This window comes from Vicia villosa, linkage group LG3 (genome assembly GCF_029867415.1).
Source record: "Vicia villosa cultivar HV-30 ecotype Madison, WI linkage group LG3, Vvil1.0, whole genome shotgun sequence".
Lineage (NCBI taxonomy): Eukaryota > Viridiplantae > Streptophyta > Magnoliopsida > Fabales > Fabaceae > Vicia > Vicia villosa.
The window spans coordinates 209,007,242-209,079,330 of record NC_081182.1 but is presented as its reverse complement, the minus strand read 5'-3'; the positions used below and the strand labels follow the sequence as shown (position 1 = coordinate 209,079,330).

At 32.8% G+C, this 72,089-nt stretch overlaps 6 protein-coding genes across 7 annotated transcripts; 4 read left to right on the top strand and 2 right to left on the bottom strand.

Moving 5' to 3' along the window:
* The first annotated feature begins 10,546 nt into the window (after window positions 1–10,546).
* Window positions 10,547–12,690, top strand: LOC131593429 (large ribosomal subunit protein uL5-like). The gene is made up of 5 exons (XM_058865927.1): window positions 10,547–10,698; window positions 11,455–11,562; window positions 11,643–11,685; window positions 12,016–12,211; window positions 12,363–12,690. Exons 1-5 carry the CDS (start codon window positions 10,696–10,698, stop codon window positions 12,553–12,555), a joined length of 543 nt encoding a protein of 180 aa, XP_058721910.1. The 5' UTR covers window positions 10,547–10,695; the 3' UTR covers window positions 12,556–12,690.
* A 5,177-nt stretch (window positions 12,691–17,867) lies between these two features.
* Window positions 17,868–19,939, top strand: LOC131657237 (inactive protein RESTRICTED TEV MOVEMENT 2-like). The gene is made up of 2 exons (XM_058926699.1): window positions 17,868–18,109; window positions 18,741–19,939. The coding sequence occupies exons 1-2, from the start codon at window positions 17,980–17,982 to the stop codon at window positions 19,865–19,867; spliced, it is 1,257 nt and encodes a 418-aa protein (XP_058782682.1). The 5' UTR covers window positions 17,868–17,979; the 3' UTR covers window positions 19,868–19,939.
* A 9,049-nt stretch (window positions 19,940–28,988) lies between these two features.
* On the top strand, window positions 28,989–33,075 carry LOC131657236 (G-type lectin S-receptor-like serine/threonine-protein kinase At4g27290). 2 transcript variants are annotated; one of them, XM_058926698.1, is made up of 7 exons: window positions 28,989–30,297; window positions 30,701–30,821; window positions 31,547–31,709; window positions 31,787–32,000; window positions 32,111–32,348; window positions 32,424–32,574; window positions 32,645–33,075. In XM_058926698.1, the coding sequence occupies exons 1-7, from the start codon at window positions 28,989–28,991 to the stop codon at window positions 32,948–32,950; spliced, it is 2,502 nt and encodes an 833-aa protein (XP_058782681.1). In that variant the 3' UTR covers window positions 32,951–33,075. The 2 variants fall into 2 exon arrangements, with proteins under 2 accessions (XP_058782681.1, XP_058782679.1); XM_058926696.1 differs by lacking the exons at window positions 31,547–31,709; window positions 31,787–32,000 and having other exon boundaries at window positions 30,701–30,820.
* Window positions 33,076–41,431: 8,356 nt separating this feature from the next.
* Window positions 41,432–44,916, bottom strand: LOC131659850 (uncharacterized). Its single transcript, XM_058928974.1, has 2 exons — window positions 44,245–44,916; window positions 41,432–44,026 (listed from the first exon to the last, which is right to left on the bottom strand). The coding sequence occupies exons 1-2, from the start codon at window positions 44,914–44,916 to the stop codon at window positions 41,432–41,434; spliced, it is 3,267 nt and encodes a 1,088-aa protein (XP_058784957.1).
* Window positions 44,917–54,395: 9,479 nt separating this feature from the next.
* On the top strand, window positions 54,396–60,136 carry LOC131657235 (G-type lectin S-receptor-like serine/threonine-protein kinase At4g27290). Its single transcript, XM_058926695.1, has 7 exons — window positions 54,396–55,701; window positions 56,587–56,725; window positions 58,536–58,692; window positions 58,774–58,987; window positions 59,098–59,335; window positions 59,410–59,560; window positions 59,634–60,136. The coding sequence occupies exons 1-7, from the start codon at window positions 54,396–54,398 to the stop codon at window positions 59,937–59,939; spliced, it is 2,511 nt and encodes an 836-aa protein (XP_058782678.1). The 3' UTR covers window positions 59,940–60,136.
* Window positions 60,137–64,070: 3,934 nt separating this feature from the next.
* Window positions 64,071–65,883, bottom strand: LOC131659849 (F-box/LRR-repeat protein At3g03030-like). Its single transcript, XM_058928973.1, has 3 exons — window positions 64,969–65,883; window positions 64,619–64,855; window positions 64,071–64,367 (listed from the first exon to the last, which is right to left on the bottom strand). Exons 1-3 carry the CDS (start codon window positions 65,881–65,883, stop codon window positions 64,287–64,289), a joined length of 1,233 nt encoding a protein of 410 aa, XP_058784956.1. The 3' UTR covers window positions 64,071–64,286.
* Between the last annotated feature and the right edge of the window lie 6,206 nt (window positions 65,884–72,089).

The window sequence follows — 72,089 nt, the reverse complement described above, 5'->3', positions numbered from 1 at the left end:
TATGCCTACCATTGAAAGAAGGGGGTTTAGGGCTGAAAAACATCGAGGACTTCAATACGACGTTGTTGTCAAAGTGAAAATGGAGGATTCTTGAAGGGGAAGATGCGAAATGGAGGGAAGTTTTGTCTGCTAGATATGAGAATATTCAACTGCTTGTTCAAATCGGTACCGTGTCTTGTCGTAAAAAATTAAATCTATTTGGTGGCAAGACATTATTAATTTGGAGAATCAGTATTTTGGAGTGGATTTTTTTAGCAGATACAATTTTTTTTGCGGGAAACGGTATTAGTATTTCTTTCTGGAAAGCATTGTGGATCAAAGACGAAAGCCTGAAATTTCTTTTTCCAGATCTTTATGCCTTGAGCACTATGAAAGGCTACAATGTGGCTGAGGCAGGGAGTATTATCCATAACAGGTGGACTTGGTGGGAATTGGGAATTCCAGTTTCTCATGACCCTGGAGTTATTAGTGCTAAGGCAACCTTGAGGTTACTGTTGAATGCAGTATAGGGCAAGCAACAAAAAAAGATTTGGAAATATTGATCCGGGAATTATCGTCCTCAGAGATGGAGAGTGATCAATCCACCAAAGATTCAAACAACAAAACCTCGATTAAACTTCTTCCTTAACCACAAGTTTCTCAAACCAATCACAATACTTATTAGCACAATTATTCACTTCTCTTTTCTTTTTCTTTTTTCAAAACTTTTTTGCTTTTTTCTTTTCTTTTCACTTTTTTTTCTTTTTCTTTCTTTTCAACCTCATACCAACAACCAAATAAGTACACAACCATTTCTCTCCCCAACTTGAATTCAACCACACCATCATATGAATACTCCCTACTTTCTAAGGCAAGGTAAAAATTCATACCAAAAATCATGGTTGAGGGTTCAAGAAAACAAAAAATCAATCATCCATGCAAAAATGAGAACTAAACACTCAAAGATAAGCATTTAGCAAAAACAACATGGACATTGACAAAAAGGCTCAAAAGGGTTAACAAATGATCACACACTCACAAGGTGAATTGACTATTTGGTTTTGGTAGTTGTGCTCAAAATGAAACAAAATGCCTTGATCCTTTTTATGCTTTTATAAAATCAACATAAACAAAAGATTAAGCATAATAAAATCCAGTTAAAACAAAGATCGTGGCCTCCAGCATATATAAACAATGGAAAGCTTTCTCACATTTATGGTTTGGGAACTAAAGTGATTCAATCAATAAGCAAGTAATGCAAAAGAATGAATGGTATGGTAATTGTACAAATGAAAAGTTTCCTAAACATGCTATGCTATAGAAAGCGATAAATGAGTACCTTGAATGATACAACTTCAAAAACAATATCCTACCATACATCCGCAAGTTGAAACACTCAAGCTTTGGAAAATCACCTCAAAAATCTTCGAATTACCGACAAAATTCGAGTACAAACGACCAATAAAAGAATTAGAAAAATAAAACTAGTATCTACTACTAAATAGCCTTGGTGAAAATGGGAAAAAGGAGTGAACCAAGTGGAATAGGAACCCCACTGGTACAGAGCAGAAAAACAAAATTCTGATATGCTCGCTTAGCGGAGCTGAGCTCGCTTAGCGGGCACATCAAAACTCAGAAAAATCAGAATTGCACCAGCTGTTCCAATCACACACCACTTCACCTAAATTCCTCTTAAACAGAAATATAAACAACATTTACAACCGTTGGGGTGCCTCCCAATAAGCGCTTGTTTTACGTCGTTAGCTCGACGCCTTTATTGTTTCGGTGTTTGGAAAGTAGCTTCCTCCAATCATGTCATGGTGACGTTTCACCGCACAAGCCTAAAGAAAGTTTCCTAACCAAAACACTCAACAAACATTACAGGTACAAATATATACAAAAATTAAACAAACATAAAAACAAAAATATACAACTATATACACAAACAAACACATATGCACAAGTATGGAACACAAACAACTATTATCATACAAAAAGAGAAAAGTTAGTGAATGTTGGATTCACAAGTTGAAAAGTGAAGATTTGTTATTAAAGAGCTCATCCGAGATCAACATGTTTCACCAATATTCACCAATAAAAGTATACTTATATGTAACATATACAAGTAAACTTATATGGTGAACATAAACAAGTAAACATGTACAAGTAAATATATATACAAGTGAAACTATACAATATATACGATATATACAAAGCTCAAAACCATGAAAACTATTGCGATGCGATCCACAACCATCCCCGGCAACGACGCCATTTTGTTGAATGCAGTATAGGGCAAGCAACAAAAAAAGATTTGGAAATATTGATCCGGGAATTATCGTCCTCAGAGATGGAGAGATGCCATTCAACATTTTCTACGGTTTCGAGCTTTGGTTTGAATGAGCAAAAAGTAAACAAAGATATAGACATGAAAAGAATAAACACATTCTTAGAAGAGAAAGAACTTATCAGGAATGTAAATATATTCACTCTTCACAAACATACACTTACCAACCCGTTATACTCAACCTACGATACTCATCTATGTCATCACGTATCTCTCACATAAGCGTCCATCTCTGGAGCACAAACGAGATCATCTCACAACTAAGGTTATCTCTAACGCGAAGTCGCGAGAACATCCGCATTCTCGCGTCGGCGATCTCTCGCGCGCCGCTCAAACACGAAAGCATTACGTACAAATACAAACGGTGAATGCTAGATCTAAATCTATCTCTAGAGTTCAGAACCAACAAATTATCATCCTAGATAAGGATTCAAGAAGTTTATCTCTAAAGCACCCTAAATCCCCAGCATATAGCAAAAATCCAGGATAATATCAACATAGATTTGTAAAGCAAGTTAAACATAACATTATAATCGGTAAATATACATAAGATTCGAGTAACTATACAAACAAACCCAACACAAAGAAATACACAGAGAATAGAAGAGATAAACCAAACATCTCGCGGGTTGTCAGCTCCGGTTGATGAGAAATCCACCTCCGATCTTCCAAGTGCATGACCCAGTGTTGTTTTCTAAGCTAATCCTAATCTAAGAATGAAAATGATGGAGTTGGAACCAAAAACTCTCCAAAACCATACCCTAGAAATGTTACAAATGAAGAAATATAAACACAATTTCTGCTACGGCCGCTTAGCGGCCAAACCTCACTGAGCGGACTACACGTATTACAAAAATATCTAGAACAGTAAACAGGGCTCCGCTTAGCGGCCAGAGCTACCGCTTAGCGGCCAGGAAAATTGGTTCGCCACTGGAAAGCGCGCTTAGACGCCGCTAAGCGGACCTCTCTGCACAAATCTTGCTTATTTGATCCAAAATCGCGCAATCGGAGCCGTGCCTTCGACACTTTATTCCTCGAGGCTCCAATAAGCATGAATACCTATAAAAACAAAGGAAAAACTATTAAACGGTATATAAAACATATGAAAACTAAATAATGTGAATATATACACAAAAGTGGGGATTTTATTACAAAAACGGAATGAATAGAATCGATAAGTGCCACAATTATATACTCAAAATAACAACATTTTGGCACTTATCAGTTACTTCTGCAGGATGTTAGCATGAGGAGTGACATGGAGGATCTTGTAATATGGAACAATAATAGGATGGAGGGATACACAATAAAGAGCGGTTACAAGGTCTTTCATGTTTTGTTCGTGCCAAATGAAAGGGTATCGGAAGCGGTTCATCATCAAGAATTTGACAAATTATTGAAGACGTTGATTCCGTTTAGAATCAAAGCTTTCGGATGGAGGTGTTTTTGGAACATGTTACCGGCAAAAGATTTGCTTTTCGTTAGAGGTATTGTGTGAACACCGTCGAAGCTGTCATGTTGTTTTTGTTATGTTACTGATGAATCATTATATCATATTCTGTTTTCTTGTTTGATTGGAAACGGGTATGGGACGAAATAGAAATTCGGTTTGACATTCGAGTGGACCAAGGCTTATCGATAGGCAACAATTTTGCTTTTTGGTTTGATTTTTTCAGAAGTAAGAAAGCGAGAGTTGGCAAGGAAGGCTTTATTTGGTTGGTGGTTTGTTGGAGCTTTTGGACTACTCGAAATGCGACGATATTTAAGAGTGAATCTTGTATTTTGTCAGATTTGGTTTGAACATCAAGATTTTGACTTGGAAATAGTCTATGGTGGGGAATATTGCTCATACCAATAGCCACTTTTATAATTGTTGCAAAGATCCTTTGTATTATTTAGTTTAAGTTCCTATTGGATTGTAAATTTCTTTTTGGCCATTTTTATCCTTTTGGATCTTGGTTGGAGAACTCCTAGTACTCCTTTCAATTTATCCTAACTTAAAAAAAAAAGAAACATTAAATACTTCAAATATAACTTCTAATCTAACGTAGTTCACAAAATTTTAATTTTTGTGACTAGTGTTTCAACCATAAAAATTTACAAGTAGTTGTGTGTGCCATAGTATAATACTGTGTCTTTGTATTTGATTTTGCAACAACAATTTAGTCCTTAATTTTTTACGAAATTAGTTTTTCTCCAATCTAAACATAATAATCATAATAATCAGGCGTAGAACTTCTACCATTTACATTATCTATCGAATTTGCATATGAATATTCAACAATATTGCCATGACCTTTAATGGTTCAGTGCCCTTTTATAAAGATGGTTTGGAGTCGAATTTCCGCGTGGTTTGGTATAGAAAGAGTGAATTCACAGAATATGGTGGACCATCTGCTGCAGTTTTGGGATTTATTAGCCGATAAGGTGCGACCCAAGAAGATATTTTTCATATGGTTGACAATGTGTTGGACAAAATGGTGTAAAAGGAATGCAACCATCTTTAAAGCCGAAGCGGTTAGTGTAGCCGAAAGTTGATTTCTTGGCAGTCGAATATGATGGACAATAAATCTTTTGCATCTTGTAGTTTTTTCTTTTGGAATCAACATCCTTTGAACTTTTTATGATGTTCGGGAATGTTTTTATTATATTTTGGGTAAGTATCCTTTGTACTCTTTTTGAATGAGAATCTCATTGCCTATAAAAAAACAAATGAAATACTTGGTCTTGTCATTGCGAGATAATTATGAGTTAATTTTGTTTTTCAACTAACATTTTGTATCTTCATGGGCCAGGATATGGCTCTCAGTGGTTATGCAGAAGCTTCAAATTATAATCCAATGAAGCATAAACAAAGTTGCAATCAAGTATCCATGTCTCTTATAACTTATCAAGAGCATATGTTTTTTTGAGATATTAATGTCTGGTTGTGTATGTGCTGCTTCAATCCTAAAATAATTACCCAATCGACCTAAATCTTTAGTATGAAATGATTAAATAAATGTTGCTTTAGGTTTTTAATGCCTTCTTGATGATCACCAATAATAAAAATATCATTCACGTATACCACAAGATAAATGACTTTATTTAAAGAAACGTTAAAAAAATATATTATGATCTCCTTAACAACGAATCCTGACTTTACAAAATATTGACTTAATCTAATTGAAAAGTAAGACTTTAGAAAGTTAGAAAAAGAATTATGATTGGTTTGGTATTGTATATATATCAACTCCCAATGTATGTGATTAGTTTTACTAACATACTCAAAGATTGATCCACGTATCAATTTAGGTATAGAAATTACAGAAGTATGTTTTTACTTTTTATATGAAAAAAACTCTATAGATCGGTGACTTAAGAAAGAATGATATAGTTCAATTGAGTTTTTTTTTTCTTTTCTGAGAGACGTCCTTCATGGGCTATATTTAAATAGAGGAAGCAAGGAATTTCTTGAGTTGAGATTGACTCTGTTTGGTAAGACATAATTTTGAACTTATGTTTTATAACTTATAAACTCATGACAATTTATTCCGGTTTGATAAGGGTCTTTTCATTACTAATTTATAGCTTATTTTACTAACTTATAATCTATTTTTTAGACGTTATTTCAAATAGCATTTAACTTATAGCTTATAACTTATCATTTTTTCTTCCTTTTTTATCCTTATTATTTTAGCATAAACTCATTTTTATCCTTTATAATTTATTTTAATTTCAAATTAAATAATTATATATATTAAATACCTTTTGTGTCATTTTACATTTATAAGTTACTTGAACCGCTAATTTTACCAAACACTTCAATTAGCTTATCAGTTATCAGTCTCAACCATCAGCCATAAGCTATAAGCTATCAGTCACCAGCCATCAGCTAACTTATCAGTCAACCGCTATTTTTACCAAACAGACCCATTGTCTAGTGGTTGCAAAATGGCCATTATAGACGAATTTCAAGATGACTTAGTGGGGTCGCCACGATGTTGAAGGACATGAACTGAACTTGTCGGTTTTTAGAACTATGTGCTAGATTACAATATATGATGTTCATCCTTAAGTTTTGTAGCTTGATGAACATTCAAATGTGCATGCTAAATGACTCGAATGTGATTGATGAACAATAGCAAATGTCTTAGACAACTTTATAAGATTATTGTTGCAATTTATGAATAATAATGTTAATGAGTGTGTTCTAAAATGACAAGAAAAGTGGAAGTGGGTAAATACCAATAAATGCATTGGAAATAGTCCCACATAAAGTGACTCTCACATAAAAAGTCTTTATAAAGATTTTTGTTCATTAACTCAACAAAAGGACAAAAGAGGATAAAGTGCCGCATGGACAAGTGTGGTGGTCTCAAGCATTATTCTACATGTCTCATCCATACACCCCTCACCTGACGACACTGGCCCCGGGATCGGGTTTGAGGGCTTGGGCGTAGAGGCGCTAGTGGCGGCTTATAGGCAAACACATCAGAGCAATAGGAGCAATCAGAGCAATATGAAACAACACTAACATGACCTAAAAATATACCATTCTGAGTTCACAAAACACATGTCCTCTTCAGTAAAACTCCAAATTATGTTCCCCACATTCGAGTTTTCACCTGTCTTGTGCAAACTCGAGTATAGGATAAATTATCCTAGGTATTCCGGCATAGAAACTCTAAGACATTCGAGAGTGCTTGAAATATCATGAGGAAAGTGATTCTTCCACAATTCCAGCCTGGATCCATTCAATCTATAAGCTTTATCGATCAGTCTTATAGTATCTCAAATCATGGCTACCGAGGTTTCAGTTTCAAGCATCCAAATGATAAACCAAGACCTTGTCAAGTTGGATTATTTCGATGAAACAAATTTCATCCATTGGCAAGACAAAATGAATTTTCTTTAGACAATCCTAAATATTCACTATGTCTTAGATCTTGATTTGCCACCAATTCCAGAACCAAAAGAAGATGGCACCGATGAAGTTAAGAAGGAAGGTAAGAAACGAAAGAAAAATGAATTTCTATGCACTGGACATATTATGAACACATTATCCGTTTGTCTCTATGATCTATACACTGATACCTAATCTACAGTAGAGATCTGGAAAGCACTTAAATTCAAATTCAAGGCTGAAGACGAAGGTACGAAAAAGTTTTTAATATCTAAATACTTTGGTTATAAAATATTGGATTCCAAGCTGATTCTTGCACAAGTATACAAGTTACAGGTTCTCATGAATAAAATAAAAGTCGTAAAAATAGACATTCCAGAAGCTTTCAAGTTGGTGCAATTATTGCAAAATTGCCACCTTCATGAAAAGGATACAAGAAAAAACCGTTGCATACTTCTAAGGATTTCTCGCTTGAGGAAATTCAGAAACACTTTCGAATCGAGGAAGAATCGAAGGATAGAGAAAAATCTGAGTCCGCTGGATTCTTTAAAGCCAATGTTGTGACTATAAAAGGAAAGAGGAAACATGATGGCATGAAGAACCATCTTGGACCTAAGAAGGAACATAACAAGTTAAAATATTCTAACGAACCAAAAGGACCAAAAAAACGACTATTAGGTGTGCAGTAAACCTGGTCACTATGTTCGAGATTGCAGGCTTAATAAATCCAAAAACGAAGTTAATTATGTTCATGCTGATGACGACATAGTCGCTACAGTGAGTGAAATTATGGCAATCAAAGGCAAAGTGAAAGATTCATGGTATGATACGTGTTCTACTATGCATGTCTCTTATGACAAAGCATCATTTAAAACCTATTCCGAAGTAAATGATGGGAAAGAAGTATAGATGTGAAATGAAGTATGATCTAGAGTTGTTGGAATGAGATCTGTCGAACTCAATTCCACTTTTCTAAAAAAGTCACACTTATAAATGTGCTCCATGTCCCCGACATGAATATGAACCTTATTAACGGGGACTTGTTGGGAAAACCGGACATTAAGTTTGTAAAGCAATGAATGGTGTTGCATCAAAGGAAGTATGCTAAAGAAATATTCGAGAGATTTAGGATGGATGCTTCGAATCTTGCATCCTCACCTGTCGAACCAAATCTAAAATTGGAGAAGCATGGAGAGGAGGACAAAGTCGATGCCACTTAGTTCAAACAAATTGTAGGATATTTGAGGTATGTGTGCAATAATAAACCTGATATATGTTTCTCAGTCGGGATGGTAAGCAAATACATGGATGAACCAAAGGTGTTACACATGAAGGTTGCAAGAAGAATCTGAGATACCTAAAAGGATCAATAAACTATAGAATCCTGTTTCCATTAGAGTCTAAAAGCAAAGAAGCTGTGATTATTTGTTACTCAGATGCTGACTGGTGTGGAGATAAGAAAGATCGAAGAATCACAACTGGTTATTTCTTTCAAGTATTTAGTGCCCCAATCTCATGGTGCTTGGGAAAGCAACCTATGTTGGCATTATCATCATGTGAAGTCGAGTATATAGTAAGATCCTATGCTGCTTACCAAGCAATTTGAATTAGATTTGTGTAGAATGAGATGGACGTCGAAGTAAAGAAACCTCTAGTGTCGCAGATCGATAATAAGTCAATCATTAATCTTGCAAAGAATCGAATTCTGTATGGAAAGACTAAGCACATTGAGGCTAGATATCACTTCTTGAGGGAGAAGGTAAATCAAGGTGAACTTGAAGTAAGACATTGCTCGAGTGAAGCACAATTGACCGACATTTTCACTAAAGGATTGAAGATCGACAGATTCCTGACTTTGGGAAAGAACTTAGGAATAGTTCAGATCGATTATGATTAATTTGGGTTTGGCAACTTGAATTATAAAGGGATATGTTGAGATATAATCCAAGCTAGTTAGTTAGTTACTTACTCCATCCGTTTCATAAAAAGTGTCCTATTTAAGCAATGCACGGTTCTTAAGAAAATAATTAAATGTGTTGATTTTAATGATAAACTAATATTATTTACTAGAATACCCCTATTAATTGTAGTTAATATAGTAATTTTTTTTGGTAAAGAGGAGGGCCGAAGCCCAAAACAACAAAACTACAAAACAATCCTTCTAGAGGAAACAATGCCAATCATATCTTTCTCAAGAAACTTTTTCAGCCAACCTGGAGCTTTTTGATAAAAGACCTATCCTTCCATCAAATTCTTCCCTTCGTTTGCTAACATGTGGGCACAATCATTAGTTTCCCTAAAGATGTGATGTAAGTCTACCACCTCAAGCTTCTCCATCCAAGCAACAATTTGGGTAACCAAGCTGCACTTTCCACTCTTCTTCATGCCTCATTTCCTAATAAGATTAACCGCCATTAGGCAATCGGTTTCAATCTCAAGCTTTCTTAGTTGAGGAAAGTAAAAGTTAATAAATAGGGATATAATAGTAAAAAATAATAATAAATGCTGCATTAATATTGTAAATTGACAATTATTTTAAGACAGAAAAAAAAATGCAAATGAGACATTTTTATCAGACAAATATAACAATTAGCAAGTTAGTTAGCTTGTTATGTAAGTTATTTAAAGTACAAGTAACTAATATATGTGTAGATAATTTTCTATATACTATTCATTCAATATAATTTCTTTTATTTCTTTCTCTCTCATTTCTTTCAATTCCCAAAGAAAAAAAGACATATTTTAATTGAGTGATTCTTGTATGACAAGTTAGGTTAAACTTAACACCAATGTGAGACAACCATGTAGGATGATGGAGATTAGTTCAAAGCATCCATTAATTTTTTCAACTTGAATGGGATATAATTGAAGGAAAGAGAAATTTTTATGATGATGGACTAGAAAGATGGAAAAATTAAGCACTAGTGATAGTATTATTTTTTACGAGTTTTCAGTTTTGTTGAATTTTGTTCGTCTTAAATTTCGAATAAAAGAATTAGAAAAATACTAACATGTGCATTCAGAGCATATGTTAAGAAAAAAGTTTATAGTAGAAAAAATAAATTAGTAACTTTTAATTAGAACAATACTGTAATTTTAATATATATAAGAAATGTCACCATTTTTAAAAATATTTGTTTATAACTTTTATTTACTTCAAGAAAACATTTTAAAAAAAATATTTGTTTAGAACTTTTATTAAAATAACAAAGAGGTTTTTTACAATCGAAATAACATTCCTACTATTTTATGCTCTTCATAAAAAAATGTAAATTTTGATGAAAAATAAAATAAAAAACTGGAAAACAGAGGGCATAATTGTCATTTCATTCCATTGAAAGCTAAAAAAGTAAAAACCCTAGCATCCATCTCTAATCAAACCTTTGATATCAGTGAGCGAGTGTTACCGCCTCACTCTTCCACCACTCGCGCCGTTCCCAATTCTTCCATCTCTCTCACAAGAATCCCAATTTCAATCTTCCAAATGGTAAAATTCAAATCTCTATCTTCATTCTTCTCCAGTTTCTATTCCACTGAGTTCTATTCAATTCAATTTAGTCTAATATATGTCACAAAATGATTTTCTAGGGTTTCAAAATTGCTTCTGTAATCCATTTTGTTTATATGTGTGGATTTGCTTCATGTTTTCTTGGATTGAGAAATAACATAGTTGCATTTCAGTTTTGGATCTTAAATATATAATAATGTTAGTTTTAAATTGTTAATGATTTACTTGATTTTATGTCTTTTCATAAACACTTGTGATATTGTTTGACAAATTTTATGAAAACATTTTTATAAGCTGTTTTTAGCTTATTAAAACAGCTTATAATTTAAATAACAATAGTTGGACTTTATATATAAGCACTTAAATAAGCTGTTTATCCAAAAAAGCTGATATCAAGAAGTAACTAATCTGGTTTGATATCTATTATGTTCATTAACATTTATCAATATCGTAGTCTAAGATAATTTTGATGTTTGAACATGTAGGTCGATGTATTTGAATATACAGAAATGTGATTAAATTCAATTTGAGAACAATGACTGAAATGAATTTTGATGGTTAATTGTAACATATTGTTGTTTATGATATCCTACCTATGAACAAATGCATATTTAAATTTGTTTGTTTAAGAGATAAAAAACCAACAGTAAAAATCCAACATAACAAAATTCTGTTTATCATATTGGTTTAATATTATTGGAAGAACACAAAATTGACAACTAGTGATTAATACAGGCCGCAGAGAAGAAGCTGTCGAATCCAATGCGGGATATCAAAGTGCAGAAACTTGTCCTCAACATCTCTGTTGGTGAAAGTGGAGATCGTCTCACCAGAGCTGCCAAGGTATTTTCTCCTTGTCATTTTCACAATTTCTCAATTCATTTCTTTCAATTTCGTAACAATTTGGTTTCTCTTTTTCATAGGTTCTTGAACAGCTTAGTGGTCAAACGCCTGTTTTCTCCAAAGGTACTTTTTATTTGTTTCATTTACTTGTTATCTTTTTAGATTGATTCAACTTCAATACAGTTTGAACCTGTCTTGGACTTGTTTTTTTTATTTTATTTTAAGTAAGACGTGTCGGTGTCCGATAAATGATTTACATTGATACATGTGGTTACAAACTTACACTCAATCATATTTTTCTTAAATTATTTTTAGTGCTTGTGCTAGTATTCTAGCCTAACTATGGTATTCGCCAATACATGATATAGTTTACACATGTTACATGTGTGTGACATTTGGATTGTGGTTGCTCCCTGATTGGTTCTTCTTTTTCTTTTGTGTGCTTATTGACAGCTAGGTACACCGTCCGATCCTTCGGTATTAGAAGGAATGAAAAGATTGCATGCTACGTCACTGTTAGAGGCGACAAGGCAATGCAGCTTTTGGAGAGCGGGTTGAAGGTGAAGGAATATGAACTTTTGAGGAGAAATTTCAGTGATACCGGATGTTTTGGCTTCGGTATTCAAGAACACATTGACTTGGGAATCAAGTAAGCTGAAAAAACCATTATAATTTGTGCTGAAATAAATTTCTTACTTATTATACATATTTGATGATATGTGGATTTTGTATATTCTGATATTATGATGAAACTTAATACAATTGGCTTTTTCTCATTGATGTTTAAAATTATGTTTCAGGTATGATCCTTCTACTGGCATTTACGGAATGGATTTCTTTGTTGTGTTGGAGCGCCCTGGTTACCGAGTTGGACGTCGTCGCCGTTGCAAGGCACGTGTTGGAATCCAACACCGTGTGACAAAGGAGGATTCAATGAAATGGTTTCAAGTGAAATATGAAGGTGTGATCCTTAACAAGTCCCATGCAATTTAAGTCTGGATCGTACCATTTTTATCCTTGAGTTTTAGATTTTGTTGAGTGTAGTTTGATATTTAATGAATCGGTAGTTTTAAACTTCTTCATTGGTATGGATACTACTTTTACAAGTTATGTAAGCTTTTTGTTTAACTTTTCTCCAAATATCATCAACTATTTTTGACATCTATATTGACATCTTGCTGGTTTTGCCCAAGTTTTACAGTATATTTTAAGAGTTAAATGATATTGAAATTAACTCTTTTTACTTCATTTTCTATAAGAATAAAAGAAAGTAAAAAATTAAAGTGAACCGTGAGGTTTGATGATGAAAACTTGCTACCATGTTTCTACTTCGTTCCAATCACTAATGTCATTCATGGGGGAATGTGTCAAGATGAATATGAATCAAATTTGAGGATAATTTGGGCTGAAACCGTGTGATAGGTATCAGTTACAGTCAGTATTATTATTATAGACAAATATTAATCTCCGATAGTTGTCAAAAATGTTGCATAATATTGATGTATAAACTTGCTGACAAATTTTTATTTCTGAGGAACTAATTTGATTCAAAAAATTTGTTTGAATAACTAGAATAACATTAATACTTGAAAAATTAAATTAATTTGGTGACAAATCTGTCAACTCTTGAACTAAAACTTTGTCTTCAACTCCAAGAATTAGCAAAGATACTTAATTAATATTCTCTTTGAAAAATTAAATTAATTTGGTGACAAATCTGTCAACTCTTGAACTAAAACTTTGTCTTCAACGCCAAGAATTAGCAAAGATACTTGATTAATATTCTCTTCGTTCCAAGTTCCATATTATAAGAATGAACCAAGATCACCAGAAATCAAGCTATTTAAAAAAAAAGTTGATTCCAATCCAAACAACGTTGAAATGATCTAGATTGAATTCACACTACAACTACTATCTAGCTACGATCATATTTTTATCCAGTCTATAAACACTATTTCATTGAGCCAAATTGAATAAAATTCAACCAACTGGAATTGAAACCTTCTTAAACTTAGTAAGCCTAAGTTCACGAGCATCGAAAAGGATTTCAACTTCATCGAGATCCATAGTGTCAAACTTGCTCTCAATAATAGATACAACTGGAGCAAAATATGACGGCAAACCTTCAAGAATCACATCAACGTGATGTGAAACGGGCAGAGGATCACCTATAGAAGCAAGAACATCAATAATCGTTCTGATTGAGTAGATAATCATGAATAGACATGGAATCCAGTGTAATGTTAGAGTTCTACACGAAGTTACCTAAAACGAGCACATGTTTGCTTATGAAAGTATTGGAATAATCTATCCCATAGTTCGTGAGCATGAGTGCAGCCTAACACAACCTAACACACGTGAGAGAATTTTGCTAGACAGTGTAGATTGGAGCCAAGATAACAACATTTGCTCTTTTTGGAGCCAAATCGAATTGAGGCAGATTTCGCATGCAAACGACGAATGAGGTGAGACCGTGCGCATTGATGTACGGTTCAATTTGTTGACGCCATAAATTAAAGTTTTTCTCATCGAGTTTTTGTCTAATCATCAACGAAAAATTGAGACGACGAACATCATCGGAACCGATCATCGCAGACGGTGTCGGAGTCAGAGTGTCGTGATCAAAGTAGGAGTGCGAAGCGGAAGGAGAAGTTGGCGATGAAGACATCATGGTCTAGGATCGGCTACTACTGATATCATTATAGAAGAGAGAGATAGTTTCATTTTAATCTAACAACTTTTCATTTTCCACTTTTCATTTTTTGGAAAGTTAGTTACCAAAAGAGAAATGATTGCATTTATAGTTGTAATTTTACATTTATACCATGAAGGGAAGAATTTCCTTCCACCAAGTCAGAAAAACCAAAGAAAAAAAAGTCTCTTTTGTCGTTTTTAAAAAGACCCTTGCATGAATCTATGGAGGTTGAGTCGGATCCATCCGTGTTGCATTTTTTCAAACACCAAATGGAGGCTGAGTATGACTTCCACAATTTTTGGAGCCTTAGGGGGTGCAGGTCAACACTAAAGGTTTTGGTTATAGTGAAATCATGAATAGAAGAGTTGACCATTTTCTTTGTGAGGTTTCCAATGAGAGTAACTTCTGATTTGGTCATGTTCAAGGCTTGCTTCCAATGCATAGATAAGTGGTTGAATCTCTTTTGATTTTGAGAAGAAAGGAATGTGTGATATTTTAATATTGAAAAAACTCATTCATGTAAGATTGGTCCATTTCCTTTCTCCATTCACTTGCAAAAGAAGAAACGAATCCTTCTTTTATTGCACTCTAAGTCTACATTTTTATTTTAAGAACCACAACAATCAAATAGTTTTAAGAATGTTGCATCGACATTTCAGATTGACCAAAGTATGTCGCATCGACATTTCAAATTGAATGTGGTCGGCGTCGGACACGGACCCATGTAATTTTATTTAATTACTTCTATTTTCTCAAATTATTAACTTTGCCTACATGTCAGGTATGTGTCAATGCTTTCCAACTCCTAAGCAAACAAATCAAGCAAATATGCAACTAATTGAGAAAGTGAAATAACCAGAATTTCCTCTTTATTCATAGATATGAGTCAGAATATCTATGAACATAATATAATAAAAATTTATTTTAGATAAAATACTCTATGTGTTCAGTTACAGTGCAAGGAAAACCCATGTAAAAACAAAATTACAATGCTAAAAATCCTATCACCAGCATAAACTCTAGTGCTTATCCTCCTTAGGTATGTCTTTTGGAGGAACCTTTGATTGCAGCTCTTTTGTAACCCTGAAAAGATAGCAAAAAATCATATCATATTACAACCTATGAATTACCACCAAAAACCATGTATTGTCAATTGCGGAAAATAGCTGTTTGTTCAAATTCTGCTACGTTACAATGCTACAATGCTTCCATGCCCGATATTCAACAACACTTTAAACGTTCAAATTCTACTATGTTACTATGCTTCTATAATCGATATTCAACCACACTTTATACTAAATAATGTATCACCTAGACAATTTTCGATAAAAACAAGCAAATATATGGAGGGAAATAGTGAAGAAGAAGCTATGAAGCACAGACACAGACACGACACTGACACATCTACGCCAATAATAATTTAAAATAATGAATAAATTGACAGTAATCACAAGTGTCAGTGTCGTGTCGGTGTCCGTCAGGTGCCGGTGCTACATAGTAAAGAAGAAACTAAATAATGAACTATGTTTCTACATACAGTAACACAAGTTCCTTAAATTTTCCAAATACCCTAACCAAATCATGTGCTTAATGTTCTAATGAATGGTTTAGACTTAAAATGTACTAATTTCTAGTTCCTAATTCTAATGTCCAACTCTCTTAATTCAAAGTCGATTTTTTTCTTCTCCATTCATTTTATCATTCAAAACCCTCAATCAAACGCATCCTTCATGTTCAAATGAATGGTTTATAACCAATCACAAAGTTACAATTTTACATACAAACTTCAAAATCAGAACACCCAGTTGTGAAAAAATGAACAAAAACGAAAAACAAAGTAACCCTAATAATCAAAATCAAAACTTTACATAAAAAAAGAAGATAGATAAAAAAGGGGGTGATGTTAGGGAAACTCACTTGGAAGCATTAGGGGTTTCTTCTTCGAGCCAGTGACGAATCTGTTTGACGTTTTGTTTGAAAATTGAAGCTGATTTCTTGACGTCGCTTCGGAGGAGAAGCACGACGGCGCTAACGCCGGCAACCGTGAGCACGAAATTGGTTATCCCCATTGATGTTCGATTCAACTCTCGATGTGTACTGATGACTGATGTGGCTTTGATGTGAGAAGAAGATGGGTCACATAGAAAGCCCAAGCCCATTGGGCCAATATAAATGGCCCAATTTTAAATTGCTAATAAAAGTATTTTGTTATAAAAAATGGAAATTAATTTGACAAATTATTTAAAACTTTTTTTTTTTGGTTAGGAAAAGATTTAAGAAAATGTGAATTAATTTCTTCAATATGTGAGATGCATTACTATATGAGATAAAAATAAATTAATATGTTATTTTTTTTTTATAAGCAAGGAATATATTAGAACGAATCAATATCAACCACAAAATAAATAAATTTAGAAACAGAAAGAAATTTCGACATCAAAACAAATATGATAAGTCAAAAAAAATTTTGCTCATATTGAACTGTTGTTCTCGCCGTCCATCACCACTGTTGCTCTCTCTATTTTTTCGTTATGATATATTATGATTATTTTTTACCTGTTCGAGTTCTCTTTGTTAGTTTTTATTTTCTTTATCTTTTTTGTTTATTGTTCTTCAACTTCTAACTTGTTACAAAATAGTTTTGATGTGTGTTTGAAGTGTGAAACATGTTAATTTATGTGTCTTGAAACTATTTGTTGTTATTGTTGTGTTTTATTTGTTATGCTTTCAGATCTATTCTCAACCTTCTGATGTTAGTGCCAACTTTTATATTTGATAGTGAACTTATTTCATAATACAATGAAAATTATGAATCGATTCTGTATGGATTAATAACAACTTCTAAATTGTTTAAAAAGATTGAGCATGAAATACACCGGAAAATACGATAGTGGAGAATACACAAATAAATATAATGTTTGAAAAAATACATTGTAAAAACTGATCAATCGAACCAAGACAAACAAAACCAAATTGATTGGTTTGATTCAATTCTATTTTTAAAAAACACTAAAAATCAAACCCAACCAAACCGATAAAAATACCATTGATTTAGATATTTTTTTTTGAACAAAAACCAATTCAAACCGAATCAATTACACCTCTAATAATATGAGTAATCTCCACTTAGAGAAATGTGATCATTATTTGCAGAAAAAAGAGTTTTTTTTAAGTGTCAAACACCTAGAATACACATAATTTTGATTTGGTGCATTCTTATCTATGTGAATGCATCTTCTCAAATATGATTTATATTTTAAAGCAAGAAGAGAGAAACTCTTGAAAATTCTAGATAACATAATTTTCAATGACAATAGATAACACTTCAATGCTTAAGAGAACCCATTCACATGTGTATACCATACTATAGATGTTGTTTTGAGAGTGTGAAAACAATTTAAAGCCTTTAACAATAAGCAACCCCATGATAAGTTTTCCCAAAATGTAGGGCTAGCTTTACAAGTGTACAAGAAAAACAAAGAACAATGGTTTCTCTTTATTTTTCCAAAACAAGTTATACCTCAACTCACCAACTTAGGAAATACAAAAATCCATCTCAATTACATCAACAAATTCCAAACTACACAAAAAGGAATAGTCTCTTCTACAAGAAAACTGTGCCACAAATCACAATGTAAAAATCACATATATATGATCTTATATCCAAATATTGTTCATTCAAAACTTATACAACAAATCAATAATAGCAATAATTAAGGACCATGGCTATGAGGTCAAGAACACCTATTCCTAGAGCAAAACCTTCCACTAATCCTGTCTATGAAACTTTCAAACCCATGTCAGAGTTAAAGGAAAATGAACAAGAATACTTTCTTCATATTTACCTTCCTGGTGAGTACATATTACCCCTTTTATTAGTTTTTTTTTTTAATTTTTTAATTTTAAGTTTCTTATTTTTTTTGTATCCAATAAGGTCCATTTAAAAAAAAATGAATCAAATAATAAAGTAATATTAATTTTTATTAGTACATTTTATTTTGAAATTGACCTTTATACAAGTAAATTATATTAAATGTTCTTGAAAATATTGTCATGCACTAACAAATAAAATATAATTGATTCACACAATTAAACATTGATTATGAATTTTTATATTAAAATTTAAAAAATTAAGACTATTTTGAAATTATTTTATTTATAATTAAATTTTAAAAGATTATAAATATTTTGAAAATATTTTATTTATGATTGACTAGCGTCGAGACGGATCCGTTCTTTTTAGACTAAAAGTGACACTTATTTTGAAATAAATAATTTTTTACAAATGTGATATTTATTTTGAAACAGAGAAAATAGCAGCGATTGAACTTGATATATCTAAATTTATAATATACATTGCGCATTTGTGATAGAATTCATATAAGTAGATATAAATTGCATGATTTCATGGTTGTGACATATATCTCAAGGTGAAATTAATAAAAATTGAAGAATCATATTATTCTCTTTTTTGTTCTACAAGGTTTTATAAAGGAGAGAATAAGTATCAAATATGTGGCACTTTCTCGAACCCTATGGATTATAGGACAAAGACAAATAGTTGGTAGCAACAAATGGAGCCAATTTGATCAATCATATCCTGTTCCTGAAAATTGTGAGGTTGAGAAACTTGAAGGCAAGTTTGAAAATGGAACTCTCATTGTTGCAATGCCAAAAAAATTCCCATCACTTAAATCACCACAAGTTGAAACTCCCAAAGAAAAATTTGTAGCAAGTCCTAGAACACCTAAGGGAACCAATATTCCTTCAAAAAATGCAACAAATAGAGTAATGGAAGAATCTACTAGAGACAAGAAAGTTCCTTCATCACCAAGTAATCTTTCAAAAGGGTTAAATGATTTGAGTAAGTTGAAGGAACAAAAGGGTGTTCAACAAGAAAGTTTTACAACTCAAAGTCCTAAGGGAAAATTGAAAGCTTTGGAACCCTATAATGTGGAGTCTTCTAGACCTAAAGTTTTGGATGAGGAAAATAATGTGTTACTAAAAGTAAAAACCAATGCAATAGGTGCAAAGGGTCAAAAGGGTCAAGAGGAAGTTGAGTCAATATCAAAATTTAAAATGGATTCTACAAAGCAAGTAGATGATGAAAAAATTAAAGAGGAAATTAGGAAAAGGGACATATTAGAACAAGTAAAAAAACAATTGCGCGAGGAGGAGGGAAAGAATGAGAAGAAAAATGTCGCAAATAAGGAGATTGAAGACGACGATAAGAAGACTTATGAGTCAAGCAAGATGGATCAAAGATATGTTGATCATAATACGTTTTTAGAAGGAAAAGAAATTAGGCCAAGAAAAGAGTCACCAAAGGAAGAAGAATCTTTTGATCCAAAAGATGCAAAGAAGGAAAGTGTTACTAATAGTTTTGACAAAGCAAAGATGGATAAGGAGGATTATGAAATTAATGCAAAAGAGAATGGAATCTTTAAAGAAGTGACAAATTCAGCTTCTCAAGTTGTTAAGAAAATAGGAGAAGGAAAATTGGATGAGAAGGAAAAGCCTTTAGTTGTAAATATGGGTGCTGCAATTTTAGTTATTGTAGCACTTGGATCTTATGTAACTTATAAGTTTGGCTCTTCTAGCAAAAACTAGGACTTGTTTGCTTCAAATCATCAAATTAAGTTCTTTGTTGAAGTATAATTCAAATGCATAATATAAACTAAATCATATTTGTTAGTTTTTTTTTTTTAATTTTATATATTTATTTATTAGTAAATATGGGAGCTAGAAGATTTACACCCTGCCAATAATATAATTGTTTTGGAAATAGTAAATTCCAATGAAGAAATAGTAAATTCATTGATTGAGAAAGAAGATAAATTTTCCACGGTAGAGACCCTTTCTATTGTGAAGGCAGGTTCCTTTGGTTGAGCTAAAACAATTTCATCTGTCAAGATTGTTTGCGTTACTCACATGCTCAACAAATTTATGATATTTTATTTTTTATTTTCAATTTCTCTCTCTTCACACTCACAAAATTGGAGCTGGAATGTTGTGGGCAGTAGAGGATCTAATTCCTCGTTGCTTGGATATATAAGTTCTTTTATTTTTCTTTTCACTTACAATTTCTAGCAATAATATGCTAAAATTAAATACATCCGATTTTATGGAGAATAGCCCATCCATAGCATATTCTGAAGCCATGTAACCAATGTAATATCCACAAACGAGTTAATATGGATTTAAAAAAAATACCAATGACTTTAACATATTAATAAACATATTTCTAAGTCCCAACTACTCTCCCTCAACTTGATCCTCTCCACAAATTTTTGCCAAGCCAAAATCTAAATTTTTTGTATTCATATTATATTGTCTAACAAAATATTACTTGGTTTTAGATTTCTATGTATGGTCCTTAATCTAGAATCTTGATGCAAATAAAGAAGTCCATGAGCAATTCCACATATGATGTTAAAACGCTCCGACCAATCTAGAAGCTTCTTTTGAGTTGGATCTATTAAGAATATTTGCTTTATTGATTAGTCTTCAGGAAAATATATTAATAATATATCTTAATACTATAATAATGGCCGATCTTAATAGATATACTAACCAAAAAGAAAAGAATCCAACCTTTTGTTGGGTATATATTCATAGATAAGTATTATCTCTTTGAATACAACAACAAAGAATTTTGACAAAGTTTCAGTGTTGAAGTTTCGAACATGATATAACTTCATTTTAAAATTCTTTCGTTCCTTATTTAAAACTCCCTAAAAGCCTTTTAACGACAACTTCTTGTTTTCCTAGAAAAAGTATACCCTAAATTTTATAGTTAAAAAATGTTAGAAATGAGACTCAAGTGTTTTCTCATATATCTATAATCTATAATATAAGAAAAGTAATGATTCTGGAAAATTTAATTTTAACCTTGCTTATATTTTTGCCAAATCATAAATTTGAGGGAAATTTGTGTCTAAGCAAACCAATTCTTGACCAAATATTAGGTTTGGTTACAACTCAAACACCATTTACCTCAAATTTGCATTGTAACAGTTTTAATAATATCTATAATATAAGAAAATTTGATGTTCTGGAATTCCTAATAATACCCTTTTGCTATCTTAGTCTAAATTAATATTTTGAGGGTAAAAAACATCTTTTCTTGGTTTATTCAAATGACCCTTTTGTTTTTGAAAAGTAAACCATTTTGAAACTGGTTCTCTCTCTTCCTAAAAAATATGACTTGTTCTCTGCTTCATTGTGAAACCCTGCTATGACTACCAAACTCACACACAAAGTCTCTTTTTTCACTTTTTCCACCTTCCAAATCCGCATCAATAACTCCATTTCTCCTAAAAGCTGAACACTAATTCCTGTTGAACATGGCAAGACTGTTTGAAGAAGTGAAGAACATCAATGACACCAAGGAAATAAGAAAGATTGCAGTGAGAGTACATCACAAGTGGGTTGTTGTCTCAATGAGTAAGGAACATTTTGAGATGATTTTGATTGATAAACAAGTAAGTATTTCTGCAAAAATATGAACTTCGTGTTTAGGTTTATACTTTTACAATTTTTAGGGTTTACATATTTTGGTTTCAATGCCTCCGATGGTTGTGTTGTATATTTAGGGTTTGGAATTCTAATGTTATGCATTAATATTTTGCTTTCCATAACTTCCATTGTTGTGTTAAGTATTTACGGTTTGGATTTGTGATGTCATATTTTAATTCGTGACCTGGTTTTTTTCGTTGTTTTCATTTTTCATGTTACTTTGCATTGCTAATGGTTTAATTTTGTATTCGGATTTGATACAGTTCTGAAGCAGTGCCAAAGAGTGATTCACTGCTTGGAGGCTGTTGTTCGAAGACGAATTGGTGAGGTACTCGCCCTATTCAAAATTAAATCTGTAATAATTTGTTGTTGCATTTTTTGCACTGTTAAGATCTGCACACTTGAAGCAACGACTTTAGGTATGCATTAGGCACTGTTTGGCGGCACCAAGTAATATCTTTTTGTCGCAACCTTTTTCGCCGCAACGGACTATTTTTTTAAAATCTTACACATGGCCATTTCCATAAATCCTCTTTATCATAAGTTATGTATTGTTTTTGTGTAGGTGTGGGATGTGAGAATCTGGAAGATTTGATCCTCCAATGCTTCATAGGTAATATTTAATGCTCAAGAACTGAGGTGCAGTTGCAACTTGCGATATAGCAATATTTAATGCTCAATATGCTACAAGTTTGGACCGTTTCCCCCGACTTTTGTTTCGTTTTTTGAGCCCACTAAGATTGTTACAGTTCTGCATTTTATGAAACATAACAATTTCCTACTCACTTCTACAGGTTGGAATTGCAGTAGCAATGAGTTTCGCTTCTCCGAATCGCGTTTATTATTAAGAGTGCTACATGATTTATTCTGTGAAATCATAGTATGTTCTATTAGTAATTGTGAGATATTGGATCAAACTCTAGTATGGTCGAAAGGTAGCTTCTTGGTTCGACAGGATTAAGCATGAAGTCGAAGGTTGTTCACATGCTTGTGTCGAAGATGCTAGGGTTGTTAGCATGTTAAATTAGGTTTTAGTGTTTAAACCCTAATTTGTTAAGTTAGCTTGTTTATTAAGTTGGCTTATGTAATGGGCCTTGTGGGAAAAGCTCATTAATTAGTATGTTAGGTTTTGTTATAAATAGCATACTAGTCTCTCATCATTGCTAAGCTGCAAATCCTAATTTAGGGTGAGAGAGGTTATTTGTTATTCTTGTAAACTTGTAATCTTGTTTTAAGAGAAAGTAAAAGAATAGCAGTTATAACCAATATTTGTGTTCTCCTTATCTCCCCTAATTCCCTTTTATATTTTGTTCTTGACATCATTTTTCACAACAAATTGGTGCGGTGAGCGTGGAGAAGATGCCTTTAACAAAGTATGAGATTGAAAAAATCACCGGAGTGAATGATTTCGGTCTGTGGCGCTTGAAGATGAAAGCCCTACTGGTTCAGCAGGGTTGCTTGGAAGCGTTGAAGGGAGAGGCAGCCATGAATGCAGACGGTAGCGGAGAAGACAATGTTGCGGATATGATCACCAAAACATTGCCGAGTTGCAAGTTTTTCCACTGTATGCAGTTGATAAAGCTGCATGAAGAAAGCTAGTTTGTTCCCTTGACGTTGTAGAGTTAGGTCCAAGGTGGAGATTTGTGAGATATTGGATCGAACTCTAGTATGGTCGAAAGGTAGCTTCTTGGTTCGACATGATTAAGCATGAAGTCAAAGGTTGTTCACATGCTTGTGTCAAAGATGCTAGGGTTGTTAGCATGTTAAATTAGGTTTTAGTGTTTAAACCCTAATTTGTTAAGTTAGCTTGTTTATTAAGATGGCTTGTGTAATGGGCCTTGTGGAAAAAGCTCATTAATTAGTATGTTAGGTTTTATTATAAATAGCATACTAGTCTCTCATCATTGCTAAGCTGCAAATCCTAATTTAGGGTGAGATAGGTTATTTGTTATTCTTGTAAACTTGTAATCTTGTTTTAAAAGAAAGTAAAAGAATAGCAGTTATAACCAATATTTGTGTTCTCCTCTTCTTCCTTGTCCTTTATTCATCCCTTATTTTATACTGTGTTCGTGGCATTGAATTCACAACAGTAATCACATTCTATTAGTAATATGTATTTCTAAAAAGTCAATGATAATATTGACAATACCCTCCTTATCCTTAACCTATAATTGTTTCTTGTCTTTCACATTCACTCTTTATAAGAAATGATTGAGTTATCTTTTTAATATATTAATAAAAGAAATGCACAATAGTTAACATTATTTTGAAGAAACCTATTGTTGATCAAATAAGAGTATGTTAAAGTATAATTTCATACAATTTATTTCGTTTATTTTAGATAATTGTCTTAATCCCAATCCTCTTTTTTCAATCAAAGCACAAACTTTGTTTTAAGAAATGGTGATTAGTTTTCCTAGTTTCAATACAACCAATCCATATAAATTTCTATAAGCTTCTTAGACCAAAGATACATTTTAAGACTCTAACTTAGTCTTGATTTTATCAGCTGTTGGTTGAAGATGGATGCAATTTGGTCTTATGTGATTCCTCATGTCAAAATCTTGATAATTTGAGTTTTTTTACATAATGTCTTGCTACTAATGATAATCTTAGAAAAAAAGTTTTCGCTATGGTGTGGTGTTCTAAGGTTGCTATTGTATCAATATTTTGAAGACACTCACTATTTTTTTTTAAATTTCTTTGGCCACCTCCCAACCTTCTAGTCCACCTCTGGTGAAAAACCCAAACTACCCCTGACTTCGGAAATGCATTTCCGAAATGCAAGAAAAAGATGTTTTCGGAGATGCATATCCGAAAGCGCCTTTTTTTATAAAAAATTTGACTTATTTCGAAAATGCATTTCCGAAAACACCATTTCGGAAGTTCATTTCCGAAATATTGCGCGTTTTGCAGATTAAGCAAAACAGCCCCCTCCCCCCAAATCATTTACCCTAAACCAATATCAAACTCAACTCCTCTGAGATTTTCTGCAAACCCACTTCCAAGGCTGCATCAAAGGCTCCAATCACCTTGCTATACTACATTCAAAAGCCCTCCAATCACTCAATTTGTAAGTTTTATATTTGTTAGATCCATATTTCAAATGCATGTTAGGGTTGTTTTCAATTGCATAAATGATATAGGGGTAGGTTGTTAGTAGTATTTAGGTTGTTTAGAAGCATTATGGGTTGTTTTGAAGTTTGATTTTGGGGTCTGCCATTGGAGGTTGCAGAGAAGTTCTGCGCAGGGGTGTTTCGGAAGTTCATTTGCGAAAACACCTCCATCCCAGTTTCGGAAATGAACTTCCGAATTGTATCAGAAGTGCAATTTTTTTAGTTTTTTCTTTTGTCTCGCATATTAATCGATTTCAATTGTTTACAGGAACATGTCGGGCGGCGGCGCAGCTGGCGTCGACACAGGGACGGGGGCAGGACCGGGGACGACGTGTGCGAGTTCCCGTGGACGTGGGAGAGGGTACCTCTTCATCTGGATCTAGGAGTCGGCTGGCTCGGGTATCTTCTTCCCGCCAGCGAGAGGAGGAGGAGGAGGAGCAGGAGGAGGAGGTGGCAGTGCCATACCACGAGCCGGAGGGGGTACCGGATGTTGACCCTCCATCCGGGGAGGAGGATGAGCAGGAGGACAGTTGCCCGGGAGGGCCCTTTGACACTTCCGTGCTGATATCCTACCGCGATCACGTCGCTCGGCGTATCTGGGAGGGAGAGGTATTTTTTTAATTTAACCGTTTATAATTTAGACGTTTATTCGATATTTTCTTAACGGTCTATTTAACATATGCTTTTATTTGTTTTTTTTGTAACAGGAGAGAGATCCTTTGAAAATGGTGAACCACGCCCGGAATATTTTCAGTCTGTTTAAACCAGCAGCTGAGTGGTTTAACGACGCAGTGCGAGGTTCAGGGCTTAGCGGGCTCTGCATGACGGGGTACACCACCATCAGCCACGACATGCAGGGGGCATTTGTGGAGCGCTGGCATAAGGAGACGTCTTCTTTCCACTTGCCGGTTGGGGAGATGACGATCACCTTGCATGATGTGCAGTGTCTTCTCCACCTGCCCATCAGGGGGCGCTGTTGACCCACTCCCGGATCCAGAGGGTCGAGGCCAGTCAGTGGATGGCGCTCTATTTGGGCATGGAGCCCGAAGTTGCTGACTTCGAGTGCATCACGACAAATGGGCCTCATATCCGGTTCACCACACTGAGCCGCTATTTCGAGCACCACCTGGACGCAGCGGCCGATGCCGAGGAGGCGGGTGACGATCTATTCACATAGTATCACCGCGGCTGCGCTCTCCGGTGCTGGTACATGTTTGTGGTAGGCGCTGCATGCTTTGTGGACAAGAGTGCAAGGTACGTCGACGTGACCTACCTCCGCTACTTCATGGACCTGGATACCGTTCACTAGTGGAACTGGGGGGCAGCTACTCTGGCATACCTCTACCAGAAGCTGAATGAGGCCTCCAACTGGAGGACAAGGCAATTGGTCGGATCCTGCACATTACTTACGGTACGTTTCATTTTATTTGTTTCGTATTTATTTATGTTTCGTATTTATTTATAATACATTATCGTGTTTCTGTTTCAGAGATGGATCATCTCCTACTTCTCCCGCATCCACGGCTTCCACATCGATCCTGTGTACGTTGATGCCATGCCCAGGGCCGCCAGATACATTCTCCAGAGGGGGAACAATGCGGTGGGACCATACCGTGGATACCTGGACCGCACGATGCACGACGACGTCACCTGGAGGCCGTTCAGCGACTACGCTCAGGTTGTCCCCTTTGACGACATTGCTTTATATTCAGGCTGGTTGGCATGCGGGACCGGCATCATGGTCCGGTATCTCCCTGAGCGGTGCATGCGTCAGTTCGGATTCGTGCAGCAGATACCCAGGTCACCCTTTGAGGCTGCTCCCGACACAGTGACCCGAGTGCATCTCACTGCAATATGGGAGGACTGGCAGCATCATGTGGTACCGCAGGAGTACTGTTGCACTCGGGTCGCACAGGACTGACACAGTGTGGAGGGATACGTCACATGGTTCTACCGGGTGTCACATCCTCTGCTCCCGACGTTCCCGACGCTCCTAGGCCAGCACACGAGGAGATCCTGGAGAACCAGCAGGCCGAGGATGACCACTACATTGATCTCATGCCGATCTGCCAGCAGATAGAGATGCTTGGGCGGGACGCGTTGGATCGAGGTGTCGTTCATCAGGGTGGTCCAGAGGCAGTCGCCGTGATGGAGATGATCGTCACTGATGCGGGCCGTGCAGCGACATACAGGCGGCAGAGGAGGTCCCAGGGAGAGAGGGTTAGGCACACCCAGTAGTGGTCAGGTTTATTTATTTTTTGTTTTCGGATTGTATCTTTAGCACACTATTTTTATTTGGATTTGGATCGGCTTGTATATATTACTTTTTTTATCATATTAGTTTTTTCTGTTTATATGTCGCTTATTTTATTTCCCGGTTTCATTTAATTAAAAATACGAGACTGTTAAGAAAAACATAAAAAAAACACAGTTTCTGCATAATTCGGAAGTTCATTTCCGAAACCCCCCAAAATCTGAACAAAGGTGTTTTCGGAAGTTCATCTCCGAAAACACCCCCATGAGGTGTTTTCGGAGATGCACTTCCGAATTGTGGAAATTTTTTTAAAAAAAAAAATCTTCGGAAATTCATTTCCGAAGCAGGGGTAATTTGGGTTTTTCGCTGGGGTGACCCCATAGGGAGGTGGCTAAAGAAATATATTTTTTTTTTCTATTGGTCTTTAGATTTACACATTTCTAATTGGTTTTCAGCTATCCTTGAAAGGTCATTGGACCTCATTCGAGGCATAATCTTCTTTCCATAATGAATGGATTCCAACTTAATAATTTAATATTGTTAGCAATTACTAACATTATTTAAATCTTAATCACCTCTGTGATAAAACATTCACACCCCCTGTGACCAAGGAAACTCAAATAGAAAGATCACACTTTCCTATCAGAGAACTTAGTTAAGCACCATAACTAAGAATAATACTTGATATTTCTTAAAAGCTTTGATCAAGAACAGAACATAACTCTCATGCTTAAAATCTTTAAGAGTGAGAACAAAAACTCAACTCATTACCTAAAGGCTTCTAATACACCCCCTCACGCCCAACATTCTTTTGGACTTGGTGCGTGGATATTAACGGTAGGCGGCCCATGGTCCGATCGGTAGGCTCTGATACCATATTAGAGTTTGACCTAACTCATCCTTACAAAACTAGATGGTAAGGTGAAAAATGTCACTCTATATAAACTCTTTCAATGCTCTATCTCCAACCAATATGGGACTTTAGGATCTTCCTAATACATCCCCTCACACCCAACATTCTTTATGGGCTTGGTGCGTGGATATTAACGGTGGGCGACCTATGTTCCGATCGATAGTCTCTGATACCATATTAGAGTATGACCTAACTCTTCCTTACAAAACTGGTTGGTAAGGTGAGGAGTGTCACTCTAAATAAAGTATTTCAATGCTCTATCTCCAACCAATACGAGACTTTAGAATCTTCGTAATAGATTCAAATATTTTTATATACGGAAAAATTATAAACACCGATTTATAATCTCTTTTAAAAATATTAAACTTTTTGGTTAAACAATTTTCTCTTTTTATCATTTTTTATTGGATTTTGAAAACAACGTGCATAACACACAAGTACATGTGCGAATGCACGAGTATCTAGACCAGAACTTGTGATAACCTACGAGTTATTACATTTTTTGTACAATTAAAAAAGTAAATAATTAAATTTAAAATAATGTATAAATTCAAACATGAAAAAAAGTATTTTTTTTAATTATTTATAATAATAATATTTTTTTTAAAAAATAAATAAAAAAATGAGCTATATATTATTGATGTGATAATTTCATATATGTTATCAATGTAATTAAGAGAAATATATATTTTTTAAAAATTAATTAAAAATATTTTTTTAATAAATTTATTATTGATCTAAATATTTTTATAAATAATATCAAAACATAAATAATATTTACATAAGAAAATATACAAGAAAATATACGGACAAAAATGTTCGTACCGTACAGTATCCTACTAATTTTTTTTTAGTAATAAAATCACCACATCTTACTGACGAGTCATATTTAAACACAAACCATGTATGCATAAAATTCAATCTCTCCAAATGGCCAATATTCTTCCTATCAAATTTCTTGTTATTTCCAATATAGTTTTATTATTGTTCTTCTCTCAATTATCCACCGCAATTGATACTATCACCCAATTTCAATCTCTTGATGATGGAAACACCTTGGTTTCTAGTGATGGAACTTTTGAGTTAGGATTTTTCAGACCAGGTAGTTCCACAAATCGCTATGTTGGAATATGGTACAAAAACATCTCAAATAGAAGAATAGTTTGGGTTGCAAACCGTGATAATCCAATCAAAGACGACAATTCCAACTCAACCATGTTGACCATTAACAAGGAAGGAAACCTTGTACTACTTACCAACAACAATAAAACTCTTGTTTGGTCAACAAACATCACAACACAATCTTTGTCTTCTACAAGTTCACATGTGGCTCAACTATTAGATAATGGAAATTTTGTAATCAAAGACAACAATAAGAAATTTCTATGGCAAGGTTTTGATTTTCCTTGTGATACTTTGTTGCCGGATATGAAGCTTGGTTGGAACTTAGAAACCGGTCACAATCGTCGATTAACTTCGTGGAAAAATTGGGATGATCCGTCTTCGGGAAACTTAACTTGGAGTATTGTCCTTAGTAGTAACCCGGAAGTTATATTAAAAAAAGGGTCAACTGAATTTCACAGGAGTGGTCCTTGGAATGGAATTGGGTTTAGTGGAGCGCCCGCATTAAGTGTAGCTCAAAATGTTGAACCAAAATTAGTGAACAATTCAAATGAAGTTTACTTCACATATAGTCTTGTGAGCAAGAGTAAGCTTTTAATAATTTATCTGAACCAAACAATTGGTTTTCGCGAACGCATTGTATGGACTACAGAAGAAAATGTTTGGAAGATTTTTGAGCAGGTGCCCAGGGGAGATGGTTGTGATATTTATAATTCTTGTGGATCTTATGGAAATTGTAATCCTATTAAGTCTCCAGTTTGTGAGTGTTTAGATGGGTTTAAGCCCAAATCGTCACAAAATTTGGACACATATAATTGGACACAAGGTTGTGCGCGCAAAATTCAACCCATATTTAAATGCATGGTGGGAGATGGTTTTACAAAATTTTCTGGATTGAAATTACCGGAGACAACACATACTTGGGTTGATGCTAAAATGAAACTAGAGGATTGCAAGAAAAAATGCTTAAAAGATTGTTCTTGTACAGCTTATTCAAACTTGGATGTTAGAGGAGATGGCAGTGGTTGTTGTTTATGGTTTGGTGATCTTATTGATTTGAGACACGTTTCATCAATTAATCCAGATCTGTATGTTCGAGTGAATGCTTCTTCAATAGGTAAATTCTATGTTTTTTTATGTTTAATTATATTTATAAAATATGTTGGATTTCAATTATAGTTAATACCTTAGTTTAGTTCCTTATCAATATTTTTACTTTCATAAAAATGTTTTTCTATAAACCTCATAATTAAAAATCTTAAACATGAGAGACTTAAGGATTTGTTCCTATTAAAGTTTCAAGTTTGAATCAAGCTAATAATTAATAATTTTTAAGTTGGTAAATTCTTACTAAATTTTGCTTTGTCTTTCAATTGAGTCCTTTGGTAATGGTATTGATTTTTTCAAAGTCATATGTTTGAATTTTATTTTGTATTAACAATTTATGTATTAGAGTAATAATGGGTCAATATTTTATCTGAGATTTGACAAGTTCTATTGTTTTGATTCAAATGGAGAAGTTTCTGGTGGACATAAGAAAAGTCATACTTTGACAATTGCAATCACTATTCCGTTGGTCATTGTTTTCCTGCTTGTGACCATAGTCTTCTACATTTACAAGAGAAAAAGAAAGCAAAGAGGTAAATTTCTTGACAAAAAGACATTTTATTTCAACTTCATGATCTAAATAAATTATTAACAAAACTAATACTACCATAAAAATACCTCATTTCATAAATAACTCACTCATCCACCATCTTAATAATCCTTAATATTTTGAGGATTATTTGGTGTGTATTCCGAATTATCTTTTCTTATTCTAGAGACGAAATATTTATAGTTTTATGATTTTAGATTTGAGGACTTTTGAGAAGTAATAACAACTCCACCTTAACTAAAAATTTGTTATCCGCCTATTTCATGGGAGATTATAACTAAGATTTCTTGCCCATAAGATTAAATGTTATCAACACGTCACTTCGTCACTTGTCTGTTTTTCTTCCAGACGAGTAGCCAATACAGTGAGTATTATGTTTGGGTGTCATATTCTGAGACGGCCGCCCTATGAGATTAGACCCACTAATATATATATATATATATATATATATATATATATATATATATATATATATATATATATATATATATATATATATATATATATATATATATAACACAATGTATAATAATATCGTTATAACATTTATATAACAATGTCTTTGTCTTTTTTTAATTTATATTTGACCACCATTCATTCACCCTAAATTTTATGAATTACATTTCTATTACATAAAGTTATTTAGAAAATAAACATCATATCTATCTATTTATGTATCTATCTCAATATGATATTGATATTATTTAAAAATAGAAGATAAATCAAAGAACATCATTTTAACGAAAAAGAAAAAGGAAGACGAACAAGATTTTGAGCTTCCTTTCTTCAATCTTTCTACAATGATTGATGCCACCAATAACTTTTCAAATGATAACAAGCTTGGAGAAGGTGGTTTTGGGCCAGTATATAAGGTAAATAACAACTTGGTATAATACATGAGAAAATGCTTGAGTCTCATTTTCCAACATTTTTTTACTATAAAATTTAGGGTATACTTGCTCTAGAAAGACGAGAGATTGCTGTCAAAAGGCTTTCGAGAAGTTCTAAACAAGGAACAAAAGAGTTTAAAAATGAAGTTATATTATGTTCAAAACTTCAACACCGAAATCTTGTCAAAGTTCTTGGTTGTTGTATTCAAGGAGAAGAGAGGATGCTTATATATGAATATATGCCTAATAGAAGTTTAGATTCGTTTATTTTTGGTTCGTATCTCTATTAAGCTTTTTCATTATCATACAATTAAGATAAACGTTAAAATTCTTTTCTATTTTGGAAATATAACACTTATCAATAAAATGCACATTCTTAACAGATCCAACTCAAAAGAAACTTTTAGATTGGTCTAAGCGCTTTAACATCATATGTGGAATTGCTCGTGGACTTCTTTACCTTCATCAAGATTCTAGATTGAGGATCATACATAGAGATCTAAAACCAAGTAATATTTTGTTAGATAGTGATATGAATCCAAAGATTTCTGATTTTGGCTTGGCAAAAATTTGTGGTGATGATCAAGTTGAAGGAAATACAAACAGAGTAGTCGGGACACAGTAAGTATTTTCACTAATATTTTATATTCAACGGAATTTTTTTAATTCAATTTAACAATTGTTTGGATTTTTCAGTGGTTACATGGCTCCTGAATATGCCATTGATGGACTATTCTCCATAAAATCTGATGTATTTAGCTTTGGCATTTTGTTGCTAGAGATTGTAAGTGGAAAGAAAAATAAAAGACTTACATATCCAAGCAGCAATCATAGTCTTGTAGGACATGTGAGTAACACAAACAACTTTTATTTTCCCTTAATGAAATTGTTGATAATTATTTTTTGAACTTTTGCAGGCTTGGAGGTTGTGGAAAGAGGGAATCTCAGAAGAATTGATTGATGATTGTGTTGGGGACTCATTTATTCTATCTGAAGCCTTACGTTCCATACAAGTTGGTCTTTTGTGTCTACAATATCATCCAAATAATAGACCTAATATGGCATCGGTGCTTGCAATGTTAACAAATGAAATAGTTTTATCTCAACCAAAGGAACCTGGCTTCATTAAAGAAAGGGCCTCCACAGAGGGAAATTCTACAACCGAAAATTTAATTTCTTCTTCAATCAATGAAGTCACTATTTCATTATTGGATGTTAGATGAAAATGTTATTTTATCTACTTGTATGTTAATGTCATTTTGACTTGTTCATAGAGGTTAACAGAATAATGACTCTTCTAGTTTATTTTAGAAGTAAATCTTATAGGTATATTTTTTTAGTTTGTTTGATATAATTATTATTGTGTGGTTGATGTTGTTATTTTACTACGACTGTAGGTAGGGGTGGCAAACGGGCATGCCCGCCCCGTTTAGGTCCGCCCCGCAAAATCCCGCGAAAAAACGGGGTGGGGCGGGGCGGGCATATTAGAGAGTGCGGGTCTAAAACCTTGCTCCGCCCCGCAAAAAAAGTGATGGCGGGGCGGGAAAAGCCCGCGGACATTGAACCTTTTAGGCCTAAAAATAGTAAAATTGAATGAAAAAGCTCATGCCCGCAAAAAAATGGGGCGGGGCGGGGCGGGCATACTAAAGGGAGCGGGCCTAAAACCTCCACCCGCCCCGCGAAAAAATGCGGGTAAAACGGGTTTTCCCCGCGGGCCGGGCCCGTTTTGCCACCCCTAAGTGTAGGTAAACTTATATAAGCATTGTATAGTGACTTTATTAAAAGATATGCATAATAAGAATGTTTTAAATTTTCTTTGAGTGTTCTATTGTTATTTTCTTTTCTACTTTATAAATCCTAATTTAACAATATATGTAGGAAAAAAGTTATCACATTTGATCATCTAAACATTTTATACAAACCATTTGTATTTTCCTTCACCCAATTGCAGGAGGGGGTCTTCCAAAATATTAGAGTAATTTGGGGGGCTTTTGGTATATTGGCATGAAACTTAAGGTTGTTGATTATTTGGTGGTCCTCTAAATCAAACCCAATGAAACTAGTGTCCTATTGAGTGTTCATCTTGATTAAGGTAAAATTGTAGCTTTTATATTGTATAATTGAGGCCTAAGATTGTTGAATTGAAGAATGTCTCTAGTCAGCTAGATTGTGTGGATTGCATGAATGACTCATGTTATTATAATGTTTTTTATTTGGATTTACTAGGCATGTGAAAGTGGTGAGGATTGTTTCTCTATTAATTCTGCATCTCAAAATGTTGCGCAACCAATCTCATGTTGAGTTTGTAAGAGGACAATGGAAGAAAAGATGTTCATTTTATTCATATGCATTGATACATAGTGAACAAATGGATATTTTTATGCGTTTTTTATTGACGAAGTGACTTCAAACATAAGAAATGAGGTGAATTGAGTTATATAGTTATTGATTATTTTTTTTTGCAATAGATTAATTATAGGGATGAAGATGAAGTAGAGATTTACATGCAAAAGATAAATTAAACAAATATAGAAGAGTTATAGAGATCACGTGAGGATTTATATTTTTTGGATTTAAACCACATGTCCTAATTCAATCCATAAGAGTTTTCCTTTGAAATGTCCACTAATAGCTTGAACTTTTACCCCAGGATCAACCTAAAATCTCCTTACATCAAGCTTTTTCAAAGATTCAAGTTAGAACCCTTATATTACTCACATGTTGCAAAAATAACTAAGTTATTGAATTACAATTATAGTATACAATCTGATCAAAATAGGGGTGTTCATGATTTAAGAGCTGCACTGAATTGAACCAAATTAATGGTTCAATTCAGTTTTTAAAAACCACTTTAATAAAAAACCAATTAACTGTAAAAGCAGTTTCAATTCAGTTTTAAACTAGTTTTGAACCAGTTTATATTTATAAACTAATTTACAATCAATTTCTAGTTATAAATTGGTTTAAAACCAGTTTGTAATTAAAAATTAAATTTATTTTATAAATTATTTCTAAATTGCTTTTTTTAATCACTCTCCCTCTCTCTTTTATATATATATATATATATATATATATATATATATATATATATATATATATATATATATATATATATATATATATATATATATATTTTACTGTACGGTACAAATAATTTAGTTTCTATTGTGTAACTAAATCCATTGTCAAAGATGTTCTTTGTAAAATTTAGTGGAATAATTTATTTGTAAAGATAGTTGCTACTACCATTAATATTTTCTTTTTATTTTATTCAGTACGTGATATCGCAGGATATAGCCAATAGTTTATGCGTTGGTAAAATACCTTTGGATAAATTTTTTATGTTGACAACCCACTTTTCTTAATTGGAGGTAACTTCCTTCTTAATTCACTTGCATTTTTTCATGCTGGTGTACAAATACACGTAACCAAAAGATTTTTTTTTTATTTTCCAAAAAGTTATTAAAAAACATTTCTTTTTATTTGTAGAAGAAAAATTATTTATAGTTTTTCTTTTTTATTTTTCAAATAAAAAACTCGAAAAATTTTACATTTTTTTAGTTTAGTAAAAAAATATTTTAAATTCAATTTTAAAAAAAAAAATCAAATTAAAAAAAAAAGTTATGAAGTTTTTAAAAACAATTAGTTAAACAGTTTAAACTGGTTTTTAACTTAAATTTGGTTAACTGGATTGTTTATAATATGTGGTTCAGTTCATTAACCATTTAAATGGTTCAAGTTTTTTGTGGTTCAATGCAATTCAGTTTGAGAATATGATTCAGTTAACTGTATTTTTGCACACCCCTAGATCAAAATAACAAATTACACAACTCTACCTTCCACTCTCTTAGCATTAAGATAATATGGAATATTGTTTACAAAATTTAGACAGGATCAGAGCCTAATTGATTAGATCCAATGTATAGAGCCTATGTATTATTTTCATTTTGATATTAGGGGATTACTCTATGCACCCTTAGTGGTGCTCATGCACTTTAGTGAACAATAAACAATGCTCCTAAAATTTGGAACTTAACCATCAAACACACCGAAAATGCAAGCAAAGTCAAGTCTCAAACCCGTGGCATAAACGAAAATATTCGGAGGTTAAGCTCTATATTTTTATGGAAGTTAACTTTCGGAATCCTCCCTGTTATCCCACACCAAAAGCAATTGTAAAATGAGAAGAACAACATAAATTAACACACCTCTTTATTATGACATACATAAAATTCGTAATATTAAATAGATTTTCATTATCAAGAATTTGTTGACAAGTCTCAACATCTTTATAATATTTTTTATTGATCTCGCAACCTTCGCGTCCATCTCGATTGGACACTTTGTTTAGTAATAGCGAAATTTACTCCACATAATTGTTAAATCTTCATCGGTCTTTAGCTCAAACTTATTGAACTGTATCTTTCTTTTGTTGTAAAATAAGTGAGAACGATAATTGAGGTGTGTAATGCCCGGAAAAATAATTATTCGCTTAATTTAGACATTTGTGATGGTTATGGAAATTTTCGTGTTTTTGGACGATTTAGTCGGTATTAGTTCGGAATAGCGGATCGATATTTAATTGGAAATTTTAATATTTTTGGTATTAGAAATATTATTGAGCTAATATCTAGCGTATTCGGAATTTTTCGAGTAATTGAGATTAGACCGGAAATATGAGGCTTTGAGTAATAAGTCGGTATATTAAATAATCGAATTTTTTGTTTTAAGGGAAATAAGTGGAATATCCTTAGAATTAGTATTTTAAATTTATTTTAAGTGAGTGAGTTTATTGGGCCTATTTTGACTAAGTGAATAATAGATATGTGGTATTAATTATTAAGCCCAATGTATAATAAAAATAGGTTTCTAGTGTAGAAAGGGGTTTAAAGAAGAGTAGAGAAAACCAGAAAAATATAGAAATCATTTTGAAGAGAGGAAGTTAGGTCTTGAAGAGGAGAAGCCAAGCTTAGAGAGATTCCAATCTAAGTACTAGGGTTTGTAGAGTTTTCTTCAATTCAAACAAGGTAAGGGTGGAGTTCTCTTCTTATAATGGGGCTTATGAGCAATTATATGTTGGGAATTAGGAATTTAGGTTAATATTTTGCTGTGATAATTTGTTACCGAAACTTGAAAATTCTGTTCTAGCTGTTTGTTGATGTTTGCTACTGGTTGTGTATACTGTGAATGCTAAACTTGTGTCATCAAACGTGGGTATGGTACATGACGACGGTCGGCAGCGGCACTGCCTTGACTGTCTGACGGACGACAAGCAAGGTGGAAAGGCCAACACCATTTTATGCGACAACCGACAGCCTTTATGTAGGATTAAGCCATGTGATTTTGTTTTCTTTCTGAGCTGTTTCACATATTACATATTCTACTGTTTGTTTCATACTGTCACCTAGGTACATATATAATGCTAATGTATAATGGAAAATGAAACATATTTATAAGGTGAAATAGAATTGAAGACAGTAGATATTAGAATTAGGAATAGGAAGTGTGTAATATAGAAATAATAAAATGAAAAACAGCCGAATTAAGCGGTATAATTAGTTGTCCAAAATTTGATGAAAATTTACGTGGTAGCTAAGTCTAATTAGTACATTAACGTGGTGGTGTTCTTTTGTCGAAATTGTGATATTAATCGATCGATTAAATTAATAGTTTAATTAATTTTTTTAGTAAGCCTATTTAATTGGAATAAACTTGAATTTAGATTAACTATTCGGTTTAGCGGTAAATTACGGTATCTTGTGAGTTTGACCGTGAATGTGATTGTTGTGAATATCTTTGTGATTCTTTTGCTAATGGTATCGTCCGTTAATTTGATGAATTGTCGGAATTGTTCCGTTATATGAAGTTGTTGTATTATGTGTGAAGTGTATTACCTTTAATAATCAGTAATAATTGTGATATGGGCGTGTGCCTAGTGACGAATATTTTTGTGAAGTAAATGATGATGATGGTGTTGTGTGATGTTCGGTTCATCGAGTCGCATGCATTTGCATATTTATTGTGACGACCTGGATTGACAAATTAGTGACGAAGGCTTATGCCTTGTGCCTCAGAATTGGGCAATTGGTGACGGGGGTTGAAGCTCCGACTGTTACCACATGCATATACACGAGTCATGTCCCATGTGTCTAATGTGATTTATACATTGTGAAGTTTTGTGACTATATTGTGATTGTATTTGATGACTTGATAGATGATGGAAGTATGTGAAAATGTGAATTGATAATTTTGTGAATAGTATGATAATATCAATACTTGTGAATGCGATTAACCGAATATGTCTAATTTCTGATATATGATTTATCATGCGCTCAATTATATGAATTGATATCTCACCCTTTCTTTGTTTTACCGTTGCCTTTATATTGGTAACGTGCAGGTGATTCGCATTGAAAAGAGGTTAGCCGAGTTGGTCTTGTGTTGTTATCGCTCTGATACATAACACTCGGGGGACGAACACATTGATTTACTTGTTTTTGGATTATTATGTCTTGGCAAATACTTGAATTATCTTTTGAGATTGTCACTTTAATTGTGTTAATTGTTGAATTAAGGGGCTATGAATCCTTGAACTAATTGTTGAGTTTCCGTTGCACTTCTATGGAAGTTGATTCATGTTAAAGACTAGTATTTTGATGTTGTCGGTTCTTTCGTATATTATGAATGCTATGTATCCGCTTTATGCGACGAGGTGATTTGTCCTTGAGAATGAATATGTGATACATCAATTGTTTCGTTTGTGAATTTTTATACTCTGATTTTATTTAAATTTCGTGGGTAGAATTGGGGTGTTACAAGGTGGACATCTCTAAGCTTCACAACCTACACTCTTGGAGTGGCTAGTTCTTAGATGGGGTACGTCCATTGCACTTCAAGTATGTTCTGCCTAGTGAAATCCAATTTCACAAACATAGTATATGCCTTATTGTCGAGGATTATAATAGTATTCGTATATGCAAAATTTCTTTTAGGAAAAAGATTTATCTAGGTAATAGTAATCATATATAACTTTGAAAGATACTTAACTTATACGAAATGGGAATTGGCATGTTTCCTTGGACAATCGACCTTAGGAAATATGTGTACGACTGTCTAGCGATCAATTTTATCTTTGAAATGATATGAGATCTCTCTTAACCTTAGTGTTTTGCCTATATCTTCTCTGCATGTTATTATTTACCATGCTTTGGCATGTTGTATATGTTTTCTCTAACCAAAAAGGGTGTTCCATTGCAGGGTAGATGACTCGTCCGATCATGAATGTCATTTCCTTGCTATAGGATTTGAACCTGAATATCCTATAAATCCCAGGGCAAACACATATGAATGGTACCAACTTGTGCCCAACCGAGGTGGTTATCCGTTTGTTTAGGTGGTATCAAACATGCTTAGGCAATGTTAGTACGATCAAAACTTATACAACTTTAGCTCTTAGAAGTTCCTTTGCTATTACGATGCTAGAGAGCCATTTCGTGTAACCTAAATCATAGATGGAATTGGTCATCTCCAATAGCATTTGGATTACACTTGTGATATTGTTGAGTGGTAGAACAAGTTTCTTTTAACGGTGTCATTGTTTAACAATTATGGGAATAAGGATTTGGTTGCAAATTCAGTGAGATTAACTTGGGAAAACTAATCAATGTTCTGGTTGGAGTAAATCTAGATCTAAGATTAGGAGATCATGGTAAATTGTATGATTCTGATATTGGTTCTCTAACAGAGAAAATTTTATGTGCAAGAACAAAATGGTGGTCAGATAAGCAGAACTGAGTGTTATGTCATGGTGGAGTTGTGATTCTGATGTTGTGAATGAAGGTAACCTGCAAGGTTTGCACTCAAACACTCAAATGAAAAGAGTGTACCTGAAATGACGCGCTAATATTGTTTTTATAAGAGGATTTGTTGGTAAGTGAAATAAATAAAAAAGAATGGAATACTGATGACCGTAGAATAAATCTCACAGTGTTTACTGGATTTCTAATAGGAGTCACACGAATTCAATTAGGACACTTTCTTAGTGCCTTTATTATTGACAATTTCTCATCCCACCCTTATATATTCTCCCAGACCCTACGCGAAATTCCCAAAATGCCATTTTTTCGGAGATGCATCTACGAACGCACCAAAAATGATTATTTTTTCTCAATAAAATTCAAAGATGCACAACCAAAGTCATTTAATGGTGTGTTTAGAGATGCATATCCGAATATACCTTTTTTAAATTAAAAAAAAAAGAAGTTTGGAGATGTATATCTGAACTAGGTGGACATATTTAAAGGTCGCGCCAGAACCCTTTCCTTTGCCTACAAACTATGGAAAATCTTATTCACTTGTAACTGCAAATTCTGTGAATACAAGTCTCATTACAAAATAGGGGTTACTCCCTCTATTTATAGTTTTAGGTTGCTTTCTCCCTAATCCAAAATCCAAAACTATAAAAACCCAAAATATTTATTTCTGCTAACACTACAAAATTATGCCCAAATTGAAATACATGTCGAGGCAACTCCTTCGATATTTCGACACACTAGACTAGACTATTTCGACACAACTTTCTTTTTGTCGAACAACCTGCTTCGATGTAAGGGATTACAATTTCTTGTATTCAAGGATTAATAATCATAAAAAACTGTGTTACTTGTCATTATCCGACTGCACCTCAAATTACTCGAGTTTAGAGATGTCAAATGGGTCGGCCCGCCCCAACTCGCTTCGGCCCGGTGGGCGAACGTGTTTTAATGGGCTGGCCCGACCCAATTGCTAAATAGGCCAGATAAAATGAGTCTGGCACATTTTTCAAAGGCCCGTGCGGCCCAATGGGCCAGCCCAGCCCGTATTTCAATATTATAATTTTAATTTTATAAAAAGGATGTAATGGATAAATGCAATACAACATAAGTAAAAAGTCATCATAAACGTATATAAGTGATGTTTAAAATATTTATCCACATATATATATATATATATATATATATATATATATATATATATATATATATATATATATATATATATATATATATATATATATATATATATATGAATACCACAAAATCATCCATGTAAAAGTATAAAGTAACTTAATATTATCACCAATACTTATCAAATTTTTTCTACATCTCACAACCATTTCCTTGATCACATCATTTTGAAAATATATCTTGATCCTCTTTAACTTTTCTTTATGACTTGAAAACACATTTATAAAATCATATCTTATCTCAATCTTTTTTCTCCAAAATTCACCAAAATCTTTTTTAATGGGCCAGCCCGAAGCCCGTTTGTCTCGGCCGGACCCAGCCCATAAAAAACATAGGCCCGGTGGGCTGGCCCAAAAAGACAGGGTCGTCTTTTTTTAAGGTATTTTGCGGCCCAGCCAGCGCTAAATTGTAGGGCTTATGGGCCGGCCCAATGGGCCGAGCCCATTTTGAAAGCTCTACTCGAGTTAATTTGATTTCTCCTCTAAAATATTATATATTAAATGCAACATTAAAGACTTTAAAGAGTACACTCCATGTGCATGTACTTATAGAGACTTTAAAGATTCTTTTACGAAAACTTTTCCTAATAATCTTTTTTTTTTGTAATCAAGGATTATATAAAAAAGGAGACTTTAAAGGAGTACTAGGGGGCAACCCGCAAAAGGGACGAAACCAAGGAAATTACATACCAATTAGTATCTATCTTAAATAATGCAAAGGATCCTTGCAAAGCTCATAGAAATTGTAATTGGAAAACCTAATTTCTCCAAAATTTGACCACTTCCAAACTATAACTTGAATGCTCCAAATTATATCAGAAATATCCCATTTTTCCGACCTGAAAATCACCATATTCCTCCTGCTCCATATACACCAACACACCCCTAACCAAACGAGACTTTCAGCTCCCTTCCTAACTCTGTTAGATCTAAAAGCATTAAACAAAGTAAGATAATTTTCCCAAATACTATATCCAATATCGACATCTATTCCGATCCACCCTAAAATAAATCTCCAAATTTCCTTAGCTATCCTGCATCCAAACAAAATATGATGCAGGGTCTCCTCTTCCTCTTTACAGTAAACACACATACGGTCGGAAAAATCAAAAAACAAACCTCTAATCGATAGCAAATCTTTGGAAGGAAGCCTGTTTATAATCACTATCCAAGCAAAGGCTTTGAATTTGAAAGGAACGACAGCTTTCCAAACCAGGCCCAAGGCCTTCTCTCTTGCCGGATCGTAAATTGAGCCCAATCGTTGTTCAGTGATTAGTTCATAACCCGATCTAACCGAATAGGTCCCTTCCGCCGCCGCCTGCCACACTACTGTATCCTCCTTCCCTCTATCTAGACTGACCGATCTCAATAATTCCAGTAACTCCAAAATCTGAACCTGCAGTACTGTGGTATCCATAACCTGAATTCCCAAATTTCCCCATCTCCAAATCTCCCCATCCCACTCCCCCATATTTCTAACAGTATCGTTTTTCATACTCGACAAAGCATATAAAACTGGAAACCTAGATCTCAAGGAAGTCTCACCACTCCAAATGACTTGCCAGAACAGAATTCGGTTGCCTGCTCCAATAGCAAATCTGCAATTACTGGCGAAAGACCCTTCTTCATGTCTAAACTCCAACCGAGATATATCTTTCCACCATATTGATGCAGACCTGCTATGATTTCCTGAAAAACCAAGTAAAGTGCTGTTGAAACCGTACCTAGCTTTCAATATATTTACCCACATCGAGTCAACCTCACAGAATAAACGCCATTTCCATTTTAACAGTAGAGAGATGTTAAATTCCTCTGTTAACTTCACCCCCAATCCGCCCCTGTTCATCGGCAGACACAAATTTTCCCATCTAACCCAACTTATCTTCCTATTCTCCTCCAGACCACTCCACAAGAATCTATTTTGTAACCTTGTTATCTCCTTACAAACTTGCACAGGTGCCCGATAAAAAGACATGTGAAAGATGTGTAAGCTGCTCAAGACAGACTTCAACAACGTTATCCTGCCTCCCAGTCTCAGAAATCTCCCTTTCCAATTACTTAACCTTTTCTTTAGCTTATTGACTAAGGGAGCCCAAACAGAAATCCTCCTCGGATTGCAGCCGATAGGAATCCCAAGAAAAGTAAAACAGTCCTCTTCGGTAGAGCAAGCGAGAAAGTTGGCCGCCGCATTCAAAATATTCCGATTAACGTTTATCCCGATTAGTTTACTCTTATGGTAGTTAACTCCGAGACCAGATATTAGTTCAAACCCTCTAAGCGCAGATTTCATAGCCCATATGTGCTGCCAGCTTCCATCTCCCACCAGAATCGTATCATCTGCGTATTGCAGGATATTCACCTTACATTCTCCTCTGATATTAATGCCCCTGAAATTCCCCACTTCCGAAGCTCTCCTAACCAGACCCGACAACCCCTCCGCCACTAGAACAAACAGAAAAGGAGACAGCGGGTCTCCTTGTCTTAACCCCCTCGAGACTTTGAACTCCTTAGTCGGACTGCCGTTGACAAGCACAGACATATGACTGTTGAAAACTAGAGATTCCATCCACTTCCTCCAAACAGCACCGAACCCCATTCTAGCCAATAAGTACCTCAAAAAACCCCAACTCACCCTGTCGTACGCTTTTTCGAAATCAACCTTGAAAAGCAAAAAATTCTTCTCTTCCTTTTTAGCATAATCCACAATTTCGTTAGCTACTATCACGCCGTCCAGAAGTTGTCTGCCTGGGACAAAAGCCGTCTGACAGTCAGAAACCAAAACGCTCAACACCCTTTTCAGCCTAGATGCGAGAAGCTTAGCAAGGCATTTATACAAGCATCCCACAAGGCAAATAGGACGGTAATCGTCTAAGCTTAAAGGACATTCAAACTTAGGGATTAAAGTGAGGAAAGAGGAAGTAATAGATTTTGCCAGAATACCATACTTGTGAAAGTCAGAAAAGAACCTGATGAAATCAGATTTCAAGAAGGACCAACACTTACGTATGAACGCGAAGGTGTAACCGTCGGGAGCAGGGCTTTTGGAACCGTCGCAGCTCCAAACCTCTTCTCTAATTTCTTCCTCCGAAAAAGGAGCCTCCAACCCATCAGCTTGAATCCGAGATAAAAGCTTGAAATCCACTCCCTCAGGGATCGGTCTATCTAATTCCTCTTCTTCAAACTTTTTGGAGAAATGCCTCCAAACCTCAAGTTTAATCTCACCTATCTCCTTGATTAATCCCCCTCCGAATTTAACCAACCGATGTTGTTTCTCCTCCTTCTCTCCTTCATAACCCTGTGAAAAAAACTGCTGTTACTATCCCCTTCGTTATCCCACTTAACTCTCGATTTAAGAAAGAGTAAGTTTTCCTTTATTCTGACCTTGGTCCAGAACTGAGCAGTAACCTCACTCCTCCTCCTAACCACCTCTTCAAGTTGATCATCGACACATCTTTCTAAGATACAATCCTCCTCGTTGATGGCATCGACACATTACTTTATCTCCAAATCTACCTTCTCATAAACATCAATGTTCCATCTTTTTAGGCTGCCTTTCAAAGCTTTCAATTTCTCCTTCAAAATGAAATCTCCCCTTCCTTGAATGTGAAGTTTCGCCCACTCTCCCTCAACAAAATCTAAAAACAGATTGTTGTCGAACCACCCTTTGTTGAAAATAAACGGTTTCGGGCCCCAATTCTCCTTTTCCACCACTAACCAAAGCGGACAATGGTCAGAAACATCCCTACTTCCTATGAATTGCCCAACTATTCCCCATTCAGCTATCAGACCTTGGGATAACAAGAACCTATCGATCCTGCTACAAGTCGTGCCGTCCCCACTGTACCAACTGAACTGCTTACCTTTACGAGGTACGTCGACAAGATTCAATTCTTCCAGAAAAGATTTGAAACCTTTAATCTCAGAATTGCGAGCAATATTTGAAGTCCCCTTCCTTTCCAGCGCCGACGCAACCGCATTGAAATCACCCGCCACTACCCAGTCTGCATCCGCGAACTTTGCCTTCAACTTTATCAAGTCTGCCCACAACTTTTTCTTTTGAGATAAAAAGCAGGATGAATAAACATTTATCACGTAAAATGATAAATCTTTGCATCTCAACTTCACCCCAAGAAAGCATTCTCCTTTGAAACTCAGGATTTCCTCGAAAATTTCTTCCTTCCACATTGTAATAAGACCTCATCTACTCCCTGCTGAATTTGCGTATGACCATCCAATCTTGTCCTTCTTCCAAAGGGAATTCACTATCTTTCTATCTACCACTTCCAGCTTTGATTCCTGTATCAGAAAAATATCAGCTTTACCCTGAGCTATAATTAAACTGATCCTCCTCCTCTTAATAAGATTACCGCCCCCTCTAATGTTTAAAGATCCTACTATCATTTCGACGACTTTAATTTCTCCTTCCTCCCCACCAGTTTGCCTTTATCTCTTCTCTCCATTTCCTCTATTTTCTTTTGGTAATCTTTAACAATGTTTCTTGACACCACCCCCAAATTCGTTATTGCTTTCCAAGTTTTGATGCCAACATTTGAGTCAATGTTGTCCCAGAACCTAGTATTGCAATTCACCAAATCTACGTCTGAAATCTGATCGCTGCATAACACTGCTCCTGCAGAAAAGACTTCTTCTTCTTCACTACCGCTAGCCTTCGGCTCTACCCCACCAGTTCCCATTTCTTCCTGTCTCCCTCCATCCCCATGATTCAAATCATCTTGCCCCTTGACACAGAGCAGTCTCTTTTTTACTCTCTTTTTCTTTGTATTTAGTGGACCCAACAAATCCTCCATAGTTTTATTCTTCCTACTCTTTTTAGTTTCAATCTCCTTCCTCTCAATCTCCTTCTGCTTCAACGCTATAATTGAGACACCTTCCATCGTTCCTCCTCTCCTTACTAATGAGTCCAAAGAGCAGCTAATTCTGGATCTTTCCGAGTTAACATCATCCTCTGACAAGCTCCTGCGTAAGTCTTTTGTTTTCTGGATGTCCCCTATAGCTTTATCAAAAGCTCCTGTATCCTCTTCATGGCTTGTTAAAACTCCCTCCATCTCCTTTTCTCCTTCGTTAACAACATGCTGTTGGAGAGCCTGTTCCGAGGGTAGAGATTCTAAAGAATCCCTCTTTACTAACTCCTGCCCCGTAAATTTTTTGCTACCGTTCGTCGACTCCTCAGACATGCCGTCTGACTCCTCCCTACCCTCGAAATATCCTTCTTCACATTCCCAGAGTTTCTCCGAATCTGAAGAGACTTCAGCCCTCTGAACTGGGTTCAAACCGACATTATTGACGCTGATCCTGATCGGTCCGTGCATATCTTCCACTAGCTTGATATTGAAGAGAACACCATCAATGAGCACCTTCACAATTTCATTCAGAACTCTAGAACTCTGAGTACGAACCATAAACCTACCCACATCCATATTGATTGCCTTCAAAGTCTGTTCGTCTGCGCAAATATAGGTGCCAACTCTTTTAGCCAGCATCTCAAAAAATTCGAAGCTCCATGCTTGGCAAGGAACACCAAAAACCCTCAGCCAGGTTACCCTTTCATCATCCACATCCTCCGCTTTCCATTTTCTAATCTCAGTAAACCACTGTTTCCACCAAACCTCCCCCTCAGAAATCAGAGCCTCAATGTCGCCTTCTTCCGCTTCTTCTAGCAAGCAAAGGTTGGCTCCTAAAGGAGTCACCTTAATAGCAAAATACCCCTCCAGCTCAAAACAAGTTTGAATGTTGTATGTCATTCCAGGATTTACCACCTTACCGATGTAGGCCTTAGATAACCTAGCAGAGAGCCCCGCATCAGAAGCGTACTCCAAAGCCCCTTCCACCACCTCCGGTTCTCCGTTCATCTCCTGATTTGAAACCACCACTGCAAAAGACCTCTTGTTCACAAATGAATCTTCCCCTCTGAAGATATTCCTCTGGAGAGATGCTTGAACTCTTTCTTTGCCCATCCCACTTCCTACCGCAACTCCTTCCTTAACGTTCCTCGCAAATCTCGGAGGGTTCGCATGAATCTTGGACCCATCAATGATTATGTTGTCTAACTTTACTGCCAACCTCCTCACATCCACAACCTCCTTGAATCTAGCGAAACCAAACCTTTTGCCAAATTTATTCCTCTTCGGTGGTATCACCACTTCGACGATGTCCCCAATGCACCCAAACAGCTCGAAAATCTCTCTTGCCTTTACCCTGTCTGGAAACTCCGAGAAATAAATAGAGGCACCCTGACCCTCTTCATCTCTTGTCAATCTTCTACCCCCAAAAGGAAAGACGTCCCACCGCTGGGGAAGATTCCTGAAAACCCTCCTCCCTATACTCCTTTGCCAATCCATCAAAGAAGCTCTACAACCCCGAAAAACCACCAGAGAAGAAGATCAAGACTTGAGAACTAGAGTTTTCCTAATAATCTTGATGTCTCTAATTTTCTTTATGCTAAATTGATGACTGCCATTTTATCCATTGAAATTTCTCGCGGCAAAGGTTGATACAACCTTTGGATAAAATGTGACTATGTGCTTTTTTGTAAAGCCTTCTCTAATCCAAAGATAAAATGTGACTTTTTTTTCAATTTTTAATAATATATTTAAAATTTGAAAACACTCCTATAAAAAGAATAAGGAAATTCTATTTTGTTTTATATTTAAGAAAAGAGACAACATATATTTTAACGAAATTATTTTTCAAACCTTTCAATTTTTTTTATCTAGTAATTTAATGACCATAATTCTATCATTTAAAAGCGAATAAGTGGAATGTCTCATTTGACTTAAATTTTTTTATGGTAGACTATCTTTTAAAGTGTTACGTAGTATGTTTGTATATATTTTCTTTATTAAGTTTGACATTTAAAAATAAATGAAACAAATTTCATAGATTATGTCATTGAATTGAAATAGTTTTGTTTTGGTAAAGAAAATTTCTATGAACACGTAAGAAAAGTATGACTTCTCCATTTGAATTTTGAAAAAGAAATAATACTTGTCAAATCTCAGATAAAATGGTGAGTAGATCCACCATTGCTCGATAATTAAAATACATAATATTTTTGTTCATTTCTTCTATATAATTTTCGGTTTATTTTAGTTTCTGTTATTTATTTATTTCACATTCATAAAAATAATGTGTCCTCCTATTCAAACACATGATACGTGCATAATACTTTATGATTTGAGATAAAAAAATATAGTAAAAAGTTCTTTATAAAATATCCTTACAGAATAAACTAAAGATAAGTAAAGAAAATTTCTTCACCCACCTCCTAACCTTCTTGCCCACCCCTGGTGAATTTACCACACTACCCCTTGTTTCGGAAGTTCATTTCCGAAAAGATACTTTTTTTGTTAAAAAAAGGTGTTTTCGGAAATGTATCTCCGAAAACGTGTTTTTTTTAATATAAAATATTGATTTCGGAGATGCATCTCCGAAATAAAGTTACTTTTCAGAAAATGTGGTGTTTTCGGAAGTTCATCTCCGAACGCACCCCCTTGGAGGAATTCGGAAATGAACTTCCGAAATATTCCAAGACCAAATTGGTCTTAGAATGTTTCGGATATACACTTCCGAAATAATTAATAATTATTAAAAAAATTAAAATCAAGGTGAATCAATACAATTAATAGGTATAAAATCAAGGTGAATCAATAAAATGAAGGTGAATCAATAAAATCAAGGTGAATCAAAACATCCTAAACTATTTGAAAGTTAAAAATTATTTTACTAACTTATATAAATCAAAAACATTTTAATTCCATAAATAAATTTTGAATTATATAGAATTAAATATAAAATTTATTCATTAAATAAAATTAAGACAAAATCTTTTTTTAATTTTTTTAAACTAAATAAAAAATTATCTCATTTTTAATTATGAATCAGAATAGAAACATATAAATATATAATAATAATTATTAATTTTATAAGTGTAATATATAAATATATAATATATAAATATATAATAATTAATATATAAATATATAAATATATAAATATATAATAATTATTATAAATTAAAACACTCATTTTTTTAATTTTTATAATTATTATATAAATATATAAATATATTTATAATTAATATATAATAATTATTATATAAATATATAAATATATAATAATTTTCATAAATATATAATAATTATTATAATTATTATATAAATATATAAATTAAAACACTCAATTTTTTAATTTTTTTTTGTAAATACATAATGATTATTATAAATATATAAATAAAAAATTATAACTCATTTTGTAAGTGAAATTATTTTAATTTTTTTAATTAAAATTATTTTAAATTTTAAAATATGAATCAGAATAGAAATATATAATAATTATTATTCATAACTAATAAATTATATCAAAATATATAATTATTATTATTTATTATTCATAAATTATATCAAATTTATAATATATAAATTAATTCATATCCTAAAATTAATTTTTGGAATTTTTAGATTTTTTTTTGTTTTTTCGGAGATGCATCTCCGAATTAATCAAAATCCCAATTTTTGGGATTTTTTCGGAAATGCGCTTCCGAAGTCTGAAAAAATTTAGAAAAAAAAATATTTCGGAAATGCATTTCCGAAGCAGGGGTAAAATGGGATTTTCGCTGTGGGTGACCCCCATAGGGAGGTGGGTAAAGAAAAAACCTAAGTAAATTAGTTATGAACAGGTGGGCCAGCAGCGACGGCATAATCTTTGGTGATGATTGAGGAAAAAAGGGGACTGTACCTGCAAGACACTCTAATATTAAAATAAAAAAGAGAGTAAAGGTACAACAAAAAGTATAGGTGAGAGAGAGAGAGAGAGAGAGAGAGAGAGAGAGAGAGAGAGAGAGAGAGAGAGAGAGAGAGAGAGAGAGAGAGAGAATTCAATACCGTCCCCTCAAGGAGGTGAGAGTTATTTATAATGTTTTCCTTAGAGTTTAACTATTCGGCCCAATATTTTAGGCTGGGCGGGATTCCAGGGCCCAAAATGCGGGTGACGGTTAGATTAGTCCTCGTCCATCCGAGCAGAGTGAACTAGCCGTTGACGAGGACGGAAGTATCAACGTACTTAGATGATCCTATATTGCGAAAGAGTTGTCGTTCACGCGTGCTCGGTAGGGGGCAAGAGGGAAAGTGCAACCCTTGCTTGCCCAAGTGTATGGACCAATGCTTATTGGGCCAGATCTGTAATAGGAGTGGATTGGGCCAATTTTTAGGATTGGGCTAGTCCAGAACAATATATATATATATATATATATATATATATATATATATATATATATATATATATAAACTAAACACAAATAAATATTGTCGAAGAACATATTTACCTGATGATAAAATATCCATTCGAACATGCAGATCTGAATTAACTGTTGAAACTTGATTCAAACCAATAAAATCTTCCAAACCATATACAACAACCACTACCATTTCCTCTAACATTTAAGTTTGAACAAGTCATATAAGAACAATCTTCCAAACATTTTTTCTTACAATTCCTCAATTGTCATATTAAAATTGACCCAAGTATGTGTTGTTTCTAGAAATTTTATTCCAATTTTTTTAAAACCATCATTCACCTTGCATTTAAATGTAGGGTGAATTTTATGCACACATTCCTGTGTCCAATTATGTGTCCCAATATTCATGCAATTTGGACTTGAACCCGTCTAAACACTCACATAATGGAGACTTACTAGGATTACAATTTCCATACGGTCTACAAAGATTATAAGCATCATATAGGTCTCTTGGCACATACGCAAAAATCTTTCAATCATGCAGTGGCCTGGCGTTGAGCGGAAGAACAAGTTGCTTTTGACGGTGTTGTTGCTTGACAATTCTGGTGAGACGAATTTGATTGCAAATTCAGTGAGATTGATTTTGGAACACATATCTATGTTACGGTTGAAGTAGATCTAGATTTGAGATCAGGAGATCGTGGTAAATTATATGATTCTGATCTTTGTTCTAACTAACGGTGCCAATATTTTGTGCGGAAATAAAATGATGGTCGGATAAGCTGAACTGAGTGTTGCGTCAGGGTGGAGTTGTGATTCTGATGTGGTCGATGAAGGTAACCTGCAAAGTTAGCATTTATACACTCAAATTAGTATAGGAAGTGAATAGTGAATTTCAAATGAAAAGGAGTGTACTTGAGAATGACGTGGTAATCTTATTTTTATAAGAAAGTTTGTTGGTAAGTAAAATACAAAAAAAGAGACGTGAAATGCAGATGACCGTAGGATAAATCTGATAGTATTTATTGAATTTTCAATTGGAATCACACGAATTAAACTAAGACACTTTTTAGTGCCTTTATTATTACTTTGCACTCTCTTAATGTTGGGCTTTGAATTCTAGTGAACAGGGACGTTTGCCTAGAACAAAAGTTATTTAAGAAACAATTTAATGTTGGGCTTTGAATTCTAGTGAACAGGGACGTTTGACTTCGATGTTAATTTTACAAATATAAAACTATATGTGTAGCCTAACCCAAAGATGGAGCTATATACATTGGAAAGGGGCACATGCCCCCACTATGTTGTGTACAGATCTTCTCTATTTTTTTAAAGAAATAGAAAACTTAATTACTATAATTTTATATGTATAAAGTTAAATTAATATAAAATAAATGTCTCATGTCATAGAAATATGTGTTATTTATATAAAAATTAGGGATAAATATATGTTACCCCCTATCATATAGGTGAGATTTGGGTTATCTCCTTTTAATTTTTTTTGGATTACCTCTATGTAATTTTAAGGTACCTCCTAAACGTGTTAAAAACTGAGAAAAACAAGGGAGGTAAATAAAAAAAAATTATTTTACAGGGGAATAATGGGGAAAAATATAGGATTTTTAGTTTTAAATGAGATAATTCAAACAAAAAAATTAAAGGGATAAACTGAATCTCGCCTATATGACAGGGGTAACGTATATTAATCCCTAAAAACTATAATATTAAAGACAATGAAAAAAAAAAAGATGTAGAAATCCTGTCCCACTATGTTTTCTAAAACTAATTATGAGTGCTACTATATTACATCCATACATTAATGTAACTACTAATACTAATTGTACCTAGCATGTATGTGATCTAGAGGTGAAACGCTTGAGTCATAAGAGTGTGCTTCTCTCAAAATTTCAGGTTCGAAACTCGCTAGATTCAAATTATTTATTAAAAAAATATAAATTTAATTAAAATAGAATAATTAAAGTAATTAAAATCGGATCAAACATTAAATCGGTGTATACTTATGAGTTTAGGATTTTAATGTTTGACCAGAGTTGAATCCAAGTCAAGCCGATTATATATAATAAATATTTTTTGTTATATATATAAGAATAATAATATAAAAATAATTATATTTTTTAAATAATAAAATTTTTATAATCTTTTATATTTTTAATGAGTTAGATAAGTAAGTTCAAAACTTTTATTTTAATATAATAATAATAATAATAATAATAATAAAATTAATAATTTAATAATTTTATTAATTATTTGTTCACAATATTGTCTAGTTATTTCCTATGCGTTGAACTGTATCTTATCGTATTTATCTATTATATATTATTATGCAACATTTATTTTTATTCATTATTCATCAAATGAATAGAGAATAAAAAAATAATTTAAAATAGTTTTTATTTTAATTTTTCTATGATAATGTGTACTAGAGTGATTGTAGAAGGAAATAAAAATTAAAATATGTATTATTTTGTTTCAAAATAAATTTTTTTATTATATTTTTATAAATCCAAAGAAAAATCTGGTTCGACCCTAAAAATCACCTAAAATGTCGGTTTTTTGGTTTTCAATCGGTTTTTCACCGATTTTTTGATTTAAATTTCGATTCTTTGACATGCCGATTTTCAGATCTAAACAAACCGGTTAGAATTTTGATTTCCGACCTAACCGGTTGAATCGGCCAGTCCAATCCGATTTTGATTACCATGAAAATGATAAAATAATTCATTAACTAGTTAATTAAAATAGTTTTTTTTTTTATCGTAGACATATTATTAAAAATTAAATGTAATTTTATACCACATAAATGGATAGTTGATTAGAGTCGTCATGTTCTATATGACTGTGAGTTCTTTAATTTTAAAAATCAAATATATCCGACTTATATAGAAATGTAGATAGATAAATTATTTTTGTTGTTAATAATAAAATTGGAAAAGTTACACAAACAAAAAAATTGTAAATGGTATTAACATTTTTTGAGTATAATTCTCATAAAAAAATTATGCATGTGATATATATTTATACTTTAGAAAATAAATAAATGTTCCTTTATTACATTAAACAAATACATTGCCCCCACAACTTTGAAATTTCTGGCGCCTCCTAGTTGGGTTGGGGTGGCGAAACCGGCCCGTTCTATTGAGCATGTCTATTTTATCCGCACTTTTGTATGGAGCAGATCAATGTTATAGACTCTTACCCTTTAGTGTGACCGTCTCGTTCCGTCCCATTTTTTATGCGGACTTTTGCAGACACTGACATTAACATAAAATTTACATTTTTAAGCTTAAAAAATACAATGCCCGCAGGCTTAACCCACTTTCCCTCACTTTTTTGCGGGGCGAGTCAAGGTTTTAGACAATGTTTTAAAACCCGGATTGACCCGATCGGTTGAACCGGTTCAACCTTGAACCGTTCTATAAAATTGGGATAAAATTGCTTCAACCGCAAAATAACCGTAAATCGGGACCAGTTTTGGTGAACCAGACGGTTCAAAAAATCAAAGATAATTTTTTTATTTCTTCTTCATTTCATTTCTTTGTTTAAATCTAAAAAATTAATTATCGCAAACATTTAAAATTGTATAGATGGAAAATAAAGAATAAAATTGAAGGACACAAGACAATGTAAATGTAATAGAAAGAAAAGAAATAATATAATGTATTTGGACACACGATAACCGATGTTGGTCTATAAAGAGATGTGAAAAATTATACTGATGAATAACTTACAGCTTTGAGTTAAACAATTAGGACATATATATACATATTGGTCCTTAACTAATTTTATAATTTGTTATTAGATCTCACATTGCATTTAGTCAAAAAAAATCTCACATTGCATTCTTCTTATTTTGTAAGCTTGTTTATTAGTATCATATTTATTTGAGAATTTTATTTTACAAATTATGATATTAATTAATTTTATTATGATATTTAATAATATATTTATTTATTTATTTAGTTTAAAATTTAATATACAGTTCAATCACGATTAAACCGGTTGAATCGATTGAACCTTGACTCGCATGTTTTAACGATTCTTTCTGCGATTCGATTTTTAAAATATTGGTTTTAGGCCTGCACTCTCAACTATGACCATCTCACCCTGTTTTCTTGTGAGCTTTTACAGAGCGGACCTAAACGAGACGGATATATCCGTTTGTCACCCTACTCGTAGGCCGTAACCCAACCATTCTTTTTAATTTTAGCTATATTTATTTTGTGGTTCTCATATATTTTAAAAAATTTAGATATTTAATTTGTGGTTCTCATATATTCTACCAATTTGAACAATCACATTTTTTTAGTACTAAAATTCTCACATTTATATGACGAGACATATTATATATATAAATACAAACCATGTATGCATAAAATTTAATCACTCCAAAATGGCCAATATTTTTCCTATCAAAGTTCTTGTTATTATTTCCAATATAGTTTTATTATTGTCCTTCTCTCAATTATCCACTGCAATTGATACTATCACACAATTTCAATCTCTTGATGATGGAAACACCTTGGTTTCTAATAATGGAACTTTTGAGTTAGGTTTTTTCAGACCAAGTACTTCCACAAATCGCTATGTTGGAATATGGTACAAAAACATCCCAAGAAGAATAGTTTGGGTTGCAAACCGTGATAATCCAATCAAAGACAACAGTTCCAACTCAACCATGTTGATCATAAACAAAGAAGGAAACCTTGTACTACTCACTAACAACAATCAAACTCTTGTTTGGTCAACAAACATCACAACACAATCTTTGTCTTCTACAAGTTCACATGTGGCTCAACTATTAGACAATGGAAATTTTGTAATCAAAGACAAAAATAATAGCTTTTTATGGCAAGGTTTTGATTTTCCTTGTGATACTTTGTTGCCGGATATGAAGCTTGGTTGGGACTTAAAAACTGGTCACAATCGTCGGTTAACTTCGTGGAAAAATTGGGATGACCCGTCTTCAGGAAACTTAACTTGGGACATGGTCCTTAGTAGTAATCCAGAAACTTTTTTGAAAAAAGAATCATTTGATTTCTATAGGAGTGGTCCTTGGAATGGAGTTGGATTTAGCGGAGCGCCGGAGGTAAGTGCTACTCCAATTGTTGAACAAAAATTTGTGAACAATTCAAATGAAGTTTACTACACATATAGCCTTGTGAACATGAGTACCGTTTCAATAATTTATTTGAACCAATCAAGTAGTACACGTAAACGCGTGACATGGATTTCAAACGACAATGAATGGAAGAATGTTGAGTCCGAGCCAAGAGACTCGTGTGATGCTTATAATCTTTGTGGGCCCTATGGAAATTGTATTTCTACTAATTCTCCATTGTGTGAGTGTTTAGATGGGTTCACGCCCAAATCTCAAGAGGATTGGGACACGTATAATTGGACACAGGGATGTGTGCGCAAAATTCAACTTTCAACTAAATGCACGGTGAATGATGGTTTTAAAAATTTTTCTGGATTGAAATTGCCAGAAACAACACATACTTGGGTTGATGCTAAAATGACAATTGAGGATTGCAAGAAAAAATGTTTGAAAAATTGTTCTTGTACGGCATATTCACACCTAGATGTTAGAGGAAATGGTAGTGGTTGTTGTTTATGGTTTGGTGATCTTATTGATTTGAAACAGGTGTCATCAGTTAATCCAAATCTGTATGTTCGAGTGAATGCTTCTGCAATAGGTAAATTTTATATTTTTGGTGTTTAGTTATAATTATAAACAAGACTTTCCATTGCGTTTTTTTAAATAATACATTTAAATAGTAAAAATATAGGATAAGGATCGAATTATTGACTTTTGAGTAAAAACAAACTTCTTTACCATTATATTAATTAACTTATATTGTTTATGTTTATTAAGTTGAACAACTAAAATTTGTATATTTATTTTAAATTTATAATTTAAAAAAAAAATCGAAGCCCTTATTTTTTAGAAGTCATGAACTGTAGACCTAGTTGTCGGACCCAGGGCCGACCCTGTTTGTAAAATATGTTGGATTTCAGTTAAAGTTAATTATTTAGTTTAGTTCCTCATCAATATGTTTATATCCATAACAGTGTTTTTCTACAAACCTCCTAATCGAAATTGTAAACACATGAAACTTAAGAGTTTGTTCCTATTAAAGTTTCAAATTTGAATTTTGCTTTGTCTTTCAATTGGGTCCTCTGGTAATGGAATTGATAAGCCACATGTTTGAATTTTGTTATTTATGTTGGACCAATTCATATATACTTTTGCTCAGATTTTAATTGAACTCGTGGTTATTAGATGAAGAGATTAATCCTTTGAATTGATTAATCAATTTTAAAAAAAAAAAAAAATCTTCTATACATCAAACAAAAATATGCAGAGTCTCCCTTGCTATGGCTTAATGGCTTCATGTGAAAGACATTTTATAATTACTTTAAATTTGAGTAATTATATATTTTTTTCATAGACAAAAATTAAATCGAAAATTGTATAGAAGAAAATGAATAAAAAAATTTAATCATGTATTTATTAATTTATTGAGCAGTAATAGGTCACTATTTTATTTGAAATTTGACAAATTCTATTTTTTTTTTAGATTCAAATGAAGAAGTTTCTGGTGGAAATAAGAAAAGTCATACTTTGACAATTGCAATCACTATTCCATTGGTCATTGTTTTCCTACTTGTGATCATAGTCTTCTACATTTACAAGAGAAAAAGAAAGCAAAGAGGTAAATTTCTTGACTAGAAACATTTTATTTCAATTTAATGATTTAAATAAATTATTAACAAAACTAATTCTACAATCAAAAAACCTCTTTTCATTAATAGCTCACTGACTCACCACCTTATCCTATAGTTTTTTTTAATAATAAAAATTTATTTTTTGGCAAAATATATACCGTATAATTTAATTGGAATGCATTGATAGTGTAAACAAGTATTACGTTTGACTTTTATTTTAAATATATTTAAATAATATTTACACTGACAAAATTTTTATACCTGAAGAGTTATACCACGAGTTATACTCGCTCAATAATTTTATAAAGGTTAAAATTAATCTATACTAATTTTATAAATTGTTATATGGAAGTTTATTTTCAAATTTTAATTTTTTAATAACTAATATCATATTATCAAAAATTTATTGTAACTAAAGAGTATATATCAATAATTTTATTTAATTAATTAATTGAAAATTATAAAATACATCCCTATTTTCTCATTTCTAACATGATTGAAAAATTAGATATTGAAATGAATTTTTCATAACCTCCTCTCCAAAAAAGTTTTAAAAATTTTGATTCCCAAACATATATTTCTTTATTTTCGTTTTAAAAATAGTTTTTAAGATTAATTTAAAAAGTAATTTTAAAACATAAAAAATCAAATGTGATTCAAATATGTCCTTCATTTTTTTTTTAAATTAATCAATGTTGTCCTATAAGTATTAATTCATGTGATTTAACGATGGAATAATAATTTTTGTGAATTTAACATACTTATATGCTATTTTATATTAGTATTAGTTAAAAGTAATCGTACTTAAATATTATATTTCAAGATAATTTAAATATGAGAAAAAAATTAACTGTAAGTTTCCATATTATTATGATTTTTTCTACGAAAAAGATAGGTCTTATATCTTCTAAGAAATTTTCCAAATTTTATTTTGATAAGTCTCTTATATGAAAATTATCAAAAAAAACTAAACTAAAAGAGAACATTGTATTTGAATAACCTCATATAAGCATCTCCATGTATTAATAATAAATAACACAATGCATAATAATGTAATTATAACATTTATATAAAAGTATTTTTAACTCTATGAATGTGTTCGGTGATTAAAATTTTTAAATAATTTAAAACTTTAAGTAAGTCAAATGATTCAGTTGAAATTTACTTATTTAAAAAAAATTATTTGGATAGAGTATAAAAATTATTCATTGTTAAATTTTTTGGATTATTTTAATAAATTTTTGGATCAAATATAAAAATTAAAAAATAGGGACCAAATTGAAAATTTTAAAAATTTATAGGGACTAATTTGTGAAAAATTGAAAATTTTTAAGTACTAATTTGTAATTTTTGGAAAATTTAAGGGCCAATTGAAATCATTTGAAAAATATGGTGACCAATTTATTAAATTTTAATTAATAATATTCACATTCTATGGAGTATGGAGAGGAATTTCAAATTCTTTAGTTTTATGTGTCATTTCAAAATCATTAAATTTAATTTGGACGAAACACTTCATAGATTTCCATCATTTCAATAATTATTTATATTTTTAATCCAAACAATAAATTTTGTCTAAATCGTTTTATATTTTTTCAAAACTTTATATTTTTTCATTAAAATGTCTCACCCAAACACACTCTCGAATCTTTCTTAACTTTTAGTTAGCCAACATTCATCCTAAATTTTATGCATAAATTTATATTACATAAAAGTTATTAGAAAATAAATATCAATGTTTGTATTCATATATATCTATTTACATATCTATCTCAATATGATATTGACATCATTTAAAAACAGAAGATAAATCAAAGAACATCATTTTAACAAAAATGAAAGAGGAAGAACAAGATTTTGAGCTTCCTTTCTTCGATCTTTCCACAATGATTGATGCTACTAATAACTTCTCAAATGATAACAAGCTTGGAGAAGGTGGTTTTGGGCCGGTATATAAGGTAAACCTACAATAACTTGGTATAATACATGCGAAAATGCTTGAGACTTATTTTTCAACATTTTTTAACTATAAAATTTAGGGTATACTTGCTCAAGAAAGACGAGAGATTGCCGTCAAAAGGCTGTCGAGAAGTTCTAAACAAGGAACAAGAGAATTTAAAAATGAAGTTATATTATGTTCAAAACTTCAACATCGAAATCTTGTCAAAGTTCTTGGCTGTTGTATTCAAGGAGAAGAAAGGATGCTTATCTATGAATACATGCCCAACAAAAGTTTAGATTCATTTATTTTTGGTTAGTATCTCGATTGAGCTTGATCATTAGTAAACAATTAAGATAAATTTTCACATACTTTCCCATTTTAGAAAGAAAACACTTATTAATAAAATGCACATTCTTAACAGATCCAGTTCGAAAGAAACTTTTAGATTGGTCAAAGCGCTTTAACATCATATGTGGAATCGCTCGTGGACTTCTTTATCTTCATCAAGATTCTAGATTGAGGATCATACATAGAGATCTAAAACCAAGTAATATTCTGTTGGACAGTGATATGAATCCCAAAATTTCAGATTTCGGTTTGGCAAAAATTTGTGGAGATGATCAAGTTGAAGGGAATACAAACAAAGTAGTTGGGACACAGTAAGTATTTTCGTTAATATCTTATATACATTGGTTATTTTTAATTTAATTTAACATTTTTTTATGTCTTTTAGTGGTTATATGGCGCCTGAATATGCTATTGATGGACTATTCTCTATAAAGTCTGATGTATTTAGCTTTGGCATATTATTACTAGAGATTGTAAGTGGAAAGAAAAATAAAGGACTTACATATGAAAACAACAATCACAATCTTGTTGGACATGTGAGTAACACAAATAACTTTTTTTTTTCTTTAGTAAAATTGTAAGTAACCTTTTTTTTTTGAATTTTTATAGGCTTGGAGGTTGTGGAAAGAGGGGAACTCAAAAGAATTGATTGATGACTGTTTTGAGGATTCGTTTATTCTATCTGAAGCTTTATGTTGCATACAAGTTGGTCTTTTATGTCTACAACGTCATCCAAATAATAGACCTAATATGACATCAGTGCTTGTAATGTTGACAAATGAAACTGTTTTAGCTCATCCAAAGGAACCTGGCTTCATAATAGAAAGAGACTCCACTGAGGGAAATTCTACAACCGAAAATTTAATTTCTTCTTCAATCAATGGAGTCACTATTTCTCTATTGGATGCTAGATGAAAATTTTATCTTATCTTTTTGTATGTCATGTGGACATTTTATAATATCACGTGATTTAGATTTACACACGTCTTACACGTGTCATTTTGAGATTGTTATGGAGGTTAAAAGAATATTGACTCTTTTAGTTTATTTTAGAAGAAAATACTTTAGGCATATTTTATTAGTTTAATTGATAGAGTCGTTATTGTATGATTGATGTGGTTATTTTACTATGAGTGTACATTAATTGATATAAGTATTGTATAGTCTCATGATTAAAAAGACATAAATAAATAAGAATGTTTTAATTTTTCTGAGTGTTTATATTGTTATTTTCTTTTCTACTTTATAATGTTTTAACGGTCTTAGTAGGAAAAGAGTTATAAATTTTCTTGTATATAAGTCTAACATCGATTATAACATATAATAAATTATAAATTTCTATAGGGATTAGTGCGATATCACTGCCGTTCCACAATCACTATTAGTTTTAAGGAATGGTTTATAAGGCTTTCAATTGTGAAAAGGTAATAGTTTCAATACCATAAAAAAGCGGTAAGAGTTTGGAAAAGTAATGTTTAAAGAAACATGTCGGGATTAGAATTCATCAACCTATCTCATATGGTAAAGGTAGCGTTTAAAAAAACATGTTTGGAAAAGGTAAGAGTTTGGAAAAGTAACGTTCAAAGAAACATGTTTGGAAAAGGTAACGTTTAAATCACTCTCTAAAAAGGGTGTGTCTCTCAAAATATCTGATTGCATCTATTTATAGAAAAATTTAAAAATGCATACCACGCTTAGCCCCATCAAAGCACGCTTAGGGCGCCCTCACTTAGATCATATTAAACCAACAAGAGTGGCGCTAAGTGCGGAAAACCGACGCTTAGCGCACTCGCCCTTGACTCAAGCACCTCTAGCATGCTGCCACTATGCTTAGCACACTTGCTTCTGCTTCTGGACCTTGTAGCGCGCTAGCACTGCTCTAAGCCTAACCTGTAATGCACTTGAAGCCAATCTTTTTCCTTTTTCAATGCTCAATACTTCAACAATGCAAACAAACCTACAAATTGATCAACAAATGACTAATCTGTATAATATTTACTCGATAAAACTAAAAAGTGATTAGTTACACTAAAGATGCGGTTTTAACAAGAATATGCGATGAATCGATTTAAAAGGTACCGCTAAACTATACTAAATATTAAGACAATTTGGCCCCTAACAAAGATCCAAACCTAATCAAAGCTACCACCGCCGCAGTAGCTTCTCCCCTAGCACTACTACTGCAACGCCCGATTATTTAATTATTTATTTAATTAAATATTAATATTTTATTTTCAGAAAATTATCAGTTGAGAAGTATAATTTGGTGAATAAGTAATTATGTCGGCAAATGAATTATTATATCGACGAAATATTATTAAAGTGACGTATTGGTTATTTTGGGTTATTTAGCTTATTGGGCCTAAATTGTGTTAAAGACTAAGCCCAATTGGAATCATAAATTAGGGTTTTAGAGATGAGAAGAGTTGTGTTATCATTTTGGAGAAAGCAAGATTTGAAGAGAAGAGGCAAGTCTTGGAGAAGATGAACAAAGCTTAGAGATTTCCATCCATGGTGCCAAATCGGAAGTGTGAATCGGAGACCATCAAGTTACTCCAAGTTGAATAAGGTAAGGGTGAGATTCTCTTCCTATAATGATACTTATGAACAATTGTATGTGGGGGATTGGGTGTGTAGATTATTGCTTTTGCTTGTGTTAATCGTTGCTAGAAAGCCGACATTTATACCATGAGTAATATGAATTTGAGTTGCTTGTTAAAATCTGTTACTGTTGTTTGAAATTGCCGTCGTTGATACTGTGCGAAAGCCATTGACGGAAGACATCGTGTCCTTTTGCCTAGTCCATGATGACGGACGGCATTACCTTTCACACAGTTGCCTAAAATATATATGTATATGTAATGGAAAGTAAGTTTGATTAAGAAATGAAATATAGATTATAAAATGATTAATAATTAGAAACAGTAGATATAGAATTAATAAAATGCAAAACAATCTCGTTCGATCGAAATAGCCGAATTAAGCGGTATAATTAGTTACCCGAAATTTAATGGAAATTTACGTGGTAGCTAAGTTTAATTAGTACATTAACATGGTGGTGTTATTTTGTTGAAATTGTGATAGTAATCGGTCGATTAAATTAATGGTTGAATTAATTTTCAATAAGCCTATTTAATTGGAATAAACTTGAACTTAGATTAACTATTCGATTTATCGGTAAATTACAATATCTTGAGAATTTGACCGTAATTATGATTTGTTGTGAATACCTTTGTGATTATTTTGCTAATGGTATCGACCGTTAATTTGGTGAACTATCGGAATTGTTCTGTTGTTATATGAAGTTGTGGTATTATGGGTGAAGAGTTATTACCTTTTATAATAGGTGATAATTGTGATATGGGCGTGTGCCTTGTGACGAATATTTTGTGAAGTTAATGATGATGATGATGTCGTAATGATTTTGTTAATATGTGAAGTTATATGTTTTTCTTGATATACCGAAGCATGAGGATGTCGTGATGATTTTATTTCTATGTGAAGATGAAAGACTATTTGTGACGTTAAATTACCTCTAGTAATTGGTAATTATCAGTGATATAGGCGTATGCCTCGTGACGATGTGTGATTGTGATGAGTATGTTGTGTATGTCTTGTTTGTCGAGTCACATTTCATATGCATACTCTGTGACGACCTGGATTGGCAAATTAGTGACGAAGGCTTATGCCTTGTGCCTCTGAATTGGGTTGCGAGCGTTGTCGAGGTTGTTGATGACGATGATGAATATTATTCAAGTGGAGTTCATGAAGGTGATTGAAATAACGTTGTAGAGTGACGTTGTGTTGCACATATGAAAGTTTGTGAAGGAAGATCGAAGAGTTCTTGAGAAGTGAAGATCGAAAGTTGAATGGAGATGAAGATGATGGGTTTTTCTGCCTCAAGCGAAAGAGAAAAGGATTTGGAAGAAGAAAAGGAACAGTTTAGGGAAGAGGACCCTTAGTAACTGCCAATTATGATGGAGGGAGAAGTTAATTTTGAGAATGTTGATTTGAATTATTGAGGGAACAGAAGCTGATGTGGCATAGCTAAGAAATGAGGAAATGTGTGAACTTCCTTGTATGATAGATTTTCTAACACTGTACATACATTCATATAGTAAATTTTGTACCTATTTCCACTAATTCACGAACTTTCTACACATTTTGTAACCTGTGTAAACCATTCATAAATTCTAACACTACCTTTATCTCATGTAAACAAAAAAATTTGTCATTCATTATCACCTTTTAACCATAACACTAAACATGTAACAAAACAAACTCACAGAATCATGAACTAAAACTTCATCAGATTTTCATTCAACAACATCACCACTTTAAAAAATTCATCGTCATTCCTCTAATCATCAACCTTCACAATCCCAACTTACACCGTCAACTTATTCAACAAAAACCTGCAGAATTGGTGACAGTGTAAAAAATCAAAATTCCACCAAGTCACTAATTAATTACACAATACAGATTCAAGAACTTGTAAAGCTGCCAGCTATCACCACAATACAAAAATCTGAAAATGTAAAAAATAGGTCCGGAAAAGACGATGAACTCCTGCAGCAGAGCTACCAGCTATCACTGCCTTGCAACTCAGGAAATCTCTCTCCTGGACGACGACACGACAACGTGTAAAACCGTCGACCAACACCGGAATCATGCCATCATGCCACCAAATCCGCCATTATTCCAATCCGCACCACCGATCACCACCAACCATCACCCTCCACGTGAACAGTCTGCTTTGCTCCGACAAACACCCTCATCTTCCGCGCTCTGAAGCCCTCCGACCGTCCGACCGTCAACGGCCGCACCAAATGACGCAAGCGCAAGACTCAACAACAAGCACCCCATGCGCCGGTCACCGCAGAGTTTGAAAGGTCAGATACGTATAATTCACGGAAAAAATGTGACATATAAAATACTATGTCATTAGTTGTCACGATTCAACAAAATATTCCAATGATTTTCAAAAAAAAAAAAAACAAAATATTCCAATAAATAAGACCTCTGGAGGTCTAATACTAGATCAAATAAAATAGAAAATATAATACATTAGAATGAAGAGAGTAAAATAAATAAACATGTTATCTAGAAAATAAAATAAAAAATCACAATTTGAATACAATACTTGCAGTAAAATAGAAAATATAATGATAAATTAGAAGGCAAGAAAGTAGATAAATCTCAAAAAAGATTTCTGACGGTTCGCCTCCATTGATTTTGGTGTCCTGACAGAAGTTTAGCATATCAAATTTGTTTAGCTTTTGTATGCTTTTTACCAAAGAATTTCCTCCGACCTCTAGTTTGTGCTTCTCTTGGATCTTGGATCTGATTTCAATTGAAAATTTAAAACTATTAAGAACGTGCAGTAACTATCATTTTGCAAATCAAAGTGACTCACAAGAACTTATTAAGAATTCAGACATAAAGACTTAAAAGAACTTGATTAAAGACTTATAACAACGACAACAAGCTAGTCTTATCTCTCTAGATGAACAAACCAACCGTCTTATGTCTATTTTCAAATGGACTTAAAAGTAAAAGAAAAAACAAAATCAAGTGAGTCACACTTGACATACCTTATATGGTATGACGCTAACATTTGCTGAAGGCGAGTTTTGAATCAAACAGTCAATTACTCCATCAGGTATGATTGTAGCTTGATACAGCTGAATGCCGCCTGGTATCATGAACTTGCCAAAACATAAAATAGTGTACAATTGACCTGAAATCGGTTTCATTTGTACTTCCAGTGACTCCAAGTTACAGAAGGAAGTAAATTTAACCTCGAATAAATAGGAAACAAGAGATAGAACCTGAAGACATAAATATATTAGAGAGAAATTAGATAAAAATAAATGAAAACAAAAATATATTTAAGAGAAATTAGATAAAAATAAATGAAAATGATAGCAGACACGGAACCTACCTGCAGAGTATTAGAAGAGACCGTCAATGATCTGATATTAGGAAGGTCTTGCAACGAGCTGAGTAGGACTGCAGCATCATCTTGAACGACGGCGGCAGAGTTTCGAAAGCCAATTTGTTCAGCATCAATGAATAGGTGTTTAAGAGAAGAAAGATGGGTGAGACATAGTTTTTGACTTGTATTACCAATAAAAGAAAAGTTACAAAGATTTGGCGAAGATATGCGGAGTTTTAATGGCTGATTATTATCATCTCGATACATTCTTGTAGCGCAATTAAGAACTTGTGGATTAAGAACAAAGCAACTTATAAGGGTCAAAGTATTCAACTTGTTAAAGGCGGAGAAGGGGTCGGCACAACCATCATCGGCAGCACCAAATCGAAAATATGATAAAGTCAAGTGTGTCAATGAGGGCAAATTGAGATGAGTCGGAAATAAAAATATTGAACCTAATTCTCGAAAACAACGAGGAACAGAAAGGTCAAGAGAAGATAAAGTTTGAGATGCAAATATAGGTGGAAACGGAATATTATTACAGGTGATAGGGTATCGTAGTCGCCGGACATTATGTGATAGGGCATACCTTACCATGCGTTTGACGACTACGTCAGTCCACGGGAAACTATCACGGGCACCGAAATCAATTGGGGCGAGGGCCAAATCTAGAGTGTCGAGAACAGAATTTGAATCGTCGTCCTCATCGCGAACAGATAGAATTTGAGACAATTCCCTGTCGAATTTTTCCAGAGATTCGAACTGGTCGGAATCTAGAATTAGGATTGGAAGATTGTTTGTGAGATTGTTCCATCTTTTGGAGAGTATGCAAGTTTGAAAGGCCTCTTTGGTGTTCAGATAGGAGAGGATGTGAAAGACAATCGGATCTGGTAGATCACCGAAGCTGTCTTTAGTCAACATGTTGTTAGGGTTTGTCTCACTTCAACAAAAACCATATATATATATATATATATATATATATATATATATATATATATATATATATATATATATATATATATATATATATATATATATATATATATATATATATATATATATATATATATATATATATATATATATATATATATGGATATTTCAAAGTTGGACTCAATTCTATCGAATCTAGAAGATAATACCCCCACTCCTTTTTATTTGTACTATTTAACAACTTTGCATGATTAATTAATTATAATAACTTTGCAATTTTTTTCGTTTGTGATTATTATACTTGTTTCAAATTTTATTTAAATTTTTATTTTTGTATGATTTTGATGTAACGGATGATTATATTTAAAATTTAAGATATTTTATAAAAACAATTATTTATATAATTTTTAATATAAATGCTAACATTTTATCATAAAAAAGCTAATATTTCAAGTCAAATTTTATTTTCTTGTATCACGTCGTAATATATCATTTTTCATTAAGTATATGATCTTTGTTCATATAAAAAATATAAGAGAAATCATATTTAATAGATTGAATTAATTCTTAGAAGTGGTCAAAAAATTCGTTTTACTCATATAATCAATACTATATTTATAAGATATAAAGTATAAACACTTAGTGTTTTCTTTTAGAAAAAGTTAAATCACGTGTCAAATCACATGAGGTGATACAGTTGTATCAAATTATTATTTATTTATTTATTTTAAAATGAAAAAAAAACTTATATCATTTATATTTATTGTCTAAAACAACAATTTTTTCTTAAGTTCTCATTACAATTTTATATTCAAAATTTTATGTCATTTCCAATATTTGTATATAATTGTCAAATATTTTTTTAAAATCCAATTGTTAAATATATAAACCAAATAAATCAGATTGTTTACAATAATAAGTTTCCAGTAAGAAATCACGTTTTAATAATAATGATTTCCTACCACCATTATATATCACATCATATTTTTTTTCCTCTCTCTAAATGATTATCTCACTGTATTTTCCCTCTTAATTTCAATTTTTAGAAACATTCAAAAAATAGTTACACTTCTTCATTTTTATGAATTAAAATATTTTGTTTGTTACAAAATAATATATCTATTAATCATATATTCAAAAATATAACTTAACTAGTACTTAGACCCGTACGAGGCACGTGTTAAATATTTTTTAAGTAAAAAATTTGATTTTAAAAACACTTATAATTTACAAATTTTACTTATAGTTAGATTACTATTGTAAAGATAAAATGTCACTGTTATTAATAATATACATAAAAAGTTTACTTAACTAATTTTTTTTTTTTGTAAATTATAAAATAATTTGGGCATTTCTAATTTATTAAAAATTTGTGTAAGTTTTAAAAAAAATAAAATCGTTAAATAATTGTATCAACAGTTAATTTTTTTTCCACTTATAAAAATATTTGCAAATTATTCCCGTTAAAAAAAATAATTTTAAATTACATAAAAGAGTTTAATAAATATGTATTGATACTGAGAAAAAATAAATTAAATATTAAAAAGTTAAGTATTCTCAGTCCCTAGGGCATGTCTATTTTAAGTAGTCTCGATCCGTAGAAAATGTATAAAATAGATCTTTTATTTAATATATAATAAAATAATTTGAATAAAAAGAATGACAAATTTGTGTTTTACATAAGAAAGTTGTGTTTCTCATACATCATTATTGTCTAATATCTAAAATAAATATTTATAGTAATTTTAATTATAAATACAATTTGCATAGGTATATAGTTATGTCTAATTTCAATTGTACATATTGCTAATAATAAATTTAAATATATCATAAATATTAAGTTGTATTTTAATTTTAGACTAAAACCCATTTTAATATGAATCTATTCAATAATAATATATAATAATATATGTTTTATGTAATAAAATTATATCATCTCATTCACTAAGACAAAACAAAAATGTCAAACTACATTAGCCTCTAAAATAATTTAATAACCCAAATAAAAAATGACTCTTATGATATTTGAATATAAAAAATTGAAAATAAATTTTGAATGAATGCTAAAATTTTATCATAAAAAATGCTAACATTTATATTACCTTTTAGTTACATGGACTAACCTAATAAATGTGATCAAAATCAATATTAAAAAAGAAAAATAAATAAATACAATCCTAAAATATTACTGATTAATTTAACTTTAACTCTGATGACAAAAAATATCAAAATAAAAAATAAAAAAGAAACCACATGAACAAAACAAATATTTTTTATTGCATTTTCTTTATCCTTGAGTTAAGAATCGTTGATGTAAGAAATAGGTTAAAGTTTCCATTTTTATTAGGTTGAAGGACCAAAAACTGAAACATAGACAACTTCTTTAACACACACAAAAGGAAATTTGGAAAAGGTTGAATTTTTATGTCAAAATTTACCATAAATCCATAACCAACATTCAGAACGTCTTCTTCGACACACGAACATGGAAAGTGTAAAAGGTTAAATTTTTATCTAAAAAAGGCGGTAAATGTAACGACATTGAAAATGATATGCAAGAGATATAAAGTTAAAGTGCTCACCCTTGTTGACAATCCACTTGAATAACTTGTTAAACCACTTGAACAACCTGAAAAAGAAATACAGAAAAACATCAATCCTTCACATTTTCCAGATCTTAATTTATTTCACAGATCTGAAAAATATCATCGATTTCTTTACAGATCTAAACAATATCACTGATTTTGCAGATCTGAAATATCACTTATCTAAAATTTAAAGTAAGAATAAAATCTAAAATCTTATATGAACAAAAGATTGAGGTCTTCAAAACGATTCAGAAATAATAAATAAAGGAAATTAAAGTTTGAAGATTTAAAAAAACAATTGAGATTCATCATTATTGTTGTAAAATGCAGAAAATGAAGGGAACACAGTGAGGAAAGAAAGCAATGGAAGAAAAAAGAGGTAGAGGAAATAAAGGAAATCTAAAATCCTACACCATTTTTTACTATTAAATAGTGAACAATGCTCGTGAACAGTGACAATGAACAGTATCCATAAATAGTGTTAAGAATAGTGTGTGAACAATGTCTTTTAATAGTAAAATAAAGTTGGTTAATAAAGTTTTAAAAATTGGTTAATGTAGTAATGAAGTTGGTTAACAAATATTCTGATATAAAAAATATTTTTTATAGTAAAATAAAATTAGTTAATGGAATGTAAAAAGTTGATTAATGAAGTTAATTAATATTCTGCCCAGATTTTTAATAGATATAGATGAATAGTAAAATAGGTGTAAGAAAATAGTGTAAGAATATCATTTTTATTAAAATAAATATATTATATAAATAAATGAGTGCTTCATATAAGAAACCGTCAGGTTTGTTACTATTTGATATAAAAAAGTTGATAATTATTAACTTACATTGTTTTTCTTTATGACATTGTACATAAACTCATATAGTAAACTAGTGTCTTACCCGTGCGTTCGCACGGGTACCCGTCGTTTTCGCGCATTGTGATTGAGAAAAATAAAAAGTATTGGTAAAAGACTAAATTTTGGTTAAAATGGGTAAAGTTATAAAAATATTAATATCAATATTTCAACTTTATATGTTAACCTTTTATGTTCTATAACTACTAAAATCACAATTTCTTGTTCAAAAATTTCTTTCAATTATAGTGTTAAAAACACGACCACTAAAGTATTTTTTACATATATCCTCCTTTTTGAGTCAGTGTGCCATAACATCAGTGTGCTTAATACCTTCTCATTACCTCTGAAGAATTAATTGCCAATGATGGGAAAAACAATTAATAGTAATGAAATGTTAAGCATTTAGTTTAATGCATATAAGAAACAACAATAAAGCTGCTTTGCAAATTACCTTCCCAACCGAGTCAGCTCAGGTTCTGCCAAAAGCATATCTTGCAATGGTTTCACGCCAGTTATTTTATCGGAGCTACGGAAACAACAAATATGATTAATATTTTAGTTAAGGAAAAACAATTTGGTCTAACGTATAAATTGTTGGTCTAGAGTTCAATCTCTAAAGGCAGCATTTATTTATATTTATACACTCTCCATCTATGACATATCAGAAATGCGTGATACATGAAAGAAGACATAAGTCTCGTGGACAGATCATTAACTCCACCCGAGAATGATATACTCATCCAACCAATGGATTCAATAAAAAAGATAAAAACCTTACCTATAAATATGATCCATTGAAAGTAGTCTGTGGCAAAGTTTGTAGTCACTGCTAACATAAGTAATAGTCAGGCTACCAACATCTGGGTGAGGCTCTATTGTACAATTATTTTTCTAACAGAGAAAGTAGTTTTATTAACTTTTTACATGGTAGCATTATTGAATGCAGCACAATGCAAGTGAACAAAAAGCCAAAGTGTGCCTTTACTTGTTTGTGTCATTGTTTTAATAATTGCTATCATGCCTGCGACAGGTTAAGGGGTCACCAAATATTGATCTATTAATCAAATTGAGAAAAAGAAAATTCTAACCTCTTCAAAATTATAAAATAATAGGTGTAAAGGTTGTCAAGATTTAGATTTATTAAAGCTTGCGATTGGATTTTGTTTAAATATACTTTGTCAGCCTACATCCCTCAAGTCCATTTCTACCTAGATCAACCCATCTACTGCCACCCCAAGAAACTCAATTATTAACTAAAACTTGATGTTTATATCCTTCCATAAGCACAGGTGCCTCTTTTTATCATGCATATCTGGAACACGACATATATCGAAACAAAACCTTAATCATGCTGCCGAATTAAAGTAGATACAAAGCTTTAGATCAGTAGCATCAACGCGCCTCATGGATTTAAACCCTCTGCATTGGCAAGAATTTTAACACCGCTATCTTCCGTACTAACAGCAAGAAGATTTCCATGCTTATTGAACTTGTCGTGAAGCTGTTCAAGAATAGCATAAACTTTTAGTCAGTTCGTCTCTCTTGCTACTTGCTGCAATTTCCACAAATGGCAAGATTACTTCAGCGAGGAAGTTGTGCATTTTGTAATGAGAGCCAGAAATGAACGTATTATAGGTTAATTTGGAGCTATAGCTTGGCAGATTCAAGATAAACGGAAATGAAGAACTGAAGTTAAATACTGTATATTTCTTTGTGATGCCAGAGTTGAGGATAATATGTAATCAGTTACACCTGAATGTTTATTTTCTGGGTGATGAAACTTTAGAATTGAAGAAATCTAAAATTATTGCGCTTCTTTACGCATAGATTTTTCAGATATCAAAGATGAGCTCAAAGTCATTCAATCCTTCCTTACAGATGCAGACATCAGGGTCGCAGATGAAGTAGAAACCAATGATGGACTAAGAACTTGGGTGAAGTATCTAAGAGAAGCATCATTTCGTATTGAAGATGTTATTGAAGAATATCTTCCGCTCAACTATAGAGCCAACCCTCCTGGATGCACATCTTTAGTCAGCAAGGTTGCAAGCCTAATCAAAACTTGGATTTCTCGTCATCAGAGTGCATCTGAGTTAAAGGACATTAAGATGTCAATCTGTGAAATCAAGGAAAGAAGTCAGAGGTATAACTTTCAAATTTTACAACCACCGGGATCTTCAACATACAACTTAGGAAAATGACTACTAAGTCTATACATAAACACACATTCATGAGCCATTCTATACCGAAAACCACTTGCGCCAGTTGCGCCAAATTCTAATCAGAATTCACAAAGCCAATAAGCCATACCTTCTGCAACACCTCCCATGTCAGTTTCATCTTCACGCTCCAAAACCACTTCCACCCTGCTACAAACGGCATCGAAAGCCAGTTCAAGTGCACTGCAATCAACTGGAAAAATGTTCTCACTTGCCAATCTGGTTATAAACCTGCAGCAACAAAAATCACCATAACAACCTATACAACTACATTGATTCCAAAGTTCATAAACTTGAAAGCCATAAATACAAAACAAAGCCAAAGACAATACATTCATCACTCAATCACAGTCCAAGCAAGCAATGTATAAGGAATAGTATTGTAAGCAATATACGGCTCACGCAGCCGGAGCGGCCATCAGAACATCGTCATTCTGAATTCAATCCCATTATCATGGTTGTCCTGGTCAAGCCAACTATTTGTGACGGAACACAGCCTGGCATGGTCTTCTTAGTTTTGCTATTCCACGCTGAGA

Bases quoted from the DNA above. Each gene is read 5' to 3' on its own strand.
- LOC131659850 (XM_058928974.1), bottom strand. From the start codon at position 44,916: ATGTGGAAGGAAGAAATTTTCGAGGAAATCCTGAGTTTCAAAGGAGAA. The intron at 44,027-44,244 runs GTAGATTTGGAG...TTTTTTTCACAG, and splicing joins ACATTGATGTTTATGAGAAG to GGTTATGAAGGAGAGAAGGA.
- LOC131657235 (XM_058926695.1), top strand. From the start codon at position 54,396: ATGGCCAATATTTTTCCTATCAAAGTTCTTGTTATTATTTCCAATATA. The intron at 55,702-56,586 runs GTAAATTTTATA...TTTTTTTTTTAG, and splicing joins AGTGAATGCTTCTGCAATAG to ATTCAAATGAAGAAGTTTCT. The intron at 58,988-59,097 runs GTTAGTATCTCG...CATTCTTAACAG, and splicing joins TTTAGATTCATTTATTTTTG to ATCCAGTTCGAAAGAAACTT.
- LOC131593429 (XM_058865927.1), top strand. The intron at 11,563-11,642 runs GTATTTTCTCCT...TCTTTTTCATAG, and splicing joins GTCTCACCAGAGCTGCCAAG to GTTCTTGAACAGCTTAGTGG. The intron at 12,212-12,362 runs GTAAGCTGAAAA...ATTATGTTTCAG, and splicing joins CACATTGACTTGGGAATCAA to GTATGATCCTTCTACTGGCA.
- LOC131657237 (XM_058926699.1), top strand. From the start codon at position 17,980: ATGGCTATGAGGTCAAGAACACCTATTCCTAGAGCAAAACCTTCCACT. The intron at 18,110-18,740 runs GTGAGTACATAT...TTGTTCTACAAG, and splicing joins TCTTCATATTTACCTTCCTG to GTTTTATAAAGGAGAGAATA.
- LOC131659849 (XM_058928973.1), bottom strand. From the start codon at position 65,883: ATGTTGACTAAAGACAGCTTCGGTGATCTACCAGATCCGATTGTCTTT. The intron at 64,856-64,968 runs GTAGGTTCCGTG...TTATGTCTTCAG, and splicing joins TCTCTTCTAATACTCTGCAG to GTTCTATCTCTTGTTTCCTA. The intron at 64,368-64,618 runs GTATGTCAAGTG...AATTGAAATCAG, and splicing joins TTAGCGTCATACCATATAAG to ATCCAAGATCCAAGAGAAGC.
- LOC131657236 (XM_058926698.1), top strand. From the start codon at position 28,989: ATGGCCAATATTCTTCCTATCAAATTTCTTGTTATTTCCAATATAGTT. The intron at 31,710-31,786 runs GTAAATAACAAC...TATAAAATTTAG, and splicing joins GTTTTGGGCCAGTATATAAG to GGTATACTTGCTCTAGAAAG. The intron at 32,001-32,110 runs GTTCGTATCTCT...CATTCTTAACAG, and splicing joins TTTAGATTCGTTTATTTTTG to ATCCAACTCAAAAGAAACTT.